Here is a 72,089-nt window from a genome sequence, read left to right on the forward strand (position 1 = left end):
ACCTTTTTTCGAAGTAGCGGCTAACACCGGGGATATGGATACGATCCGTTGCTACAGTGTGTAGATTTAAGCGCTTGGGGGGGTCGTTGCATAAAAAATGACGGCGATAGGTTTAATAATTTTTCTCCACTGGAGACGTCGGCTACCTTTCTGTGCATCGAAGATGCAGAAAATCAACTGGCTTTGCTTTGATATCTGATACGAGAGAGGCTCTTGGTGTCGGGTGTCCATTGGCCGCTGAATTTCCACATTATTGTCGAGGAAACTTTGTGAAGGACTTTTTCCCCCCAAGGACCTTGCCATCAGCCTGATAGTGCAAGGGATCAATAAATATCTGATCTTAACGAGTCGTCTTGGAAGAGTCCCCGGAATTGTGGGCTTTCATGTCATTCAATTAACCCTTTCACTATACCACACCACACGACAAAGGGTTAACCCTTTCACAACCACACAACAAAGGGTTAACCCTTTCACAACCACACTACACAGACGGTTAACCGCTTATCGTCTTAACCGCTTAGCGTGCGCAGACGAGAACACGGATACCAATTTCCACAAATGAATGGAAGCGGATACGGACCACTAGCCTAGCTTAAAATTCCCTGGCAAAGGTGTTTTTTGGCCAACGGCTAGGCTAGCTTCCATTAATTTGTGCTAAGCTAGGCTAGCTTCCATTCATTTGTGCTAAGCTAGGCTAGCTTCCATTCATTTGTGCTAAGCTAGACTAGCTTGCAGATGGATAGCTTTACTACTGAACACACAGAGAGGAAACCGGTGTCCATCTTCTTGTCCGACTCTGGAGAAGACGGCGAGCGCGTGCTCCTTTACGACGGTACGGACAGAGTGAGGATGGTTGCCGTGGCAACTAAAGCGGACACATTTACAAAAGCCCATCCAGCAGCTACAGACGGACCCATTCTCACACGCAAAATATGGAATAGTTTAATTTAGTAATAGAATTCTAGCTTCGCACATAATGCACTAACAACCGTTGAATTAGCGATTATCCAAGAATGGAATTAATTGTAGTTCACTCCTCAATAGCTGCAATTGCTGATAATCTAAAAACACACACATTCAACGCAAGCATGAGCTCTCTCCCTCTCTCTTGCTCTCTCTCTCTCTCAAACACACACACACACACAAAGTCTAGCTAGCTTGTTAATTACGCCTGAGATGATAAACAGAACAGGTACAGATTCTCAGGCATTGAGCGGTGTTTCTCAAAAAAGGGATCCCAAAAAAAAGAAAGAGGGAGAGGAGAGGAGAGGAGGAGAGAGAGACAGAGAGGAGAGAGACAGAGATACAGCGAGAGAGGGAGGAGAGAGACAGACCGAGAGAGGGAGGAGAGAGAGAGAGAGAGGGAGGAGAGACAGAGACAGAGACAGAGACAGAGAGAGAGAGAGAGAGAGAGAGAGAAAGAGGGGGAGAGACAGAGAGAGGAGAGAGAGACAGAGAGAGATACAGAGAGAGAGAGGGAGGAGAGAGACGGAGAGAGAGGAGAGAGACAGAGAGGAGAGAGACAGAGAGAGAGAGACAGAGACAGAGAGAGAGACGGAGAGAGAGGAGAGAGAGACAGAGAGGAGAGACAGAGAGAGAGAGAGACAGAGAGGCAGAGAGAGAGAGGCAGGGGTGAAGCACATGGTCTACAGACACACAAGACGTTAAGCCACAGCAGCTCATCAGAGCAAAGCCAGGTCCACTCCCCCCCCCCTCCTCCCCACAAGTCAGCGCAAAGCAAGTCCTAAACTCAAAGAAGCAATCCTTAAATCCTTAAGGGACAGTCTTCGGGGTACAAATCCAGTCCATGTTTAGTTTATTTTCGTTTAGAAAAGCCCAACAGGTCCGTGGAGGCGGAGTCAGCAGGGTGCGACGTATGAGGAGGCGGAGTCAGCAGGGTGTGATGACGCAGGAGGAGGCGGAGTCAGCAGAGTGTGATGACGCATGAGGAGGCGGAGTCAGCAGGGTGTGATGACGCATGAGGAGGCGGAGTCAGCAGGGTGTGATGACGCAGGAGGAGGCGGAGTCAGCAGGGTGTGATGACGCATGAGGAGGCGGAGTCAGCAGGGTGTGATGACGCATGAGGAGGCGGAGTCAGCAGGGTGTGATGACGCAGGAGGAGGCGGAGTCGTGTGATGCACGAGGAGAACAGCGGTCTGAAGACTCCGCCTCCTGTCACACGTCCTGCGTCGTCAGACGGTCTCCTCCCTCCGCTCTCTCCCTCCGCTCCCTTCCCTCCGTTCTCTCCCTCCGCTCTCTCCCTCCATCCACGACCCCCTCTTAAGGGAGAGGAGGGGCCACCCGGGTCCGGGGTGTCTTTGTCTACGAACTGTCTCTTTGTTCAAAATTGACGATTTGGGGGGGGGGGGGGGGGGGGGGGGGGAATGGCTATAATTTTGTCCCTTGCTGATGTGGTTTTAACTGGGGGTGGATTGATATTTTTGGAGATATCATTGTAACCTTAAGTCCATCTTTGATTTGGGTAATAAAGACATAAGTATGGCTGGCTGTTATCCGTCAGGATTTAGGGGAACCTTGGTGGCATCAAAGTGTGGAGATAGTTTACAAGGTGAGGAGGTTTAAGTGGAGGGGTGCGTGTGTGTGTGTGTGTGTGTGGGGCGGGGGGGGGGGTTCAGTGTTAATCCTGGTGTCCCTGAAAGAGGTCTTATTCTGGGCTTGAATAAGACTATTGCAGTTCCCTCTGGGTTTTGGCTCCACACGCTGGACAGTTTGTGGAGGTGCGTCCGTTACCTCTTGTTCTCCAGCAGGGAGCGGAAGTTATGGAGCTGGTGTATGCTGGTGGACAACCTGGGAGAGACAGAGAAAGAGAGAGACAGAGAGAGAGAGACAGAGAGAGAGGAGAGAGAAAGAGAGATAAAGAGGTGAGAGAGACAGAAAAAGAGATATAGAGGTGAGAGAGAGAAAGAGAAGAGAGAAAGAGAGATATAGAGTTTTGATTGATTGAAAAGTTTATTAACAGATTGCAGAATGGGTACAGTACAGTACAGCTCAATACATACAATTGTTAAGAGGATGCAGACCTGAGAAAGACTTTCGTCTTGTTTCCATCAGGGTCCCCCATTTTCAATTCATCATATGACACACACGACATACAGATAGACAGTACTGCTACATCTATACATTTATGACATACCAGATTTTCAAATACAGTACTGTTTGTGATACTAAAAAAATCCAGAAGAAGAGTATATACATTTGACATAGAAACTGTGCATTGGGGGAGGTTGAGTAGGTGGGGTGGGGCTGTACATTGGAGGTGGGGGGGGGGGGGGGGGGGGGGTAGGGGGGGGGGACACTGTACATTGGAATACTGACATACATTTGACATGGAAACTGTACATTGGAGGAGGTTGGGTAGGTGGGGTGGGGTTGGGTGGGGCTGTACATTGGAATACTGACAAAGCCATGCTTGGTCTTTATTGTACAACTGGGTTAGGACATTTGTAGGGGCCAGTTTTGAATTGCAGTCTCCCGTAGGTGTTCTTTGAGAGTGTTTTTGAAGGTGGGTAGTGATTTACATTCCTTTACAGCTTTGGGTAGGGTGTTCCACATTGTTGTGGCATAATTGCGAAACGTGTTTAGTCCCTTGTTTGAGCCAAATCTGGGTTTTACATGATTTGTGGAGCTCCCTCTGGTGTTGTGATCGTGGTATTCACTGACCTTTGGGAAGTATTTTGACATGTACATGGGTACCTTGGTCGTGTAGTGTATCTTGTAGACCAGGCCCATTGCAAGTTGCTGTACTCTGTCGTCTACTCTAAGCCATCCTAGGTTGGCAAAGTGTGCAGGGGTGAGGTGGGTTCTAGGAGTCAGGTCAAGCAGTAGTCTGACTAGTTTGTTTTGAGATGTTTGTAATTTGGTTTTTAGTGCCTTTGAGGTGCTGAGTAGTTTGCTGAGTAGTTTGTTTTGAGATGTTTGTAATTTGGTTTTTAGTGCCTTTGAGGTGCTTTGGTACCATGAGGTGCAAGCATAGTCGTAGTACCCTTGAATGAGTGCTCCTGCCAGAGTCTTCAGGGTATTCTTGTTTACCAGGGAGGAGATCCGGTACAAGAATCGAGTTCGTTGATTGACTTTTTTTATTACATTGGATGCCATTTTGTCACAGGAAAGATTAGCCTCTAGGATGGAACCCAGGTAGGTAATTTCATCTTTCCTTGTGACAATATTGTCACCCACTGTAACTGAGAAGCCGTCTGTTTTGCTGAGTTTGTTATTTGAACCGAAGAGAATGGACTCTGTTTTGCCCATGTGTAATGATAGTTTGTTGTCGGCGAGCCATATGCAGATTTTGCCTAGTTCCGAGCTGAGGGTTTTTTCAACCTGTAACTTGTTCTTGTCAGAGACCAGCAGGGCTGAGTCGTCCACAAACAGGAACAAGTTGCAGTCACAAGCTGACGACATGTCATTTGCATAAATTAGGAACAGTAGTGGTCCTAGTATGCTTCCTTGTGGAACACCACAGTTCACTGTGAGGGGGGGGGATAGGGTACCGTTTACCTCCACCATCTGTTCTCTCCCCTCCAGGTAGGATTGTATCCAGCTCACTGATAAACTATCAAAACCAATTGCTTTTAGCTTGTCAATCAGAATGGTGTGATTGACAGTGTCGAAGGCCTTTTGTAGGTCCAGCATGACCATGCCGCAGTATTTGCCCGCGTCCACCTCTTGCTTGATGTGGTCGTTCAAATAGAGAAGGCATGTGTCAGTGGAGTGGGATGTTCTGAAGCCAGATTGGAATTCGTAGATTAGATTTTTATCCGTAAGGTACTTTTCGACCTGTTCGTATACTATTTTTTCCATGACTTTCGAGATGGATGTAAGGATAGAAACAGGGCGGTAGTTGCCTGGGTCTAATTTGCTGCCCTTTTTGTGCAGGGGTGTTACTCTCGCTATTTTGAAGTCCTTGGGGACGTGTCCCTGTTTTATGGAGAGGTTTATTATGTGTGTGATGACTGGGGTGATGGCGGCTGCTGAGTCTCTGAGGAATTTGGAGGGGATGTTGTCATGGCCAGTGGCCTTGTTCGGTTGGAGGGCGCTCAGTTTATTGAGTACCTCATCTGTAGTTACCATTTCCAGTTTGAAATCGTCTTTGTGGACGCCTAGGTTCTTGTAGTATGCTACTATGTGTTCTACCCCATACTGCCCTGAGTGGGAGGGTAGTTTGTTTACCAGTGTTGTGGCTATGTTTGTGAAGAAAGTGTTTAAGTAATTGGCTACATCCAGTTTGTCTGTGATGAGCGTGTTGTCCGTCTTTATGTTTATGTTTGAGAACCTGGTTTTAAGTTTTTTACTGCAGCCTAGTTGATTATTGAGTAATTTCCAAAGTTCACGTGGTTTATTTTTGTTTTCCTCAGTTTTGTCATTGATGAAATTTTTTTTTGCAGTTTTTATCATGGAGTTTACGTCATTTCTTAGTCTGTTTCTTTCTAGTTTGAGTTCAGTCACGTGGGCTTGGAGTTCACTGCTCGTGCTTTTGGTAAGCTTTGACTGACTTTTATGAAATTCAGAGAATTTGTTGAGAGAGAAAGAGAGAGAAAGAGAGATATAGGTGAGAGACAGAGAGAGAAAGAGAGACAGAGAGAGATGAGTAGGGGAGGAGAGAGAAACAGATAAGTCCTCTCTGAGATTATCTATTGTCTTCAATGCGATGGCAGAGGACAGAATAGTACAAATAGGTTGCATTTCCGCAGACGACCTCATTTGAACTTGTATTCTTCATCAAAACATTCTTAAATGTGCACTTTTGATAAGAACATTCAATAAACTCATGTGCTCTTTACCGGACATGTTACACCCATTCACCTACCCCTCGTCTTTAGGGAACATTCACCTACTCCTCATCTTTAGGGAACATTCACCTACCCCTCATCTTTAGGGAACATTCACCTACCCCTCATCTTTAGGGAACATTCACCTACTCCTCATCTTTAGGAAACATTCACCTACCCCTCCTCATCTTTAGGGAACATTCACCTACCCCTAATATTTAGGGAACATTCACCTACCCCTCATCTTTAGGGAACATTCACCTACTCCTCATCTTTAGGGAACATTCACCTACCCCTCATCTTTAGGGAACATTCACCTACTCCTCATCTTTAGGGAACATTCACCTACCCCTCATCTTTTTTTTTTATCCACTTTTTCTCCCATTTTCTATATTTTCTCCCATCCCAATTTCGTATCATCCAATTCAACCCTCCCCTGTCACGAACGCTGTTTCTTGCCTCCCACAAGCCGGCTGCAATGTGGACTAAGTCATACATAGCACAAGTCCCCTCCGGTACTTGAGGTAACAGCAGTCGCATCTTTTCACCTGCGCAGCTCGATCTCTCAGTGGCGAGGAGTAACGCGTGGGAGGCTCACGCTGCCCCCGACACTTCCTGATTCTACTGCGCAGGCGCACCAACCGACCGGGAACATTCACCTACCCCTCATCTTTAGGGAACATTCACCTACCCCTCATCTTTAGGGAACATTCACCTACCCCTCGTCTTTAGGGAACATTCACCTACCCCTCATCTTTAGGGAACATTCACCTACCCCCCCTCATCTTTAGGGAACATTCACCTACCCCTCGTCTTTAGGGAACATTCACCTACCCCTCATCTTTAGGGAACATTCACCTACCCCTCATCTTTAGGGAACATTCACCTACCCCCCTCATCTTTAGGGAACATTCACCTACCCCCCCTCATCTTTAGGGAACATTCACCTACCACTCATCTTTAGGGAACATTCACCTACCCCTCGTCTTTAGGGAACATTCACCTACCCCTCATCTTTAGGGAACATTCACCTACCCCTCGACTTTTTTTTTGGCATTATATTGCTTTATTCAGGACAGAGAGGGAGGATGGGAGAAGATATGGGGGAGGAGACATTCGGCAAATGTCGCCGGGTCCGGGAGTCGAACCCAGGACGGCCGCGTTTGCACTACAGTGCGTTACGTGGTGCGCCACCACCCTGGTGCCCCACCCCTCATCTTTAGGGCACATTCACGCACCCCTCATCTTTAGGGCACATGTACCTTGTGTTTTATTACGGGTTAAAAAGAAAGTAAGCAGCCTAGTTACCTGGCAAAGGCGTTCAGCAGGGACACTATCTCCTGACGCGTCAGCTGGAAGCCCTTGGAGGGGCTGTGTTCCGGCAGGTTCTGGATCTCCTTCTCAGAGAAGAGGATCTTCAGAGCCGTGCCCAGTCCTTCCGTCTGCCACGTCCGTCCAGAGGGGGGAGAGGTGGGTTAACTCACATGCAAGACGGTACACATACGGTGTGATTTAGATGAGACATCTAGTGGCGGGATGGTAGCTATAGCACCTTTAATATCACAACAGAGAGATATAACAGTTCAGTTCAGAGTTTTTATTTGCCACATGGAATAATACAATCATAGTTTCTTCATTAAAAAAAAATCATAAATAGTCATTCCATGGACAAAAGGAGCAGGAAGAAGAATAAATCTTATAGTTACCTGCCCCTTATTCCTAAACTAACAAGTATTTTCTTAATGGTCGGCGTACAACCTAATTTACACAAATAATCATTTATACCATTATAAAAGAAACACTATCCACAGTTAAACAAGAAACATTTTTATAATAATAATAATGATAAAGAATAAAGAATAAAAGAGAAAAAAAAAAAAAATCTCACTATACAGATCACATTTTATTTTCATACTGACTAAATTTATTTTTTTTATAATTTTTTTTGAATTGATAAACACTATTGCATCCCTTAAAGGATAACTCCACTATTTTGGGAAATTAGCTTATTTAGCATCTTCCCTGGAGTTAGACAAGAAGATGCATACCTTTTTTGTCTCTGTGCGTGCATTTTAGCTTTGGGAATAGATGCTCCGTTAGCATAGCTTAGCTTCATCACTGGAAGTGAGGCAGGACAGTAGCCTTACAGTGCCTTACAGTGTATTGCAAGGTCTGACATTGACCAAACTTGATATGCATGACCTTGGTGGGCTCTAGGTCAACTCCTGAAAAGGGGGTCAATGTCAGACCTTGCAATCAAAAGTTAGGGGCGCACTGAAATTATGGCAAGGGTTATTAGCCCCCTAACTTTTGATTGCAAAGTCTGACATTGACCCCCTTTTCAGGAGTTGACCTAGAGCCCACCAAGGTCATGCATATCAAGTTTGGTCAATGTCAGACCTTGCAATACACTGTAAGGCACTGTAAGGCTACTGTCCTGCCTCACTTCCAGTGATGAAGCTAAGCTATGCTAACGGAGCATCTATTCCCAAAGCTAAAATGCACGCACAGAGACAAAAAAGGTATGCATCTTCTTGTCTAACTCCAGGGAAGATGTTAAATAAGCTAATTTCCCAAAATAGTGGAGTTATCCCTTAAGCTCGCTATGGCGTACCTGTAGTTTCCCCCACAGACGACACTTACTGCAGCCCACGCAGTCCATGATCCTCGAGATGTTCTTGAAATGGAGGCGGAATTCCTCCTGGGGAGGGGGGAGGGGTGAGGGGGAGATGTTTTAGGACATAAAGGGTAAACGTTGCATTTTTATACAACAGCTTTTATCGAAAGCGCTTTACAAATTTGTTCCTCACATTTTACCCGTTCACTCACACATTCACACACCGACGGCGGAGGTGACCATGCGAGGTGCCGACCTGCTCACCGGGAGCAGTTAGGGGTTAAGTGTCTTGCTCAAGGACACATCGACACGCTGCCCGGGAGGAGTGGGTTTGGAACCGGGAACCTCTGTCGCCCCCATAGTGGACATGAGTTTGGACAGATTCCTAGTGGAATATTTAACTACATGTTATATAACTATAATATGAATATGTAACATTCTATTAGTCTGGATAATTTGATAGCATTACTCATGTACTAGCAGTCAAAAGATTGATTACACCTGCAATAACCTACTAACCTTCGTACCGTCTTCTACCATCGTGCACTTTGTAACTAAATAATCTTCCTTGCCTATATTACTACCTACTATGCTAATATGTCTTTACTACTATGCACTCAAGACTGCAGCACCCGAGTTCCAACACCGTTTGATGACCATTGTTACTCATCTGCCAGAGTTGTACCCTTCCTGCTGACCCGCTACAAGGCGACCGTGCGAGGTGCCAACCTGCACATCGGAAGCAGTTAGGGGTCGAGTGTCTCGCTCAAGGACGTCAAAGACGCGTCTCAACAAAGCAAGAGGTGCTTTCAGCCAACTTCGCAACATCTGGATTCTCTGGAAGTCTAAACAATATAGCCTTAAAACCAAACTCAGGCTCTACAACAGCAATGTTAAGTCTGTCCTGCTATATGGCTCTGAGTGCTGGAGAGGAACAAAACAGGATATGAGAAAGGTTGACGTCTTCCACAATAGCTGCTTACTTACGTAGGATCTGCAACATCTTTTGGCCACAAATAGAATCTTGAATGAGGAACTTTATAAGAAGACAGGCAGCTTGAGATAAGGAGACGGAGGTTAAGATGGCTCGGCCATGTATTGAGGATGCCCAATGAAGGGTTACCCAAAGTTGCCTTGAGATGGACCCCAGTTGGGAAGAGAAAGAGGGGTAGACCAAAGAACACCTGGGCGAAGGACAGTGATGATGGAGCTGAAGGAGATGGGTCTTTCCTGGGACACAGCACGGGCCAAAGCACGAGACAGGATTCAGTGGCGGTGTATGATTGCGGCCTTATGCCCCAACCTTGAACGTTCTTGCTCAAGGACACTTCGCCACGCTGCCCGAGAGGAGCGGGACTCGAACCGGGAACCTTCCGATTACCAGGCAACCGCTCTACCTCCTGAGCCCCGTCCGTCCGTCCGTCCGTCGTGATAACCCTAACGTCACGTTATAAATGGTGCATTTATATAACAGCTTTTTCTCCAAAGCGCTTCACAATTTGTTCCTCACATTTTTACCCGTTCACTCACACGTTCACTCACACACTCACTCACTCACACACTCACACACCGACGGCGGTGCCGACACACTGAAGACACGACCTCCTGGTGAAGCTTCCACTTTACCTTTAAAGTTTTGGCTTCTATCTTGTGGCCGGCGAACATGGAGCTCTCGTCGAAGTGCATGGGGAACGCTCTGGAGAGAGAAAGAAAGGTTTACGTCGTGTTCTTTGTGACAAAGTAAAGGGGGGGGGGGGGGGGGGGAGGGAGGTGTTACAAAAATCACAACTGCATGAATTATTAGGCCATGATTTAGCGGCGAAGCGGAGTCGTGGGTGCTGATCCTGGGGGGTCCGGGGGTCCTGGGGTGGGAGTGGGGGAGGAAATGTCTTTTGTGGTTGTCTGTGGTAACGCAATTTAATTTGTATGTACCGTTTTATTGTTTTGGTTATTTCCGTTGTCGTTATTGTTATTGTTGTTGTTACCATGTCCTGTTTATTGTTGTTATTACTGTATTGTGTTGTCTTGTTTCATGTAAAAGAAGAAGAAAATACATTTTAACACTTTAACTGCCGGGAAACGCTTTACAGCGTCATTCCCGGCCATGCTCAAGTTGCCGAAGGACGCTTTACAGCGTCTTTAATATCAATATTTCAAAAATCTGTGATCGGATTCATATTTCCCCTCCGCTGGCCTGAGATCCACCAGGAGGACCCACTGAGCTCTCTGGCGGTTCAGGAGCGCCATCTGGTGGCCGATCGGCGCAATCGCCAAACAGGAAGTGCTATGGAGGTTGTGCTGGTCGGCCATATTACTTCCGGGCACTCGGTTTGGCTGCCGGCACTCTGGCTCGTCACAATATAATAGCGATCCATTGCCAATAACTCGATAAACAACATGATTTGGACGTATATAGTATTATACAAGCTGGAAATGGTTCATCAGGATAAACATCCCATAATCGAAAACGGTCTACACCACGCTGATCGTCCAACGGCGCGAGGAAGATCCGGTGAGATTCAGCGTTATTCTTGAACGTGTTCCATATAAACAGTTATGAACATATGACCCACACTAGATGAATGATATAACGCTGCCCACGGAATTATAAACGATCCCCCGCCCATCCGGTCATCATCAGATCATACGTAGATCATTCTAGAAGTACGTCCAATTGAAATGTTTTATATCGCCCCGATTGCCATCAAACTGTATTTCATCATCAATATAATGCATTTGGGGCTATAGATCACGTTCTGGAGAAAGCTGCAGAAAGAGATGAAAACATACTTATACATTAGACCATACTTTACTATGAATATGTGAATGAAAAAGTTTAACGTTGCTACACAATGAACAATACATATAGGACTTTGAATGGGCCCTAATAATGGCAATGTAGCAATAGAATAAAAAAAGTTATAGCCATGCAAAGAAGGGGTACTTATCCATAGACAAATAGAGCCGGCAACCTATGGTATAGCATGAATTTAACCTCCGGCACCCATAGTGTTAAAGAAATGTGAAGAAAAAAAATGACAAAGATTTGTCTGGAACCACGTGATCACTTTGGCACATCAACATACACTAGAACTGCAATGCCCATCGACTATCACCAGGTGGCAGTATCGTCTGTGTCTGAACTGGCTTGGTGTTTCACCGGACGAAAAACATGCTCGGCAAACACGATCACATTTTTGAGTTAAAACACCCCCCCCCCCCCTTGTGAAGGTACATATATACATGTTATATACCTTTGATTTGGGAGTATTTGGGGGGTTCAGGGAATCAACCAGAACGATTCGGCACATAACACGTTTTATCTCGCGATCTATGATAAAAGACTGTATTAAGGGCGGCCGAGTGGCGCAGTGGGCAAGGCGCTCGCCACTAAAGCAGGAGATGCTGGTATCGAAGCCCAGCTCTTGGCGTTGCTACCGGCTCGGCCGGTCGTTCATACTACCACAATTGGCAGTGGTAGAGGGTGGGAAAGCCGGTGGGTGGGGATTGGACATTGTGGACAGCGACTCCTACAGGTCGGTTGGTGCGCCTGTACAGCAGAATCAGGAAGTATCGGGGGCAGCGTGAGCCTTATTTTATATAAATAAATATCTAAATATATATATATATATATATATATATATATATATAAATAAATGTATATATATAAAATATAATATATATAAATAAATAAATATATATATATATAATATATATAAATAAATGTATATATAAAATAAATAAATAATAATATATATTTATAGGGCGGCTGGGTGGCGCAGCGGACATTGCGCTCGTCACCAACGCAAGAGACACCGGGTTCGAATCCGGGTTAGCGGGTGGAATTCGATGGGTGGTAATCTGGACGTTGTGGACAGCGACTCCCACAGGTCGGTTGGGGGACGCCTGCACAGCAGAGACAGGAAATGGCGGGGGGGCAGTGTGAGCCTCCCACACGCTACACCTCGCCAAATGAGAGTCCGCGCTGGAAGGTGAAAAGAAGATGTGACAGGCTGCCTCCTCGTGTATCGGAGGGGAGGACACGTGATGCAAGGCTTCTATCCTCCCTACAACCGGCCAGTGGGGGGCATATGCGAGCAACGTTCAAGACAGGGGAGGGGAGAATTGGCACGAGAGGAAATTGGGATGGGAGAAAAATTGAAAAAGAGGAGAAAAAGTGGATAAAAAAAAGAAATATATATATATTTATTTATCTTTACTATATATATCCCCCCCCCCCCCCCCCCCCTTTTCTTTCCCGCCTCTCACTTGGTGTCGTTGAAGACCTTCAGCAGCAGCTCCTTGGTGGCGGAGTCCTCGCGGGCGTCGCCGGTGTACAGCTTGATGAAGGCGCGCTCGAAGTAGGGCGCCACCTTGGAGAGCGCGCGCAGCTCGATGAGGTACAGGAAGTAGAGGTTCTTCAGGCGCCGCGTGCCCTCGCCCTTGGTCTCCGCCGGGCCGAAGCGCTGCTGGAACTCCTGCACGTTGGGGCCCCACACGGACTTGCCCCAGCCCTCTGTGAGGGGGGGGGAGACACATGCACCTCATGGTTTCTACTAGTGGTGGTGGGGGGAAATATCAACACAGTATAGTATCGCGATACTGTATCGATACAAGGACGCCAAGTATCGATATTTTATTATGCAACGATTTTTTTTTTTGGATAAGGAAGTTGCATTGTTCATTTCAATACCTGGCTGTAATAGTACAGTAGTCCACACACACACACACACACACACACACACACACACACACACACACACACACACACACACACACACACACACACACACACACACACACACACACACACACACACACACACACACACACACACACACACACACACACACACACACACACACACACACACACACACACACACACACACACACACACACACACACACACACACACACACACACACACACACACACACACACACACACACACACACACACACACACACACACACACACACACACACACACACACACACACACACACACACACACACACACACACACACACACACACACACACACACACACACACACACACACACACACACACACACACACACACACACACACACACACACACACACACACACACACACACACACACACACACACACACACACACACACACACACACACACACACACACACACACACACACACACACACACACACACACACACACACACACACACACACACACACACACACACACACACACACACACACACACACACACACACACACACACACACACACACACACACACACACACACACACACACACACACACACACACACACACACGTGTGCATTCAGTTAAGTTGGAATATGACTGTAATACAAACAGTTCAGTTTGTCAGGTACATGCAACACCAGATTACAGTGTTTACATCCGTCTGCTTGAGAAAATCCCATTTACTGCGATATAAATGATTGAAGTGAGATGAACAGACTGACAACTTTATTTTATTAGATAAAACATGTTGACAAAGTTTTACTTTGCAGTTGAAAAAAGGTAATAATAAATCGCAATATTAATATCGCAATACACTGCATATCGCAATATATTTTGAATCGCAATACTATCGTATCGCGACTTAAGTACCGTGATAATATCGTATCGTGAGGCCTCTGGTGATTCCCACCCCTTAGTTTCTACAAGGTCTCCATGTTTTTGGCCAACGGCTAGGCTAGCTGGTCCGTATCCACTTCCATTAATTTGTGCTAAGCTAGGCTAGCTGGTCCGTATCCACTTCCGTTCACACGTGCCAAGATAGAATTCTAACTATTCTATGTATTTGCGCGTGAGAATGGGTCCGTCTGTAGCTGCTGATGTGCTTTTGTAAATGTGTGCGCTTTAGTTGCCCCGGCAACCATCCTCACTCTGTCCGTACCGTCTTAAAGGAGCACGCGCTCCCCGTCTTCTCCAGAGTCAGACGAGAAGATGGACAACAGTTTTCTCTCTCCGTGCGTTCAGTAGAAAGCTATTCGGCTGCAAGCTAACCTAGCTTAGCGTAAATGAATGGAAGTGGATACGGCCCACTAGCCTATAGCTTAAAACTCTGGGAGGGGTGTTTTTGGCCCAACAGCTACGCTAGTTAGTCCGTATCCGCTTCCATTAATTTGTGCTAAGCTAGGCTAGCTTGCAGCTGGATAGCTTTACTAGTGAACGCACACAGAGAGGAAATTGGTGTCCATCTTCTTGTCTGACTCTGGAGAAGACGGTGAGTGCGTTTCCCCGATAATCCCGGCGTGTTCCTTTACGACGGTACGGACAAAGTGAGGATGGTTGCCGGGGCAACTAAAGCGGACACATTTACAAAAGCACATGAGCAGACTGCAATACCTTTTCCTGGACTTGAGGGCTTTGGTCGGCGTTCATCATGATGTATAATCACTACATACGCGTATGTCAGTCTTCATTAGGGCTGCAACGATTAGTCGACATAATCGACGATGTCGATTATAAAAAATCATCAACGTGGAATTGTTGCGTCGATTAGTCGTTAAAAAAAAATATATATATCATGATTATTATTATTATAATTTTTTGCACTACCTATCTTTGTGAAAGTGGCTTCTCAGCTCTGGTCCAGCTGAAGACTTCTTAGCTTAACATAACAGACCGACAGTAAGTTTGGGGGAACTAACTAAACTAACTAAAGAAATAAAAATAAAATGGGATAACTGGGGATGTTGTTTGCTCCTGACAAGAGTCTCAAAGTCTGGGGTGATGGTAGACAAAGCAACTCTGAGGTCATGCTCAATGTCCAATCTGTTCCCCTGCTCTGTCTTCAGCTGGACCAGAGCTGAGAAGCCACTTTCACAAAGATAGGTAGTGCAAAATAAAAAAAATTATAAAAGAAAATATATTTTTTTTAATATACTTTTTTTTCCGATTAGTCGACTAATCGAAAAGATTAACGACAGATTAGTAGACTACCAAAATAGTCATTAGTTGCAGCCCTAGTCTTCATAACAAGAAACTTGCAAACTACATTGACACGTGTATCGGAACTGAACTGCAATCCGTTTACACACCTTTTACAAACTGTTGACGCAATTCACAAACTTTCCCAAGACCTGTTTTTCCGTTGACTATTGATGTTTTTTCCCCCACAGCAGTCCAAACACAAAACGCCCTGGCGTTGGTGTTTAACTAACATGCTGTACCGCAAACAATTACCACCAACCATAGTTGTGTGGCATTAAAGTATCTTGTATCTTAAGTGTCCATCATGAGAGCAGTGTTTATATTGATGTTGGTGTTCATCATGAGAGCAGTTCTCCTACCGTCCAGCAGGTGTTCAGCACAAAGGTGGATGTTGATGCTGCTGTGAAGACCAGAGATCAGTCTGTAGAACACCCTCTTCTCAAGACACAAGCCTGGGGGAGAGACACAGAGAGGGAGAGGTCAATTAACCCTTTCACTGCCACACTACAGACGGTTAAGCCTTTCACTACCACAATACAGAAGGTTAACCTTTCACTACCACACTACCGTCTGTAGTGTGGTGGTGAAAGGGTTAACCTTCTGTAGTGTGGTTGTGAAAGGGTTAACCCTTTGGTAGTGTGGTAATGAAAGGGTTAAACTGGAGGCTCCGTCATCAGCGACTGAACAGCAATTTTTTTTGTATCCACTTTTTCTCCCATTTTAAATTTTTTTCTCCCATCCCAATTTCGTATCATCCAATTCAACCCTCCCCTGTCTCAAACGCTGTTTCATGCCTCCCACAAGCCGGCTGCAATGTGGACGTGTAAGCCATTGCACGAGTCCCCTCCGGTACTCGAGGTAACAGCAGTCGCATCTTTTCACCTGCACGGCGTGATCTTTCAGCGTCAGTGGTCTGCGCTTTGGAGGGGTGCCGCCCCCATCGCTTCCTGATTCTACTGCGCAGGCGCACCAACCGACCTGTAGGAGTCGCTGTCCACAACGCCCGATCCCCACCCATCAGTTTCCCACCCCCTAATACTGCCAATGTCTATTAGTACGGACAACCAGCTAAACTGAAAGCAATGTGGAGCGCTGGGCTCAAACAGGCGAACCCAGCATCTCCAGTATTCGTGGTGAGCGCCTTGCCCACTGCACCACGTAGCCGCCCACAGCAATTTTTTTTTACACTTTTAATTGCTTGAACTGAAAGGGAAGCAGCCCTGTTGTGACGTAAATAGTGTGTTGTGGCTGTTTGCAGGGTTCCCACAGACATTGCTAAATGAAATTCAAGGACTTTCAAGTACTTTTCCAAGCACTATCTTTCATTGTAAAAGGGCATTTAAAAGGATACAATTCACTTTTAAATGCAGATTGCGGATCCAATATGTATGGCTTAAAACCAATTTCCGACAATTAGTTATACTTTAGAATAGATTAAACAATTACATTTCTTGATTCAAAACGATTGTATCATGGAAGCAACAAAACGTTCAATGCAAATGGTTGATTTGAATTTCAAGGATTTTCTAAGAACCTCGTTAAAAAATGGGCTGTTTTCAATGAATTCCAGGCCTTGATTATAATCTTTTCAATCAAGCACTTTAAGCACTTGAAGGACCTTGTACTAACCCTGTGTTTGTGTCATTAAAGGAAGTTGTGAATCAACATTTAAACAAATGACTCGAAAAAGATAAGTATATCTTTATTTTTTTTTAATCCTCTTTTTCTCCGCCTGATTTTTCTATTTTTCTCCCCATCCCAATTTAGTCGTTGTGCCAATTCCCCCCCTCCCCTACCTGGTTGTTGTGCGCATGTTCCTCCTACTGGTCGGTACAAGGGAACCCTGAAGTCCATCACATGCTTCCTCCGACACATGTGGAGACAGCCAGTGGCTCTCTTCTCACCTGGCAGCGAGGATTCTCATTGGTGAAGCGTAACGCGTGGGAGGTCACGCTGCCTCCACCACTTCCTGCCTTTCGCTGCTAAGCAGGCGCCCAGACCAGACCTGTAGGCATCGCTGTCCACAATGCCAGATTACCACCCACGACTTCCCTCCCGCTAACTCAGCCAAACGAGTTAGTATGACGACCGGCCCAAGCCGCAGGGCAATGCTGACTCCGGGAGTCGAGAAAGATAAGTATATCTAACACCAAATATACTATTTATTTATTTATTTACCTTCCAGCCAGTTGTAGAAACCCTCTCCGGCTAGACAGCGAAAAGAAAAAGGAGCAGTTGTCAGTTTTCAACTTTTCCAACACAACAGCCTGGAATAAGTACATTTCAAATTATGTTCATAAATGTTATAAATACTCACCGTCGTCATCACCTGAGATCAGAGAGAGAGAGAGAGAGAGAGAGAGAGAGAGAGAGAGAGAGAGAGAGATCAAAGCTGTGTTATGTTGGTTCTATTAATAAAACAGTTTAAATCCCAACACACCAAGGCAGAGTCACATGGGCGAGAGACATTAACCCTTTCAGGTGGACTTTTCCCCGAGATGTTCCTTTGGAGTTCCATCTCCAAAATAATAATTATTTTCATTATTATTATCATTATCATTATCATCATTATTATTATTATTATTATTATTATTATTATGATCATTGTATTTACTGCTGTGAAGCACTTTGGGCTGCAATTCTTGTATGAAAAGTGCTATAGAAATAACGTTTATTATCATTACCATCATTATCATTAGTATCACTATTATTATTATCATTACCATTATTATTATTATTATTATTATTATTATTATTATTATTATTATTATTATTATTATTATTATTATTATTATTATTATTATGATCATTATCATCATTATTTTCATTGTTATCATTAATATTAAAACTCAGCTGAACGGATCCGTACACCTGAGAGGGCTAAACAGTGGAGCAGCAGGGCTGTGTCTCTGGGCGCGGCAGGAATAGGGGAGGAAGCAACACTGACTCACCCCTGCTAGGAGCCAGTGGGTTGAGGGGTCGGTACACTGATCTGGGCCTGTGGTGGAACAACAAGTCTTTAAGCCGAGCAACACAGAAGCAGAGGCACATCACTGAACCCCACCGTGGTATCTTACAGGCATCCCAGGACTGAATATATATATAAACAAAAAAATCTTTTCCCCCCTTCTTTTTCCGCTTTTCTCCCCTCCCAATGTTAGTCGTTATGCCAATTCCCACTCCCCCTTCCTGGTCGTTGCGCACTCTACCCCCTACCGTCGGTCTGGGAGGGCGGAGACTATCACATGCTTCCTCCGACACATGTGTTAAGCCAGCCCACCGCTTCTTTTCACCTGGCAGCGCGGACTCTCACTGGGAGAGTGTAACGTGTGGAAGGTCACACTACCTCTCCCAGATCCTTTCCCTCGCTGAGCAGGCGCCCCGACCGAACTGTAGGAGTCTCTGTTTACAATGACCAGGACCGACCCACCCTCGCCGGCTTCCCACCCGTGCATTTTAACGTGCATTCGCATTCTTTCACCGTTAAGTTTAGGCATAACTTTAAGCATTGTTTCGGAGTTGGTTAAGGTTAGGCATTGTTTCGGAGTTGCTTATGGTTAGAAGGGTTAAGTTTAGGCGCTGTTAAGGAGCTGGTTAAGGTTAGAGTTTGTCTTAGAGAATGGCAATGTTTCGGAGTTGCTTATGGTTAGAAGGGTTAAGTTTAGGCGCTGTTAAGGAGCTGGTTAAGGTTAGAGTTTGTCTTAGAGAATGGCAATAGACAGCCTATTTCCGCGCTGCAGCGCGAGGCAATAGACAGCCTATTTCCGCGCTGCAGCTCTCTCGCGCTGCGGCGGTCACATGGGCGTAGTGGCCAATCAGAGAAACGCTAAACACAAGTTGGTTGCCGAAAATATTCACGCTACCCGGCCGCACCCCAGCACTGAATATTTTAAACGGTTTCAATACTCATTTCCTGCGCTATCGATACCAGCTGCCTGCATTTTTCTCACTCCCAACAGTGACACACCTACTAACATACACACACACACACTGCAGATCTCGTCTGTTGTTCTGCTTGTTCAATATGGAAAGAGCCTCCATGACCTGTTTTGATTGAACAGGAAAGCAGCAGGGCTCTTGTTACAGCAGTGCTGAAATACTTTGCGTTTGAGGCAAATGCAAGCTTGTTACTAGCAAGCCCATATACAAGAACAATATAGTATGTGCTTATATATATCTGTCAGAATATACCTGCATATAATCATTCTATATACCTACTTATACACCTGTATGTACATACCTACATAATCATTTTACATATCTGTAGATACGATATCTATATCTGTACATATCCCTTACCTATTTTTACTAGTTACACTGCTGGCCAGTATGACTTACTACCACAGTGTCTTTATATCTGTATCACTGTACATATTAATATTACAACTCTGTACATACATCTGATTACTATTGCACTTTGCTGTCACATTTGTACTCTGTACTTGTACTGCTGTATAATGACAATACATTTTAATCTAATCTAATCAATTTAAAGAGGTAGGTCAGAGCTCTCATGTTAACGTCACTGAAGCATTAAACAAGATGTCCCAGAAAGCTAAGCTAACTCGCCTCAGAGTCATCAGGCCTGAGAAATCACACAGCTGGGTTGCAATAGATTTGACTATGGCCAGAAAATTAATTTAGTAAAGATGCTGTTGTGCTTGTAAATAGGGCTGCAACGATTAGTCGACATAATCGACGACGTCGATTATAAAAAATCGTCGACGAGAAATTGTTGCGTCGATTAGTCATTAAAAAAAGATTATTTAATTTTTTTTTTTGCACTACCTATCTTTGTGAGAGTGGCTTCTCAGGGTTCCAGACAACATCATAACATGATGATCCCATAGCAAATTTTGGACATTGAAAACATTGTTCCCCTGCAGGAGATGATCAGACTAGACAATACATTACACACGCACTCCTCTCACTCACACACAGCGATCAGAGTAAGACACACACATACACACTCCTCTCACTCACACACAGCGATCAGAGTAAGACACACACACATACACACTCCTCTCACTCACACACAGCGATCAGAGTAAGACACACACACATTCACACTCCTCTCACTCACACACAGCGATCAGAGTAAGACACACACACAAATTACACAGTACACACACTCCTCTCACTCACACAGCGATCAGAGTAAGACACACACACACGGACTCCTCTCACACACAGCAAACAAAAGTTATTTAAAGTACACTTCCACTTTAATTTGTATTATTTAATTTATTTATCTTGTTATGAGTGATTGCTGTATTGTTCTTCAAATACATTTTCATTTAAAGTGGCTTAAAGATCCAAATTCAAATGTTTCATTATTCATTATTTTAATTTGCTATGGGATCATCATGTTATGATGTTGTTGTTTGGTCCTGACAAGAGTCTCAAAGTCTGGGGTGATGGTAGACAAGCAACTGAGGTCATGCTCCATGTCCAATCTGTTCCTCTGCTCTGTCTTCAGCTGGACCAGAGCTGAGAAGCCACTTTCACAAAGATAGGTAATTAAAAAAAAAAAAAAAAAAAAAAAATTGTGTTGTTTACATTGGTTTTCGATTAGTCGACTAATCGAAAAAATAATCGGCAGATTAGTCCACTACCAAATTAGTCATTAGTTGCAGCCCTGCTTGTAAACACACAATACACCTCTAGAACAAATCAAAGAAGGTGATACATATACATTTATTTAAGATTTAATTATATAATTTCGTTTTTTCGCCTAAATCTAACAAAGATTGTTTAAAAAAATATGTATATTTCTCTTATAGTAATAGAAGTTCCGCCCGCAATGACACTCACAGCCTACCCTTACAACCCTACCAGCCTACCCTTACAACCCTACCAGCCTACCCTGACAACCCTACCAGCCTACCCTGACAACCCTACCAGCCTACCCTTACAACCCTACCCTTACAACCCTACCAGCCTACCCTAACAACCCTACCAGCCTACCCTAACAACCCTACCAGCCTACCCTAACAACCCTACCAGCCTACCCTAACAACCCTACCAGCCTACCCTAACAACCCTACCCTAACAACCCTACCAGCCGACCCTAACAACCCTACCAGCCTACCCTAACAACCCTACCAGCCTACCCTAACAACCCTACCCTAACAACCCTACCACCCTTTACCCTAACCCTACCAGCCTACCCTAACAACCCTACCAGCCTACCCTAACAACCCTACCCGAACAACCCTACCCGAACAACCCTAACAACCCTACCAGCCCACCCTAACAACCCTACCAGCCTACCCTGACAACCCTATCAGCCTACCCTAACAACCCACAATTTTTTTTTATATCTAGCCCTAACTAACCTTACTGTCATGCACTTGTCCTGTTTTTTTTTTTTTTTTTTGATATTTTTGCACAAATCTTTTCAACATTTACAATATCTTTCCATAGCATAATGCAACATCCAAGATTCACCTTTTTTTCTTTTTTTTAACAACATATAAAACATGTAAAAGACTCATACAAACACATTAACTGACATGGAAATTAAAAAAGCACTTACAAAAAAAAAAACAACATTACTATACATTGTGCATATATGTCCCTGATGCACATACGTATGCATATACCTACATAATATATTATAGAGCACAAGTACCATCAGATCAAGTCCCCTTTTTCATATTCATCCTTGATAATATTGTAATCCCATCTTAATCATTTGTCCTCAGATCGTTCAGTCAGGTGTAGAAAACTGTCCCATATCTCAGCGAAAATATCCTCTCTCCCTGCGACTCTATACGTCACCCTTTCATATGATGCTGTCCGAAACATTAGTTCCATCCATTCTTTAAAAGTAATATCAACAGGTGATTTCCAATGTCGTAATGCAATTCTACATCCTGATATCATGGCCATTCTATACCACATTCCCCGGTATTTAGGCAGTTTAATCCCTTTCGGTACTATACCCAAAACACATGCCATTGGGGCGTTATTTATCTTCACATTCAGGACCTTACTTAGGAATATCACAATTTGATCCCACATTTTCCGGACCTTCTCACATTCGTACAACATGTGCAGTAAAGTGCCTGTCTCCTTCTCACATCTCCAGCAGATGTCACTGTCCCTTAATTTCAGTCTGGCCAGCTTACTAGGCGTCCAATAGCTTCTGTTCAGTACTTTGTAAAAAATAAGTTGTGATTGCGCCTCCCTAGAGAATTTACTCCATTTGGATACCAGTTTCTCCCACATTTCCTCAGTAATATCCTCATGTACATCGTTCTCCCAGCTCAATCTCAAACCCGCCACTTTGGGTGCATTGTATTCTCTTATAACATCATAAAATCTTGACGCACCGCCTTTCCTGCGCCATCCTTTATAGAATATTTCTTGAATTGCAGTAATTGGGCCGCACTTTGGTCCTCCTATTGATGACGATATACAATGTCTAATCTGTAGGAATTTATAAAAGTTTTTATTATCTATATCAAAATCCTCCTTAATATCCTCAAAAGGCAAAACCCCATCCTCCCCGGCTATATCACCCAGTACATGTATCCCCCTTTTAACCCAATCGTCCCATATGACTGATTTCTTCCCAATCTTTAGTTTCTTATTATACCATATAGAGGCTCTCGTAGTTAAGTATGGGCTATCACCAGTCATTTTGTGCGATTGATTCCAAGTTTCCCTGATAAATGCCATCAAAGGGTTTTTAAGAGGTGTAGGTCTGTCTGATTGTGTCAGGAAGGATTCCAGAGATGAGGGATATATCATTTCCTCCTCCATCTTGACCCAAGCAGGTGCCTCCTCAGACGAGTGATTCAGTTTGGAGAGCTGGGAGAGCGAGAATGCATAGTGATACCAGTCTAGTTTAGGCAGGGATAAACCGCCATTTTCCTTTGCTGCATACATTTTGGTCCGTCCAAACAGCGGCCTTTTGCCCCCCCACAGATATACATTAATGACTTTGTCATACTGTTTGAGTAACTGGGTCGGGAGAGTCAGCGGCAACATATATAGGATATAGTTTAACTTGGGAGCTAATATCATTTTCACTAGGTTTATCTTTCCCAGGAGGGACATATTCATTTTGGCCCAATTCTGGGTCAGAGCACTAATGTGTTCGATTATAGGGGCAATATTGGCTTGCATCAACTCTTTCAGACCTGGGATCAGCTTTATTCCTAGGTATATCAATCCTGACGGCATCCATCTGTATTGCCACCCCCTTCTGATATCAGGGGGACAGCATTTAGAGAGAGGCATTGCTTCTGACTTGCTCCAGTTGATTGTGTATCCAGATATTTTGGAGAAGGACTCGATAACATTTCCAATGATCCCAACTGCTGTTCGGGGATTGCTGGATACCAATAAGATATCGTCCGCATATAAAAATAATTTATGTTCTACCTGCCCCGCTATTATCCCTTTGATGTCCTGATTATTCCTCAGTGCGATAGCAAGTGGTTCGAGGAAAAGCGCAAACATTTGGGGAGAAAGCGGGGAACCTTGCCTCGTCCCCCGCCCTAGGTTAAAGGGCGAGGACACGATCCCGTTGGTCAATACTGATGCCATCGGATTTGTGTATAACAGTTTTACCCACCCAGTAAACGATGGACCAAACCCGAAGCGCTCTAGCGTGTGAAATAAGAATGCAAATTCCACCTTATCAAAGGCCTTTTCGGCATCCAATGAGAAGGCCACTGTAGGTTCTATATCATTCCTTACCTTCCACATTATGTGTAGGAGTCTGCGGATATTATCAGCTGAGTTTCTCCCCTTCACAAAGCCCACTTGATCTGAATGCACCAAAGTTGGTAGTACATCTTCTATTCTATTCGCAAGTATCTTTGCCAATACTTTTTCTTCCAAGTTGCTCAGGGATATAGGTCTATAGCTTCCACAGCATTGAGGGTCTTTGCCCTTTTTCTGTAGTAATGTAATAGTGGCAGATCTCAGGCTAGTGGGCAATCCCCCCTTTATCAGTGAGTCCTCATATACTTTTAATAATCTCGGAGCGATTATATCACTGAATGTCATGCACTTGTCCTAATAAACTAACCTACACTGTAGCACGCAACACTTTGATGAACATTGTTATTCAGCTGATAGAGTTGTACCCTTCCTGATGACCTGTTGTACAGAACTTGTAAGTGGCTTTGGATAAAAGCGTCAGCTAAATGACTAAATGTAAAACCCACCAGCTGTATATACAAGAAGAAAGATGAGAAGCGGGTGGCCTAATGGTTAGAGAAGCAGGTTTGTGACCGGAAGGTCGCCGGTTCGATCCCCCGGACCGGCAGGAAAAAATCTGGGCTGGGGAAGTGAATTAATAACGCTCTCCTGACTTGGGGGAAGCCCTGGTCTGTGTGTGTGTTCCTCTCACTTGGGGGAAGCCCTGGTCTGTGTGTGTGTTCCTCTCACTTGGGGGAAGCCCTGGTCTGTGTGTGTGTTCCTCTCACTTGGGGGACGCCCTGGTCTGTGTGTGTGTGTTCCTCTCACTTGGGGGACGCCCTGGTCTGTGTGTGTGTGTTCCTCTCACTTGGGGGAAGCCCTGGTCTGTGTGTGTGTGTTCCTCTCACTTGGGGGAAGCCCTGGTCTGTGTGTGTTCTAGGACTGAAAAAAAAAAATCTAAAAAAGAAAATATTTCAAAAACGTTTTTTTTCTTTTATAAATATCCTCAAACTAAATCCTCAATTTGAATACAGTGATTAAATTAGTATTTTTTTTTATTTTTTATTAAATCAACTTTCTCTAATGAATATAACTATCAGTTTTAATACTATAATATTACTAGTGTAGCCTAATCTTTATCTGCAACTGTGAAGAAAAGCCACACTGGTTTAAACAGAATGAAGAGGAAAAAAAACAAAAAATGTATTTTTTTTCTTTTTTTATAATTTTTTTTAAATTCTAATGTTGATTTAGAATTTGAATGCCAACGTAACGAACGAAGGTCCGAAGGTCCGAACGTTTGGGCTGAGCCCTACTGTGTGTTGCCCTCACTTGAAGCAGTTCTCCTCGTAGATGCTGTTCCAGACCCTCCAGGCAGGCGGCCCCTTGTAGCCGGTGTAGCGCTCGGGGTTCAGGAGCAGGTCCACGTAGTGCGCGTCCGGAGACGTCTCGTCTGACGGGGGAGAGGGAGGGAGAGAGAGCACAGCTTCAACAAGAGGACAGTACCTCCAAGACAGTAGAGGAGGCACCGAGAGGGAGGGAGAGAGAGCACAGCTTCAACAAGAGGACAGTACCTCCAAGACAGTAGAGGCACCGAGAGGGAGAGAGAGAGAGAGCACAGCTTCAACAAGAGGACAGTACCTCCAAGACAGTAGAGGCACCGAGAGGGAGAGGGAGAGAGAGCACAGCTTCAACAAGAGGACAGTACCTCCAAGACAGTAGAGGCACCGAGAGGGAGAGGGAGAGAGAGCACAGCTTCAACAAGAGGACAGTACCTCCAAGACAGTAGAGGCACCGAGAGGGAGAGGGAGAGAGAGCACAGCTTCAACAAGAGGACAGTACCTCCAAGACAGTAGAGGCACCGAGAGGGAGAGAGAGAGAGAGCACAGCTTCAACAAGAGGACAGTACCTCCAAGACAGTAGAGGCACCGAGAGGGAGAGAGAGAGAGCACAGCTTCAACAAGAGGACAGTACCTCCAAGACAGTAGAGGCACCGAGAGGGAGAGGGAGAGAGCACAGCTTCAACAAGAGGACAGTACCTCCAAGACAGTAGAGGAGGCACCAAGAGGGAGAGAGAGCACAGCTTCAACAAGAGGACAGTACCTCCAAGACAGTAGAGGAGGCACCGAGAGGGAGAGAGAGAGAGAGCACAGCTTCAACAAGAGGACAGTACCTCCAAGACAGTAGAGGCACCGAGAGGGAGAGAGAGAGAGAGCACAGCTTCAACAAGAGGACAGTACCTCCAAGACAGTAGAGGCACCGAGAGGGAGAGAGAGAGAGCACAGCTTCAACAAGAGGACAGTACCTCCAAGACAGTAGAGGCACCGAGAGGGAGAGAGAGAGAGCACAGCTTCAACAAGAGGACAGTACCTCCAAGACAGTAGAGGCACCGAGAGGGAGAGAGAGAGAGCACAGCTTCAACAAGAGGACAGTACCTCCAAGACAGTAGAGGAGGCACCGAGAGGGAGAGAGAGAGAGAGCACAGCTTCAACAAGAGGACAGTACCTCCAAGACAGTAGAGGCACCGAGAGGGAGAGAGAGAGAGCACAGCTTCAACAAGAGGACAGTACCTCCAAGACAGTAGAGGCACCGAGAGGGAGAGAGAGAGAGAGCACAACTTCAACAAGAGGACAGTACCTCCAAGACAGTAGAGGCACCGAGAGGGAGAGAGAGAGAGCACAGCTTCAACAAGAGGACAGTACCTCCAAGACAGTAGAGGAGGCACCGAGAGGGAGAGAGAGAGCACAGCTTCAACAAGAGGACAGTACCTCCAAGACAGTAGAGGAGGCACCGAGAGGGAGAGAGAGAGAGCACAGCTTCAACAAGAGGACAGTACCTCCAAGACAGTAGAGGAGGCACCGAGAGGGAGAGAGAGAGAGAGCACAGCTTCAACAAGAGGACAGTACCTCCAAGACAGTAGAGGCACCGAGAGGGAGAGAGAGCACAGCTTCAACAAGAGGACAGTACCTCCAAGACAGTAGAGGAGGCACCGAGAGGGAGAGAGAGAGAGAGCACAGCTTCAACAAGAGGACAGTACCTCCAAGACGAACAAGACTGTAGAGGTTGAGTACTTTATTATCTAGAGATGGTTTGTGAACAAATTTTTATCTTTTTTTATTTTTGACATGACATACAAACATTTACAGTAGAAATCCACTATAAATCACAGGGCTATTACCGACATAATACTAACAATCATGACAGCCCGGTTTTTTTAATTAAAATAGATGTAGATTAAAGATTACAGATATACACAGATTAATTACAATACAATACAACACATAGGTCTTGCTCGTTCTCCCCCCCCCCCCACCGGACCCCCCTTGAATACATCCATTATTCCGTTTGATACCAAGGATTAAAAGTTCATATAATGCTTTATCCTCTCCACCACATCTAACCAGATTGCTATGCTGGCTTCATTAACACCTAGAATTCGTGCGGTAGATATCTCTAGGTAAATCACATCAAGATAGGTAAGAATCCATACCCTCCGACACATTTTATCAGGTTGAATCCAGCGTGATGCTATTAGCTTTTTGGCAGCCGTAAGACCGGACAAGATTATCCTTTTTATAAGTACAGAGTGTGATAACTGAGAGATATCATTCAGCAACAATACAGAAGGCATTACAGGTATTGTCAAAAACAAAAATCCTGATAATAGTGTGGTTATTTCTTCCCAAAATATCTTAACAGGCGGGCATTCCCAATACATATGCATAAATGTACCACTATCACCGTTTGTACATAAGGAACATCAAGAGTCTTGTTTAAGCCCCATACGGTTCAGTCGAATAGGAGTTAGGTAAGTCCTATAAATAAAATTAAGATTAATCTGTTGATGATCCGGGTTACGTGACGATAGCCGAACGTTTGCCCAGACCTCAGCCCAATCAAAATCTACTTCCAGGTCTGGTATATCCCTCCTCCAAAATCTAGAGATGGTTTGAGTGTTGTGTTCATTCATAATTAAAGACAGTAGAGGTCGAGTACTTTATTATCTAGAGATGGTTAGAGTGTTGTGTTCATTCATAGTTAAAGACAGTAGAGGTTTAGTACTTTATTATCTAAAGATGGTAAGTTAGAGTGTTGTGTTCATTCATAGTTAAAGACAGTAGAGGTTGAGTACTTTATTATCTAAAGATGGTGAGTTAGTGTTGTGTTCATTCATAGTTAAAGACAGTAGAGGTTGAGTACTTTATTATCTAAAGATGGTAAGTGTTGTGTTCATTCATAGTTAAAGACAGTAGAGGTTGAGTACTTTATTATCTAAAGATGGTTAGTGTTGTGTTCATTCATAGTTAAAGACAGTAGAGGTTGAGTACTTTATTATCTAGAGATGGTAAGTTAGAGTGTTGTGTTCATTCATAGTTAAAGACAGTAGAGGTTGAGTACTTTATTATTTAAAGATGGTGAGTTAGAGTGTTGTGTTCATTCATAGTTAAAGACAGTAGAGGTTGAGTACATTATTATCTAGAGATGGTAAGTTTGAGTGTTGTGTTCATTCATAGTTAAAGACAGTAGAGGTTGAGTACATTATTATCTAGACTGAGATGGTAAGTTTGAGTGTTGCGTTCATTCATAATAGCTCTACATTCTGACAGACATCACTGATATTGAGTGTTTGGTCAGTAACATGAGTCTCCCAGTCCCTCCACTCTGCAGTAAACACAAAATACATTTCCTCGTATCCCTTCCCACTTTATCCAATCAGGAGAGAGAACCCTAGATATTTGTACTTATTTCAAGAAAGCTTGCCAAGCCAAATGTTATACTGGCAGATTATTTCACTTGTTTCAAGCTAATTTCTTTGTCAGACAATTGTGTGGAGTTCTCGCTCCTGATTGGATAAAGTGGGAACAGGATACCAGAAGATATATCTGTTTACTGCAGGGTGGAGGGACTGGGAGATAGGGGCGTAATTTGCGGGGGGGTCCCCGGAAAATGTCCCCCGCATGATTTCAGAATGCAGTATTTGTCCCCCCCATGTTTTTACCCCCAAACCGCTGCAACTGCGCGGCCTGGCGGCCAGCACTGTGACTCGCTAGTCGCTACTACACAGTGCCGGCACTGCAGATTTACCCTACTCTTGGAATGCATTGCCAGATCCTCAAAGTCATACATAGGGGCGCTGTCTCGATAATGCAGTGTTATTAAAGCAGCGTGTAAAGCAGCGGAACTGGAAATCCGTTGGTAAAGAAATAGCGGCCTGGAATCATTTTTGGGACGCTCTCAATTCTCATTCTAACGCAGGAGTCCTGGACCCCCGACAGGTAAGGTAAGCGATTTTAGATGTATCACTTTAAGTGTGCGGCTGTTGTCCGAATACTAGTGAATATTGAAAAATAAAGGCATGACATTTAGAGACGTCCCCGTCGTAGCGTTCTGGTGCGGGGATATTGGTCTCTCTGCGGGGGCGCAACAGCAACAGGTGGGGTAGGCTGGGCAGAGATGTATGCATCAAAACGATTACATTGTTTGTCTCGCATACATTCAATTTATAATGCGAGCACCTGCATTACAATCAAATGACTGATCTGTTATGTGTTATGGACCCGAGTCTCGAGAGGCACTTTATAATAGAAAAAAGACAGTGCAAACATGTATATGTCGCTTACAGTTTATTATGCCTATGCAGCTCGTTTAGTTAAAAAAAATTCACTAGTATCATTATATTAAATTAGCGGACGTGCAGCTGGACAAGCCCTGGCTCCACGATGACCACTTCTTACAAGAGGCGCCACCGCCTGGTATTACCCCCCCCCCCCCCCCACACCCATGTTACTGACCAGACACTCTATATCAGTGATGGCTGTTTACTGCAGAGCGGAGGGACTGGGAGACCCATGTTACTGACCAGACACTGTATATCAGTGATGGCTGTTTACTGCAGAGTGGAGGGACTGGGAGACCAATGTTACTGACCAGACACTCTATATCAGTGATGACTGTTTACTGCAGAGTGGAGGGACTGGGAGACCCATGTTACTGACCAGACACTCTATATCAGTGATGGCTGTTTACTGCAGAGTGGAGGGACTGGGAGACCCATGTTACTGACCAGACACTGTATATCAGTGATGGCTGTTTACTGCAGAGTGGAGGGACTGGGAGACCCATGTTACTGACCAGACACTCTATATCAGTGATGGCTGTTTACTGCAGAGTGGAGGGACTGGGAGACCCATGTTACTGACCAGACACTCTATATCAGTGATGGCTGTTTACTGCAGAGTGGAGGGACTGGGAGACCCATGTTACTGACCAGACACTATATCAGTGATGGCTGTCAGAATGTCTCAAAAACATCAGTGTCGTTTTGTAAAACAGTGTTTGAGATGCATCGTTCCCCCAAATTTCGTACAGATCTGTGGTGTCTGGGATAATGCACCGGACGGACGGACGGACGGACGGACAGACAGACAGACAGACAGACGGACAGAAACTCACCGTCCAGCTCACAGAAGTGGTCCTGGGCGTCGTCATGTCGAGCCCAGTCTGCAAAGGCTTGTTTACTCAGGTTACTGGAAAGCAGAGAGGGAGAGACCACCCCAATTAACTCAAGAGAGGGAGAGACCAGACCAATTAACTCAGAGGGGGAGAGAGACCACCCCAATTAACTCAAGAGAGGGAGAGACCAGACCAATGAACTCAGAGGGGGAGAGAGACCACCCCAATTAACTCTACGTAGGTGTCGGACTCTATAGGAGAACATTATGCTGAGTGGGTCTGACTCTCTAAAGATTTCTTTTTTGCATTTATTGCTTTTCATGGTCAGACATGACCGACAGATGAGGAGAGGATGAACGGGAGAAGAGGCGGGGGAAGACATGCGACAAATGTCACCGGGAAGCGAACCCGGGACGGCCGCGTAGGTGTGCGATGCACTAACGTGGTGCGCCACGAGGGCGCCCCGTGTCTGACTCTCTATAGAACATTATGCTGCGTGTGTCTGACTCTATAGAACATTATGCTGCGTGTGTCTGACTCTATAGAACATTATGCTGCGTGTGTCTGACTCTATAGAACATTATGCTGCGTGTGTCTGACTCTATAGAACATTATGCTGCATGTGTCTGACTCTCTAGGAGAACATTATGCTGCGTGTGTCTGACTCTATAGGACATTATGCTGCGTGTGTCTGACTCTATAGAACATTATGCTGCATGTGTCTGACTCTATAGAACATTATGCTGCGTGTGTCTGACTCTCTATAGAACATTATGCTGCGTGTGTCTGACTCTATAGAACATTATGCTGAATGTGTTTGACTCTATAGAACATTATGCTGCGTGTGTCTGACTCTATAGGACATTATGCTGCGTGTGTCTGACTCTATAGGACATTATGCTGCGTGTGTCTGACTCTCTAGGAGAACATTATGCTGCGTGTGTCTGACTCTATAGAACATTATGCTGCGTGTGTCTGACTCTATAGAACATTATGCTGCGTGTGTCTGACTCTATAGGACATTATGCTGCGTGTGTCTGACTCTATAGAACATTATGATGAGTGTGTCTGACTCTATAGAACATTATGATGAGTGTGTCTGACTCTATAGAACATTATGCTGCGTGTGTCTGACTCTATAGAACATTATGCTGCGTGTGTCTGACTCTATAGAACATTATGCTGTGTGTGTCTGACTCTATAGGACATTATGCTGCGTGTGTCTGACTCTCTAGAACATTATGCTGCGTGTGTCTGACTCTATAGGACATTATGCTGCGTGTGTCTGACTCTATAGGACATTATGCTGCGTGTGTCTGACTCTATAGGACATTATGCTGCGTGTGTCTGACTCTATAGAACATTATGCTGCGTGTGTCTGACTCTATAGGACATTATGCTGCGTGTGTCTGACTCTATAGAACATTATGCTGCGTGTGTCTGACTCTCTAGGAGAACATTATGCTGCGTGTGTCTGACTCTCTAGGACATTATGCTGCGTGTGTCTGACTCTATAGAACATTATACTGCGTGTGTCTGACTCTATAGAACATTATGCTGCGTGTGTCTGACTCTATAGAACATTATGCTGCGTGTGTCTGACTCTATAGAACATTATGCTGCGTGTGTCTGACTCTATAGAACATTATGCTGCGTGTGTCTGACTCTAGAACATTATGCTGCGTGTGTCTGACTCTATAGGACATTATGCTGCGTGTGTCTGACTCTATAGAACATTATGCTGCGTGTGTCTGACTCTATAGGACATTATGCTGCGTGTGTCTGACTCTATAGGACATTATGCTGCGTGTGTCTGACTCTATAGAACATTATGATGAGTGTGTATGACTCTCTAGAACATTATGCTGCGTGTGTCTGACTCTATAGGACATTATGCTGCGTGTGTCTGACTCTATAGAACATTATGCTGCATGTGTCTGACTCTATAGAACATTATGCTGCGTGTGTCTGACTCTATAGAACATTATGCTGCGTGTGTCTGACTCTATAGAACATTATGCTGCGTGTGTCTGACTCTATAGAACATTATGCTGCGTGTGTCTGACTCTATAGGACATTATGCTGCGTGTGTCTGACTCTATAGAACATCATGCTGCGTGTGTCTGACTCTATAGAACATTATGCTGCGTGTGTCTGACTCTATAGAACATTATGCTGCGTGTGTCGGACTCTATAGAACATTATGCTGCGTGTGTCTGACTCTATAGAACATTATGCTGCGTGTGTCTGACTCTATAGGACATTATGCTGCGTGTGTCTGACTCTATAGAACATTATGCTGCGTGTGTCTGACTCTATAGAACATTATACTGCGTGTGTCTGACTCTATCGAACATTATGCTGCGTGTGTCTGACTCTATAGAACATTATGCTGCGTGTGTCTGACTCTATAGAACATTATGCTGCGTGTGTCTGACTCTATAGAACATTATGCTGCGTGTGTCTGACTCTATAGAACATTATGCTGCATGTGTCTGACTCTATAGAACATTATGCTGCGTGTGTCTGACTCTATAGAACATTATGCTGCATGTGTCTGACTCTATAGAACATTATGCTGCGTGTGTCTGACTCTATAGAACATTATGCTGCTTGTGTCTGACTCTATAGAACATTATGCTGCGTGTGTCTGACTCTATAGAACATTATGCTGCGTGTGTCTGACTCTATAGAACATTATGCTGCGTGTGTCTGACTCTATAGAACATTATGCTGCGTGTGTCTGACTCTCTAGGAGAACATTATGCTGCGTGTGTCTGACTCTCTAGGAGAACATTATGCTGCGTGTGTCTGACTCTATAGAACATTATGCTGCGTGTGTCTGACTCTATAGAACATTATGCTGCGTGTGTCTGACTCTATAGAACATTATGCTGCGTGTGTCTGACTCTCTAGGAGAACATTATGCTGCGTGTGTCTGACTCTCTAGGAGAACAGGAAGTGACGCTCTCTCACCTCAGAGAGCCGTTGATGGCGCCCAGTTCTTGGGCTTGTTCACACTTGTCAACCATCTCGATCATGGAGTTGGCAGCCAGGGAGTACTGCGGCACAGAGAGAGAGAGAGAGAGAGAGAGAGAGAGAGAGAGAGAGAGAGAGAGAGAGAGAGAGAGAGAGAGAGAGAGATAGAGAGAGAGGATGAAGACCATTATCATCATCATCACTGAACTTGTAAGTCGCTTTGGATAAAAGCGTCGGCTGAATGACTAGATGTAAATGTAAATCACCACGCCTACAATGTTTCAACGTGACCCCCGACAGTGACCCCCCCCCCGACAGTGACCCCCGACAGTGACCCCCGACAGTGACCCCCCCGACAGTGACCCCCGACAGTGACCCCCCCTGACAGTGACCCCCCCCGACAGTGACCCCCCCCCCGACAGTGACCCCCCCTGACAGTGACCCCCCGACAGTGACCCCCCCGACAGTGACCCCCGACAGTGACCCCCCCTGACAGTGACCCCGCCCGACAGTGACCCCCCCCGACAGTGACCCCCTGACAGTGACCCCCCGACAGTGACCCCCCGACAGTGACCCCCCCCGACAGTGACCCCCGACAGTGACCCCCCCTGACAGTGACCCCCCGACAGTGACCCCCCGACAGTGACCCCCCCCGACAGTGACCCCCTGACAGTGACCCCCCCAGTGCTAATGCTGAATTTAGGGGCGACAGCGGCTCGGGTTATTTAAAAAAATAACTACAAGAACACAACAAATTCTTAAAACAAACTACAAGAACAATTCTTATAAAAACGAACTACAACACGACTCGTAAAAAAAAATGTACTATATAAAAGAACGCCACCAGTTCGTATAAAGACCAAAACTACAAGAACACAACCAATTATTATAAAAAAAACAAAACTACAAGAACACCACCGCTTCCCTTTCAGACGTCTATATTATTAGCGCTTGTGGGTAATAAACACCACCTTTATTCATAGTCATGTCAAACGCCTTCAGTTTCATGGGCCACATCTTTATTAAATACAAATCAATCATTCAAATGCCCACACACACACACACACACACTTCCAATTTAAAAAAAACAAGATTCAGGCCAAATTCTGACAAAACAATTACGAAACCGGTTAAACTAAATGTCCTTTAATAAAAACGACGTCACACTCGGCTCCGTTTACCAGGCGACGGCCAGTGAAGGAGAAATGACCTCGAGGTAAAAGAGCGGGTCCAGATGTCCAAACACTTCTGGCTCATTACAGAACAAACACTGAGGTTAGTGCAGCGAGCGGTGCGCTCGCTAACAAACATGAAGCGGCAAGCGGCCTTCCCTCCCTCGCCCCCACGGGCAGAGTCCGGGTGAAGGGTGATTTGAGCGGTTTTTGTTCGCTGTGTGTGTGCGTGCGGCTGTGCGTGTGTGTGAAGGAGGTAGGGGGGGGGGGGGGGGGGGGGGGGGGGCACTGTTGAAGTGCTGAATCAGCTGCCAAGACGGAAAATGCTGGAACAAGTGCAGCTGCTCTCCCAACTCCATTAACCATTTCACTGCCACACTACAGAAGGTTAACCCTTTACTATCACACTACCGACGGGGTAAAAGTGTGATAGTAAAGGGTTAACCTTCTGTAGTGTGGCAGTGCTAAAGGATTAACCTGCTGTCGTGTGGCAGTGAAAGGGTTATTATTAACCTTCTGTGTATTGTCGCAGTGAAAAGGTTAACCACTTGGTAGTGCCGAGCGACAACGACCGTGTAAACAAGCCGCCAGGTTGCCCCTCTGTTCCACCCAGAGGTCTAAGTTGCCCCTCTGTTCCACTCAGAGGTCTAAGTTGCCCCTCTGGTCCACTCAGAGGTCTAAGTTGCCCCTCTGGTCCACTCAGAGGTCTAAGTTGCCCCTCTGTTCCACTCAGAGGTCTAAGTTGCCCCTCTGGTCCACTCAGAGGTCTAAGTTGCCCCTCTGGTCCACTCAGAGGTCTAAGTTGCCCCTCTGGTCCACTCAGAGGTCTAAGTTGCCCCTCTGGTCCACTCAGAGGTCTAAGTTGCCCCTCTGGTCCACTCAGAGGTCTAAGTTGCCCCTCTGGTCCACTCAGAGGTCTAAGTTGCCCCTCTGTTCCACTCAGAGGTCTAAGTTGCCATCCATCCACATGTGTAATAAATATAACAAGAGTTGACATGCAAGAAATCTCCAAATTGTGTCATAATGAATTCCATCTCCCATCATAGTATGTGTGAAGCAAAGACTGCATGAGAGCCGGTCCCACCGGTTAGTTTGACTGTTTCTATGGCGACCGGGAGGCGGGCTCACCTTGTTGTAGTTGCCAGACTTAATGCCCACTGGGATCTTGCTCTATAGGACAAACAGAGAGAGAGACAACGGAGACAGACGGGTGAGCAACTCTTCACATAAAACACAATGGAATCAATATTTACATGTGTAAGAAGATAGATGGATATACTTTATGGATCCCCTTGGGGAAATTCAGTTATCAAACAATAAAATCAGTACTTAACTTACATTTTAAAAAGGTAGCAGCAGTAAAATAGATAGTAGTAGTAGTAGTAAGTAGTAGTAGTAGTATGTAGTAGTAGTAGTAGTAGTAGTAGTAGTAGTAGTAGTAGTAGTAGTAGTAGTAGTAAGTAGTAGTAGTATTAGTTAGTAGTAGTAGTAGTAGTATTAGTTAGTAGTAGTTAGTAGTTAGTAGTTAGTAGTAGTAGTACTCGGCTGCCCCCTCCCCTCGCTGGAGGGACTATACGGCTCCCGCTGCCTTGGAAAAGCAGTGAAAATACTGAAGGACCCACACCACCCGGGCAACAAACACTTCGTACGGCTGCGCTCGGGCAGGCGTTTCAGCGTCATGCCCACCCGGACAAACAGACTGAAGTTTAGTTTTTATCCCAGGGCCATATGTGCACTAAACTCACCCCCCCCCCCCCCCCCCATAATCAGATGTATGTGTTATAGTGTTATTATGTAAAGAAAACCAATTTTGTCATTTCGCCTTCCTGTGAGCCTGGGATATATTAGCCTTCAACATTCATAATTATTAATGAAAAACACCAAGCCCCCTCCGGTCATTATTTCTTTACAGATATCTTTGTTAAAGGGCTAATGAATAATGAATGGCTGTTATGAATATATGAATAATGAAATACAGTTGAGTTATTGATTAATTTAGTTAGTATTGTATTTGGAGCCTTTTTGTGTTGGGATTTAGCAGATATTGAGAATGTACTTAAGCTAAACAGTTTTTTCTATATTTCTGGGACAATATATCGTCCCAACAAAAATAGTTATCGTGACAAAACTATATTCCCATAACATTAGCCGTTATTGGCCCCATCAGTTATCGTTAAGTAGCCTCTTAAGACTACTGCAGTTATGAAGAGAGAAGAAACTATACCGATTTTGTTCACAATTTCACAATTTTGTATTAATTAAGATTATTTTTATAATGTAATTATCCAAAATGTTACATTAGGATAATTTTACCTCGACTCGCCATGAGCCTCTAAAGTAGGCCTGTAATCATCTATGTATACTATTTGGAGACCAACAGCAAATAAACTAAATGCACAAATGTTGATAAATAAGTAATTTCTTGACCAAAAGGTCATACGACGTAGATATGTTGGGTTTTAATGAGCTTCTCTCAGGGTTCCCGCAGACAATGCTAAATGAAATTCAAGGACTTTCAAGTACTTTTCTAAGCACTATTTTTCATTTTAAAAGGGCATTTAAAAGGATACAATTAAATGCAGTTTTTTATAGAAAATAATTTGGATCCAATAGTTATGGCTTAAAACCAATTTCCGACAATTAGCTACACTTTAAATAAAAAAATTATATTTCTTGATTCAGAACAATTTTATCATGGATGAACAAAAATGTCAATGCAAATGGTTGATTTTAATTTCAAGGACTTAAGCACCTTGTTAAAAATAATTGCCATTTTCAAGGAATTCCAGGCGTAGAATTTTTTTTGCAAAACAATCGAGCACTTTAAGCACTTCAAGGACCGTGTGCGAACCCTGTTCTCTCCTCCGTTGGCCTCGATAGAATTGGCATCAAAGTCTGGCGCCGAGCAGAGCGTTAGGACGCCGGCATGATGGCGTAATGTGTGGCATTATGACCTAAATGACCCTTCCTTCATTCACAGTTTCCTTGGTTGCAGTGTTTTCCACAGACAGGAAATATACCAAGCTGCTCCCCTAGCAGCGTTCTTTTTTTCCGTAGCCGCATTTCTGGCAAGACGCTCTCTGATTGGCCGACGCCTGTTTCTACACTGTTTACGCTTAGGCACTCTTTCGAAGTAGGTTAAGGTTAGAGTTTGTCTTAGAGCGTGACGGCAAGTTCTTTCGACGGTTAAGCTTAGGCACTCTTTCGAAGTTGGTTACGGTTAGAGTTTGTCTTAGAGCATGGCGATAGAACGCCAGGTAGTTTGCAGGCTGTTCGACGCGGAAATGGGCAAAGACACAGCTCGTCACGCGATTGGGCAAACATGTCAGTGGCCAATCGGAGAGCGTCAGTCAGTGGCCAATCAGAGAGCGTCTGCCAGAAATGCGGCTACGGAAAAAAATAACACCCCCTAGCAACGGTCTGTTAAGTGTTGAACTCTGACCTCTGGACAAGGCTCCACGTGGCAGTCTTTAATGGAACAGTGGCCCTCATCAGGCCAGAAGGGGCACGGGCGCTTCAGGTTGATCTGCAGAGACAAGAGGTTAAAGGTCAAGCAGCTTATTACAGGGAAATTAGGAAATACACACAGTGCATTACGTCACGGTATGGAAATTGGGATGTATTAGTAGAATATTGCGGTAGCACTTGTGATAGAACTTAAATATATAAACGTATAAATAGTATATAAACATATATACTAATATGAATAAATCTCTGCTCCAAGACGTCTAATTAATTTATTTCTTTATTATAATGCATTTTTTTTACAGCACATGAGTGTGTGTCCAGGAGGAGGAGGGGGGGTCGATTTCTCTCCAACATCCACCTTGATTATGAGCAGGGAGACGACCCTTCAGGAGGTCATGAGAACCCCCCCCCCCCCCCACCTTTAATAATTACAGCCTTATGATTCTGCAAGTGAATTTAGTCAGCACTGTGACCGATTTCAGTTTCCTTTTTGGAGTAACGGGCAAACCTGCTGCTGTTTTTATTCCTCCAGGGTAGATATAGTATATTGTTGTTATTCCTCCAGGGTATATAGTATATTGTAGGGCTGACCCCTATTAGTCGATTAGTCGACTAATCGGTCGAAAGGAGCCGTAATCGACTAGCCAACCTCTTAGTCGAATACAAACAAAATAAATTGTATTTTTTATTATCATTCTTTCCAAAAGAAAAGAGGCCTAGAAGCGTGGCTAACGCTAATGGCGCGCATACCAGAGGCTAACTGCCTACGAAAACAGGCCCAGAGGCACTGAAAGAGGATTTCACCCATCTAATGAAATCAAGATGTATCCATCAGTGGACCAATTGCATGCTTTTGCAGAGGACAAGAAGCCTTCAGTCGACTCCTTCAGACATTAAGCACCCCCCACAGCCCAAATGGAATGATAAAAAGAATAAAAAAAAAAGAATAAAAAAAATACACTTTTTTTTTTTGTCGACCAATAGCTAACCAATTCAATCAATCACACTGCGCGGTGATTGATTGAATGAAAATTGTATTAACAGATTGCAGAATGGGTACAATACAGTACGGCTCAATACACACAAATTATTATTATTTTTTTTTATAAATATCCTCAAACTAAATCCTCAATTTGAATAAAGTGATTAATCTGATTAAATGAGACTTTTTATTTTTATTAAATCAACTTTCTTTAATGAATATAACTAATCAGTTTTTAATACTATAATATTAGTGTAGCCTAATCTTTATCTGCAACTGTGAAGAAAAACCCCATTGGTTTAAACAGAATGAAGACATAAAAATAATATATAAAAAAAATAAAAATGTATTAAAAATTTAAAATTAAAATGTTGATTTAGAATTTGAATGCCAACGTAACGAACGAAGGTCCGAATGTTCGAACGTTTGGGCTCAGCCCTAGTGGAGTGGATTCCATTTTCTCGGGGGTGGGGAGGTTGCCTCATGCAGACTCGCTGCAGCAAGGTCGCGCGGTCCGATACTGGGTGGCGTGGTGGAATGTTCCCAGTTATCACTGTAGCAAGGTCATTTCCTGTTGTTTGGGTTCCCTTGTTGCGCTTTGTCACAGTTTGGTGGTAAATGGTGTACTGGATGTGGGAACCGAACAGCTTTGCTCCAAATCTGTTCAGAAAAACTCCATTTTGCTTGAAAGGTTCCTTGTGCTCCCAGAATAAATTGAAGTGGTCAATAAAATCCACGTGCATTGGGCAGGCCACTGTGAGCCACCTATTTAATCCTAAGAGCTAAATCGATTTGTCCTGTTTGTGACTGGAGAGAGGACCACTAATGTATGCTTTATATATATATATATATATGGAATTGAGCGACCGTCGGTTGTGTGATAGTAAAGGGTTAACCTTCTGTCGTGTGGCAGTGAAAGGGTTAAAGTGGCGTTTCAGCGTTTCCGTTGGTCCCATAAGAGATATAATTTGCCCCTTGTACCTAAATTGTACCTCATCCCATTTCTGCTTTGCACTATATAGTACTGTACATTAGTACACTGCATAGTATTGTATATTATATGGTAACTCAGAACATTGTACATATGTCTATACCGAACACTGTGACCTCATTTTCTTCTTCTAAATTACATGCTATACTATGTTATTTGATACTATCTTGTCTAGCACAGTCTCTGGAGCGTAACAGTAAGAAGCATTTTGTATGAAAGTATTCTGTACTTCTGTATGACAACTATTAAAGAAACTTGAAACTTGAACTACGATCTTGTTGACACCTCGGTTTGTAGAAAGGATTTCTGGGATTCTTCTCGTTACGTCACCAACCATACCATCGGGGAAGCAGTATGTTTTGGTCGTTCTCTTGCCTCCAAAGTTTGATATTCTTTACGGTTTGGTCCCCAAGAACAAGGGTGGTGGCAGAATTAGCTTGTTGCAGGGTTTCCCACAGACATTGCAAAATTAAATTCAAGGACTTTTAAGTACTTTTCCAAGCACTGTTTTTCATTTTAAAGGATGGCACTCGAAGGATACAATTCACTTTTAAATGCTTTTTTTTTTTTTAAGCATCTTCTTGGCCTGCTTGCCAGCTAGAGCATCAGACGCGACTTTTTTTTGTCAAAGATCAAGCACTGTAAGCGCTTCAAGGACCTTGTGCGAACCCTGTTGTTGTAGTGGTGGCCTGTGATTTGTCTGAGGCCTTGGGTGTATGGTGTTGTTATTCGCCTTTTTCGGCTCACAGTTAGCTTGTTTAGCTTGTAGTTGCGTCCTGGCATTGCGCGTCCTGGCATTGTGCGTCCTGGCATTGTGTGTCCTGGCATTGTGTGTCCTGGCATTGTGTGTCCTGGCATTGTCCCACGGCGACGCGTTCTGTCCGAGCGGTGCGGCGTTGGCGACCAGGGAGCCGGTAGAGCTGTACATAGAGCTAGGTGGCTAGGCTAGCTTTTGTATACTGTAGCTAGGCCAATGCAGAGACAGTGTCATAATTTTCTTTTATCTATTTTTTAGTGCTGCTTAGAGTTTTAATATGCTGCCTCTGTACAGCACTTTGTGCCCGTGTGGCTGTTAAAGCGCTTTATAAATAAAGTTGGATTGGCTTGGAGATAATGTAATTTCCAGGGAAGCACTATTAGGAACGTGAGGCTAATGTAGTAAGTGCTAGAAAGTTTTTTTATGATTAATTGCGAATATTTTCATGTTGAGCTATAGATTGTGGATGAATAAGCACAGAAAGGTACACCATGCAAATGTTAATGCTTTATTTGTTTTAAACGAGACAATTTAGAAATGGGTAATGGGGAAATACATTGCGTTGGACAGAGGGTGGAAAACGAAAAACGGCAATGACGTAACCAACACTACACCTCCCTATAGAGTCACAGGAGTTCCACCTTCACACTCAGACAGCCATGATGCTGACAGTCTGCCACCTTGCACGCTGGAAGTGTATTTTTTCGCTTCGGTTGGAATTTGAGGCGTGCACCACGCACATTTTCACAGAAATACACACAATATCTGCATTATTACCACACACATATTAGATTAGGGCTGGGCGATATAACGATAAATATCGCGATATATTTTAATAATCGATATCGATTTTTTTTTTACCTGCAACAGGGCAGTTTTAAAACCAGAGACAGTGGACAGGCTTGTCTTTCTTGCCTGCAACTTAAAGTAATGGCTTTGCTTGTCCAAATGACAATACTGACCAAATTCAGATTTCTTTTTCTCTTGTCCATTTATTTAGTTTGCTTTCTAATTTAAAATACATTTTGAAACCGTCTGTACACAGTAGGCTATGTGTGCTAGCAGAACTAGACTCCAGTCACGAGTCACAGTGCACATGTGCGGTGGTTTGTCCACCAAAAAAGCGCCAAAAGATCGAAAATAAACTAGCAGAGCCAGAACTGTTCAACTCCTCTGGAGCCACAGCCAGCAGAGAAGCCGGTTTACTTTAGCTTTTAAACCAGCTGCAGCCTGAGAACTGGAGTGTGAGGGGATGTAACACTAAAGATGGCGGCAATGACAAAGAATTGCTGCAAAATAAACATACATCTGTTGTTAAAAAAAGAAAAAAAATTAATTTTTTTTATACTTATAACAATTCGATAATTATCGATATCGAGAAATCAAATAAAATTATCATATCGTTATCGCGATATGATTTTTTTCCATATCGCCCAGCCCTATATTAGATGTTGTTCAACCAGCTAATGGGTCTATCTTTCCCAATACAAATAAACCATACTATACTTTTACTTCCAGTACAGTCACACTGATTTCATCGTTCTAAAATGTATTCTAATTAATGAGATAATAACAATAATATACATGCACAATGGACAATAGAATACTGGAACTGAAAATCTTTCAAAAAAAAAAAATCTTCAAACGGGGACTGACTTCGCATTATAGACTAAGCATATTTACAGCCGTTTCCAGTGTAAATGTGCCTCTTCCTCCGTGCGCTTCCGCCCGTTCTGAAGTCGGACTCCGTTTGGACGGCCACGTGAACCGTTCTCGCACGAAACCCGCTCGTGCCTGCGCCCGCCCCCTGGTGGTGAGGTTGCGGCGTCACACTCGGACGGCTCTGTCTGCCGTGATACTCGTCACTCGGGCGAGCCATGCTAATTAGGGCTGCAACGATTAGTCGACATAATCGACGATGTCGATTATAAAAAAATCGTTGACGAGGAATTGTTGCGTCGATTAGTCATTTTTAATTAGTATTATAGTTTTACATTTTTTTTTTGCACTACCTATCTTTGTGAAAGTGGCTTCTCAGCTCTGGTCCAGCTGAAGACTTCTTAGCTTAACATAACAGACCGACAGTAAGTTTGGGGGAACTAATGGGATAACTGGGGATGTTGCTTGGTCCTGACAAGAGTCTCAAAGCAACTCTGAGGTCATGCTCAATGTCCAATCTGTTCCTCTGCTCTGTCTTGAGCTGGACCAGAGCTGAGAAGCCACGTTCACAAAGATAGGCAGTGCAAAAAAATAAAATAAAAATAAATTATATTTTTTATTTATATATTTTTTTTTTATATAATTTTTTTTCTATTAGTCAACTAATCGGAAAAATAAGACAGATTAGTCGACTACCAAAATAGTCATTAGTTGCAGCCCTAATGCTAATGATTTCAGCCACGGCCCGTGTAGGACAAAGAGAGAACATCCCCCACACAGTCTTAAGCTTGCATCCGTTTATTGAAAGACAAATGTTTTAATCCCAAAAACACACTCCTGGTGTCACCTGAAGGAGATCCCTCAGGGTCGCGCAACATTGTCTTTCAATAAAGCAGTTCTATTTGCAAGACGGCTTAAGACAACGAGCGGGATCTTCTTTCCTTGTCCAAGGCGGTTTCTCCCCGACACACATGCTCTCCAAGACTTTGATTCAAGTGTGCAGAACAGAACTACAGCAGCCTACGTATTATGGTCGACTAGTCCGAGTAGTCACCCACCACCTACATAACAATTGCCAAAATCCTACTTTTAATACTATAATATTAGTGTAGCCTAATCGTTATCTGCAACTGTGAATAAAAACCCCATTGGCTTAAACAGAATGAATAGACACAGAAAAAATATATAATTTTTTTTTTTTTTTTTTTTATAAAACATTTAAAATTCGAATGTTGATTTAGAATTCGAATGCCAAAGTAACGAACGAAGGTTCGAACGTTTGGGCTCAGCCCTAGTCCCAGCCGTAGCTCTGTTAGTGGCATCATCACACCAGATAAACACTGGTCCCAGCTTTAGCCGTCACAGAACTCTTGTTATTTTTCCAGCTGTGGTAACTCCGTAGCACAATCACTCACTCTTGGTGCGACACCATCTCAATATAACTGTGTGAGAGTAACCTTTTATCAGCGCACGGGGCACGAGGCTCTGTGAACCAATAGACTGGACCACGTCTGACTAAGTATGCAAATGTGGATGATAGGAGAGAGGTGTTATCATTACTGGTTGGAGTGGAATCTAGTTGTACCACAGCGCAACATTACAGCTACCCGACTCAAACATCGACAGCACATATTAGATAGTAGTATAGACAGCAAATGACTTAATAGTAGAAGACAATAAGGTTAGTTATTATTTAAGATAATGATTGAAGAGGTGGAGTACTGATCTAGGATCACTGCTCAGGTCACATTACTATAATGTATAAGAGAATTTGGTCTCAAATCAGCACTTCTTAATTTAAAGAAACCATATTAAGCTTTTTTTTTTATATTTTCCTCTTACGTTCCATTGAAAATTACACTGTCTGAATTGGGCCCCCCAAAAAACGGGTTGTGTCTTTTAAATTTGACTGTAAACAAAGTGATTCTCGGGTTGGCTACTTCACTTCCTGTTTTGCGTTGACCTTGCTCGGTGCTCACCCATGTCAACGTAAATCTACACCCAACCACGCAGCGTGTGTTTGATTCCCTACTGAAGAGCAATGTTCCTATTTACTGGGGATGCACAGAGATGGATACTGGTTCAAATAGAATATGGGTATCGATACTTCCCCGATACAAAAACCCAATACTAAGAAACACAAGAAATATTTATTATATCTCAATAGTTTCTGTCCAATGACCCCAAAAAGACAGTCCAAGTCTATACTGTTCATTAAAGGTAATGGATCAGTACTCTCTACTCTGTATCGGCCCATTATGTTAAAGTGGTATGTGGTCCAGTTATGCTGCTCTGATTAAAGGTTATGTTAAAGTGGTGTGTGGTCCAGTCATGCTGCTCTGATTAAAGGTGATGTTAAAGTGGTATGTGGTCCAGTTATGCTGCTCTGATTAAAGGTTATGTTAAAGTGGTATGTGGTCCAGTTCTGCTGCTCTGATTAAAGGTTATGTTAAAGTGGTGTGTGGTCCAGCTCTGCTGCTCTGATTAAAGGTGAATGTTAAAGTGGTGTGTGGTCCAGTTATGCTGCTCTGATTAAAGGTTATGTTAAAGTGGTGTGTGGTCCAGTTATGCTGCTCTGATTAAAGGTTATGTTAAAGTGGTATGTGGTCCAGTTCTGCTGCTCTGATTAAAGGTTATGTTAAAGTGGTATGTGGTCCAGTTCTGCTGCTCTGATTAAAGGTTATGTTAAAGTGGTATGTGGTCCAGTTCTGCTGCTCTGATTAAAGGTTATGTTAAAGTGGTATGTGGTCCAGTTATGCTGCTCTGATTAAAGGTTATGTTAAAGTGGTATGTGGTCCAGTTCTGCTGCTCTGATTAAAGGTTATGTTAAAGTGGTGTGTGGTCCAGTTATGCTGCTGATAAAAGGTGATGTTAAAGTGGTGTGTGGTCCAGTTCTGCTGCTCTGATTAAAGGTGATGTTAAAGTGGTGTGTGGTCCAGTTATGCTGCTCTGATTAAAGGTCATGTTAAAGTGGTGTGTGGTCCAGTTCTGCTGCTCTGATTAAAGGTCATGTTAAAGTGGTGTGTGGTCCAGTTATGCTGCTCTGATTAAAGGTCATGTTAAAGTGGTGTGTGGTCCAGTCATGCTTCTCTGATTATGTCCTCTTGAAGTCGACAGGCTTCAAATGTGAAAGTACTTCTAGAAAGTACACAGGAATTTGTGACGGTATTGTTACTAAAGCTGTCGTTTCTCAACCGTCCAACGACAGTGTTATAAACCACTGAATGCATCTGCGTTGACACGGCGGGGGATTTGGTTCCGCAGGTGATTCTCCCCCCCCACCCACCCCACCCCCCCCCCTACTGACCCTGTAGTATCTGAAGAAGTCCTTCGCCGTCAGCTTCTGGATGCTCGGGTAGATCTTGAAGTTGTTGAACACGTCGATGCTCTCGATGTCACAGAAGCAGTCGTCCAGGACTCCGGTCAACTGTGGGAATCAAGCGAGTGGGCGAGTGAATCAAGTCATTACATTTAAATTACAATACTGGCTTCTCGCGATCATGAAAAAACAAGATAATCGAGATGAAACAGTTACTGGGCCACGTCGTGCATAGAAAAGCAACAATGGTTTGTCAAAACTCAGATCCACGGTTTAAAAACATTGGATTGCATCATTCAGGCACACAGCCTAAACAAACAGCACAACACAAACTTTAATCTCCCGAACGGGATTAATGAAGAAAACTTGACTTGACAACTGAACCTGTCAGAGAATCTGACAAAGAAACACGTAGAGGCCTAAATAAGTCAGTTAAATAACAAACACAGGCCTAAATAAGTCAGTTCAATAACAAACAGGCCTAAATAAGTCAGTTCAATAACAAACACGTAGGCCTAAATAAGTCAGTTCAATAACAAACACGTAGGCCTAAATAAGTCAGTTCAATAAGAAACACATAGGCCTAAATAAGTCAGTTCAATAACAAACACAGGCCTAAATAAGTCAGTTCAATAACAAACACGTAGGCCTAAATAAGTCAGTTCAATAACAAACACGTAGTGTTAAGTCAGTTTTCTAATGCTCCGACCTGCCGGTAGTACACATTGTGTAAACCCAAAAGTGACACCGGCCAGACCAGTGTTGTCAGGGAATCACTTCCTCTAATCTCAAGATACTCTCACAGGCTGCGTGCTATCCACGACCAAAATGTCTTCTTTATTTTTTATTGTTTTTACCCGCAGCCTCTTCTTGTTGCGGAAGAGACCACATCCTGAGGAAACCTGAAAGAAACACGTTTCCACGACAACGCCCCCCGCTCTGTATCTGACCCAATCACAATCACCTGGCTGCCTGTCGCACCTTTCCCCTTTCTCGGCACACGCCAAACCTGTCCGACACAGCAGGCCGCATTCGCCCATACATACATAATAAGCGGCAGCTGCTCTATGAAGAAGGAGCGCGCGGTGGGCCTCTCTGGTGGCGGTGGCGTGGCGTGTTACCAGAGCCCTCGTCATGCAGTATTCAGGTACTTCACCCAATCCCTAATTTACCACTTTGTATGTTGTGTGTCTGTCCACTATGCTTGTTACTTTTGTTTTTGTTTTTTTTCCCCTATGTAAAGCGAGCTTGGGTATTTTGAAAGGCGCTATATAAAACCAAGTTATTATAATTATTATTATTAATCCATTCCCGTTGAAGCCGTTGTCCCTGCTTGGTAAAAAATAAATAAAAATAAAGTGCGGCTACAAAATAACATCTAACAGGAAGGAATTCCATGTTATTTGTTGCACGAGACACACACATATGGAATGAGTTCTATAAATAGGCAGAGGCATTCTCTTATCAAAAGGTTATGTAAGGTTATAAAAATAAACATTCATATAATACAATAACCTAAATATATAGCGTTGGCTCCTCTACAGCGCTGATAAGAGTTGTACCCTTCCTGCTGTCTTGTTGTACAAAACTTGTAAGTCGCTTTGGATAAAAGCGTCAGCTAAATGACTAAATGTAAACGTAAACATGGCAAGCCAACACACAAAGACTTCATAAACACAAGGTATATAAGAAGCCATTCAAAGATGCACACCTTTTCCCACTGTCTGTGAGGTTTAGCTTTCTGCCTGTAAGGCCAATAAGTGATAAAGGTTGTACAGAACATAATTCATTGAAATACACAAAAACTAAAATCACACCTGACCTCTGAATGAAGCGTTCCGTTTAACACAAAGTGAGGCAGTAATGCAATCCATAACAAGCCAACTCCTCTGAGCATGATGATGCTGAAGTCCAAGTTGTAAGGTTCTCCAGGATCGACTGGCTTGCTCTAAAACATACGTCACCTACTACAGTAGTTTAGCAACAAAAAAAAGTTCATTTTCCCTCTGCTAAAAAACAGGTGTCACTGAAAATGTGCCACTGGCTGGTGGCTCTGTCTCTATATGTCACAACACCAGCTGTTAACTCTCCAGGTGAGTTCCAACAAAAGATGAGCTGTCATTTCAAACCCAAGCGATGCCCCGCCCCCTGGCCCGGCCCCCTGACCCCGCCTCCAAACAAACACCGACGTCACACCAGCTGTCAAAATCTAAATCCCGCCTCCTACGTTTGGGACGGACTGTAGTCTTTAGTTCGGCCGCGGGAAGTTGGAAGCGTCGGTTCGTCGCCCCGCTAAAGACTACAGTTCCCAGGGGGGGGGACTCGAGACGCCGCCAATCACGGCACACCACGCTCTTTCTACTGGCACTTGGGGAACACAGAAATGTCATTTAAAAAAACCGATACGCTGCGTGTTGTTGTCGTCGAAAAGCTGTGTTAATAATACGGTTACAATCGAAGCAAAGGCATAACTAGAAGTATTATCTGGCAACAAAATGTCATCACGAGGCAGTTGTAGTTTCTGTAATGCACTGGCCAATTACTTTTAAGTGTACAAAATTAGCGACATGCACACTATGCATATAAATAATTACGTATTAATTTGTATTGGCGAACTTCTCTGTCGTCGTGGCCTCGCTTTAATTAAGATTGGACAGTGGACAGCAACCTGGCGTAGTTATTTTATCATAGTGTGCTGGCATTACAGGCAGAAAGCTGACTACGGTTGCAGACATTTATTGCATAATACTAGGACAATGAAAAACATACCAACGCTGCGCGTGTCACAGCAGCGAGTGTGTGACGTCAAATTAAGATGACTGTTGGAAAATGCGAGAAGATAAGACAACTGCACTTCCGCGTTACACGGAGCTCGTGAATGGACGATAAGACAACTGCACTTCCGCGTTACGTGGAGCTCGTGAACGGAAGATAGACACCTGCACTTCCGCGTTACACGGAGCTGGTGAATGCCGGAAGGTACCGGGAAGTGTTGCGGTGGTCAATATTGCTTGACGTGATTTGGGACAGCAAGCGTGTCACATTAATATAAAACCCATTTGAGCGAATAAGTTAGCCAGCTATTCCAATACAAGTATATGTACAATTGTACAGTTTCCCCCCCCGAGGCAAATACGTGGTACTTACGTGACAAAAGCAGCTCTGGTCTTGATTGTCCGGCGAGGAGGAGACGTCTTTGCTGGAATACTCTTGTTGTTGGTGTGTTTTGGGTTTTGCGTTATTGTGTTGAAACCAACACAAAACAAAGTCCCCGAAGAACCACGTCAAAAGTAGGAGACCACACGTTAGCAACGTGATTTTCAACATCACTGGCTGGTGATCTAAAAGGTAGAATAAATACAATAAAAAAAAACGAGTCAAGCCAGCTTGGCCACTCTTTTGGGATATCTGGTGGTGTACAACTAATGTCTAATCTGCGTCACAGCAGGGCAGCCGATAAGATATCCAGAGGGACTGTAAGACCTTAAATTAGCTCGTTATACGAATGCCACAACGATGTCACACTTGTAAAATCGACACATAGCTTGACTAAAATACATAACGTTGACGTTAGCTGGCTGAGTTCTGTTCGCCCTGTTGTTGTCGTTGGTGACAAGAACGGGTACGGAAAAGCAAAGGAAGTTCTTCATCCTCTTTTGGTTTTTCCGGCATACCGAACGGCTCCAGTGCGTGTTGCTGCCCCCTACGGGTTCAAACAGAAATGACCCCTAGTGCAAACATTTTTTTATTGAATGGATGAACATTTTATTTAACAGATTGCAGAATGGGTACAATAATACAGTACGGCTCAATACACACAATTGTTAAGGGGATGCAGACCAGAGAAAGACGTTTGTCTTTGATTGATTGATTGAAAAGTTTATTAACAGATTGCAGAATGGGTACAAATTGTTAAGGGGATGCAGACCAGAGAAAGACTTTCGTCTTGTTTACATCAGGGTCCCCCATTTTCAATTCATCATAACATATATGACATACATGTCATACAGATAGACAGTACTGCTACATCTATACATTTATGACATATAAGATTTGCAAATACAGTACTGTTTGTGATACAAAAGTGTCCAGAAAAAGAGTGTATATACATTTGGCGTAGAAACTGTACATTGGAGGAGGTTGGGTGGGTGGGGTGGGGTTGGGTGAGGGCTGTACATTGGAGGTGGGGGGGGGGGGGTTGGGTAGGGGACACACACACATTTTACACTGTACATTGGAATACTGACAAAGCCTTACTTGGTCATTTACTGTACAACTAGGTTAGGACATTTGTAGGGGCCAGTTTCGAATTGCAGTCTCACGTAGGTGTTTTTTGAGTGTTTTTGAAAGTGGGTAGTGATTCACATTCCTTTACAGCTTTGGGTAGGGCGTTCCACATTGATGTGGCATAATTGCGAAACGTGTTTAGTCCCTTGTTTGAGCCGAATCTGGGTTTTACATGATTTGTGGAGCTCCCTCTGGTGTTGTGATCGTGGTATTCACTGACCTTTGGGAAGTATTTTGACATGTACATGTCTTGTTTACATCAGGGTCACCCATACATACATGACACAACATACATGACATCATGACATTTATGGCATAGGGACATGATACATGACATACATTATGTATACTGTTACATTTGTGAGCGACGTCGCTTTTTGATCCTTCGATGTCGGCTCTTCCTATCATTGTGAAGCAGAATAGGGAACGTGAGCTGGGTTTAGACCGTCGTGAGACAGGTTAGTTTTACCCTATAAGCTATAAGATATACATTTGTGACATATACGATGTATACGAATTTGTCCACACTTTCAACATAGACCACTGCACTTCCATGTTACTTGGAGCTCTTGAGGGGGGGGGGGGGGGGGGGGTAGGGTATGTTTTGATAGGTCGTTTTTCGTTTCAAACGGAAATACGAAAAAAGGGGAAAAAACGGACATCATGACATCATACTGTGACATCACAACGGAACATGAGTTCCATTTGAATAATATAAATAATATGTTTGGTAAGGCTGTCCCCGAAGCCTGTTTTTGGGATTCAAACTTTGTCAGGGTTCTTCGGACGGATGTTCGAACCTTAGTTTTTTAAGCGAAATGTTTTTAAAACACAAAGGACACCTCTTTCCTATCGTAGTAAGGTAGACAATGAGCTACAACCTTATTTTCACCTAAACGAGCCGTCCTCGGAGCTGTACATTTAATAATATTGATCTCTATGTGCAGTCGGCTGTGAGGCAAGTGCGCAGCCAGGGACCGTCTAAAAAGTGCAACACCGAAAAGAGACACTACAAAAAGATTCAATAACTTTACTGTCATACAATATGGTCTGATATTAACATTCAGTATTCAATATTAACATTCAGTATTCAAGTAGAACAGCTAGACACTCACCCCACAGCAAAACGGTAGGCAAGGCACCTTGGTTGAGAAATGCAGGTTTCAGTCTATGTGTTTTGTAGGATAGACAGTCTATCTATCCTGTCTCAAGATGCAGAATGAGATCTTCTTCTTCTTTAGAATTTCCGGCAGTGTAGACGCATCGTGTCATATTCTTCTTCTTCTTCTTCTTATGTGAATTTCCGGCAGAGTAGACGCATCGTGGCGTATTACTGCCCTCCGCAATTCTTTTTATGGGCTCTTCTTCTTCTCCTTATTCTCCTTCTTCACCTTCTTTTTCTTCTTCTACTGGACCCCGTCATCAACTACATTGTCCATTGGAGTGCAGCTACTGCTGCTACTTCCTGTCTGAGCCCCCCTCCGCGGGACCCTCCTTGCCCCCTGCTATCTTATCCTGGGCTGCTTTGTCCCTCGCAGCCTTGTCCCTCGCAGCCCCCTCAGCCAATTCACTATACACCTCCTTCCAGTCCAGACCTTCCAATCCCAGATGTTGAACCGCTATCCTAACAATCATCTTCACCATCTCTGTTCTACCCTTAGCCTCTGCCATACCAGTAACTACCCCTGCCACGAAGGCCACAATACCTAATTTCTCCTCCCTTCCCCTCTCTCTTTCCACCTGCTCTACCCTCACTGCCAAATGCCCTCCTTCAACCCCCTGCACCCTTTCTTGGCTACCCTGTCCTGCCCTGCTAACCGCCCCAGCATACGTCAACTTACCCTCCCTTCTCTCTCTCCGATCCGCGACCTCCTTCATCATCACCTCGCACCCCCTAAACGCTACACTATGTTCCCCACCACAACTACAGCACTTCGGCTTCACTCCCTCTCCACAATTCCCATATTCATGTTCCCCGCCACACCTAGCGCACCTCAGCCCCTTCCTACACGTGGTAGCTATATGGCCAAACTCCTGGCACCTATAGCACCTAGGAGGATTATGAACAAATTCCCTAACCCTATACATCCTACGCCCTACAAACACCTCCCTAGGAACAACCCCACCCTCAAACGTAATCACTACCGTCCCTGTCACTGCCCTCTCTGCTCCCCTCTTCATCCTTTCTGCACTCTTAACTATGCCATTACGCCCGTTCTCCATTAGCTCTTCCACCAGCTGCTCTACTGTAACCTCGACCGGTACCCCAGCTATCACCCCCTTACACCCCCCCCCCCTCTTCTCCCCTACTCTCGCCACCTTACTTATACCCACCCCCCCAATGCTCCGCATCTTCCTAGCCACCTCCACCTGCCCCTCACTACCACACCCTACGGCCAGATTCCCTACCCACAAAACTCTCGCGTACTTTACCTCCCCTAATTGCTCTGCAATGAGTTTGGGCCACTCGAGCCTACCTACTTTCCTCTCACCCCTCTCCCCCTCAAGCCTGATCACTATATGGATCACTTCCGCTTTTGCCACATCTTTTCCAGCACCCTCGTCTCCCGGCCCACTTGAGCTATCGTCCCCCACTTTCTTCCTCTTCCCCCCTTCTCCCCCACTCTCCTCCCCCCTACTATCACTGTCGTTCCTCTCCGTCTGCTTCTTCATCTTCTTCCCCACCGTTTCCCACACCTCCTTCTCCATCTCTTCTTTCTCCCTCTCCTCCCCACTATACCCAGTCTTCCCATCACTGTCGTTCCTCTCCGTCTGTTTCTTCCTCTTCTTCCCCGCCGTTTCCACCTCCCTCTCAATCTCTTCTTTCTCACTCTCCCCACTATACTCCATTCTGTCACCACCCGACTCTTTGCCCTGGCTATTCTCACCCCTATCGCTGTCGCTCCTTGCTTGCAGCTTCTTTTTAGCTCGCAACGACATTCTCGCCAAGACCGAGTTATACTCGTCAGTGCTCAACAATTCCCACCCGTCGTCACGCGTCTTCAGCTCGTCAAGGCTCATCAATTCCCACCACTTGTTGTCACTCCCCTTCATGTCACCATCGTTTCTTCCACTTGAGCTATCGTCCTGCACTTTCTTCCCTTCTCCCCCACTCTCCTCCCCCCTACTCTCACCCGACCCCTTACCCTTCCACTGATCGTGAATATCTGTCGTTCTGGACATTCGTATCTCCATTTGCCGTTCTTCCTCTCCCTTCTTCTTCTTCTTTCCACCACCCATCCTGATGCAGTGTAAGTCTCTCAGTGACTGTGCTGTCATCGTGTCATATTACTGCCCTGTTGAATATATATAGAACACAAATGTTCTAGAATGTTCTATTATGACATCATACTGTGACAAATGTTCTAGAATGTGCTATTATGACATCATCTGTGACATCACAAATGTTCTAGAATGGTCTATTATGACATCATACTGTGACATCAACAGTGGCTCATGAGGTAGAGCAGTCGTCTGGCAATCCGGAGGTTCCCGGTTCGATTCCCACTCCCAGGCAGCGTGTCGATGTGTCCTTGAGCAAGACGCTTAACCCCTAATTGCTCCCGATGAGCAGGTTGACACCTTGCATGGTTGCCTCCGCCGTCGGTGTGTGAATGTGTGAGTGAATGGGTAAAATGTGAGTAACAAATTGTAAAGCGCTTTGGATAAAAGCGATATATAAAAAAGCAGCCATTTACATCACAAATGTTCTAGATAATGTTTGATTATGACATCATACTGTGACATCACAAATGTTCTAGAATGTTCTATTATGACATCACAAATGGTCTAGATTGTTCTATTATGACATCATACTGTGACACAAATGTTCTAGAATGATCTATTATGACATCATACTGTGACATCACAACGGAACATGTTTGAGTTCCAAACCTTCGTTTTTAAATTTTATTATTAATATATCCTCAAACTAAATCCTCAATTTGAATAAAGTAATTCAAACTTCGTCAGGGTTTTTCGAACGGACGTTCAAACCTTCGTTTTTAATAAAAATAATTACAAAAAAAATTCTTGTTTCTTTTTATAATTATAATTATTATTTTTTATCCTCAAACTAAATCCTCAATTTGAATAAAGTGATTAATCTGATTAAATTAGTATTTTTTTCTTCTATTATTTTGTTAGTGATGTAATCAAAAATAACACTTGGAACAAAAAAACGATAATATACGATTGGTAAACAGTATGTCTGATATTATTGGCCTACCGATATTGGCATAAAAATTTGATATCGGAAAATATCGGTATCGGTTTTCAAATTATTATTATTATAATTTTTTTTTACATTTATTTAACCTTTATTTACCCAGGAAAGCAAGTAAGAACAAATTATTATTTTAATTTATTGTCAAAGTATGCATAATGTTGTGTTAATTACACGACAAGAGATATGTAATGTTAATTACCTGAAATTATTAAGTTTTTGGGGGGGGGGGGAAACCCTGCATATACGGTATCGGTTGATATCGGTATCGGAAATTACGAGTTGGACAATATAGGTATTGGTAAAAAAGCCATGCAATATCGAGCATCCCTAAACACTCTGATTAACCAAAACACTTAAAAGAAAACTGGATGAATTATTATAATAATATGTGGTTGGCACTTTTTTATCGTTGCTATTGTAGATAACTGTGGCAATTCTAGATTTAATACATGTAAACAAATTTATTCATTGATAACCCAAAAAAAAACATTATCTACTTGAGGAGAGAATGTGTATATCTGTGTTTTAACTTTGTGTACACACTTACCGCCCATAATTGGAGTAGGTATGCGTTACTCATAAATTGTTTCTGCTTGGGGAGAAGTCTTGGTTTTGGGGAGAGTAATACTTAGGGTTTCCAACCTGCTCTACTTCTAGAAACAAAACAGTGAACAAAATGTGTATTTTAGCAGCTTTAGGGGCTACAGGCGTGTAGTTCACCAGTTTGATGAGAATCTATTATTTGGGAAACAGAAAATACTCTGTTACACTTGTGAGTGTAATTTCATAGTTCTCCTAATTTCTCCCAGACACCAAGGTCGGTCGTGAAGTCATGCTCGCTACAAGACTGTTAAAACACTGCAGGCATTCATTTACATTTACATTTAGTCATTTAGCTGATGCTTTTATCCAAAGCGACTTACAAGTTCTGTACGACAAGCCATCAGGAAGAGCACAACTCTATCAGCTGAGTAACAATGTTCATCAAAGTGTTGAGTGCTACAGTGTAGGTTAGTTTATTAGGACAAGTGCATGACAGTATGGTTAGTTAGGGTTAGATTTTTTTTTTTTTTTTTTTTTTTTTATTCAGATAATGGTTGAAGAAGTGAGTCTTTAGTCGACGGCGAAAGATTGGACGTGTTTCGGCTGTCCTAACTGGGGTGGGTAGTTCATTCCACCATTGTGGGGCAAGGACTGAGAATAGGCGACTTCTCTTTGATGACCCTCCCGGAGCTTGGATAGGAGTAGGTCTGAGGCGGCCAGAAGATGCAGAGCGTAGGGGTCTTGAGGGTGTGTAGTTAGAGACCATTGACCGGAGGTAGGCGGGAGCAGTTCCCTTTGCCGCACGGTATGCTAGGTCAAGGGCCTTGAAGCGGATTCGTGCAGCAATGGGGAGCCAGTGCAGGTCCCTAAGAAGTGGGGTGACATGGGCCGACTTCGGTAGGTTTGAGATCAGGCGGGCCGCTGCGTTCTGAATGAGTTGAAGAGGCTTAGTGGCAGTGGCCGGGAGGCCAGCGAGCAGTGCGTTGCAGTAGTCGAGGCGGGAGATGACTGTTGATTGGACGAGGAGTTGGGTGGCTTCTTTTGTCAGGAAGGGGCGTATCCTTCTGACGTTGCTCAGGAGGAATCGGCAGGTTCTGGTTGTCGCTGCGATGTGAGCAGAGAAGTTCAACTGGTCGTCGAGGACAACACCAAGGTTCTTGGCGGTCGGGGACGCGGTCACAGCTGCATTCTCGACTGTGATGGAAAGGTCGGTCAGGGGGGAGGATTTGGCCGGCAGGTGGAGCAATTCTGTTTTGCTTAGGTTCAGTTTGAGGTGGTTGGTCGTCATCCAGGCGGAGATGTCGGACAGACAGGCCGAGATCCGCTCAGAGACGTGGATATCTGAGGGAGGGAAGGAGAGGAAGAGTTGAGTATCGTCGGCATAACAGTGGTAGGAGAAGCCATGAGACGTGATAATGTTACCCAGTGATTTAGTGTAGAGGGAGAAGAGAAGGGGTCCTAAAACCGAGCCCTGGGGGACACCCGTCCGCAGGGGGCGGGTGGCCGACAGGGTCCCTCTCCATGACACTTGGTAGGAGCGGTCATTGAGGTATGATGACAACCATGTCAGCGCAGAGCCAGCCACTCCCATTCCTGCGAGGGCCGCGAGGAGGATCTGGTGGTTGACTGTGTCGAAGGCTGCAGATAGATCTAGGAGAATCAGGACAGAGGAGAGGCCTTTCGCTTTTGCTAAGTGCATTCATCATAATCAGGATTCATACGCAGGCTTGATAAAGTAGCTACACCACCAAGGCCGCCTGCCACACATGAAGCACACACTGTATTCAGAAGATTCAGTCTGTTTTACATTCAGTGTTATTTGACGAATACATACATGTATAATATATATCACATTATGTTATATACAGACAAATGTATACATTTATAACATAGTAACAAGATGTAGTGGATGTAATAGCACCACTGAGTAGTAATGCTGCAAGGTCAAGGGCAGAGTCCCTGCAGGTTTCAACAAGTTGAGTTGAAGACCTTTTAAGACCTTTTTAAGACCACTTTGAATATAATTGAATACCTAGTTCACAGCCATACTGGCAAAGATTTATGAAGGAAAATGCCTATGAAAGAAGTGATTCCATATGAATCGTTAGAGTAACTGATAGAATATTACCATACTGCTTACAACATAGAAGTAACTTTCTAATCTTTAGAAGACTTTTAAGACACATTTTGTACCTAATCTGTAGTTTCCATTCTCAATAAATCATGCATATATTAGGCATATTATATTCAAGATTAGATTACTTTCAACATCATTGTCATAGCATTACTATTGTCGTAATAACAAAAGGGTAGAAGTACACAGTACAACAAAATGCAGTTAGCATCTAACCAGAGTGCAACATATAAAGTAAAATGCAGTTAGCGTCTAACCAGAGTGCAACAGAGAAGTAAAGTGCAGTTAGTGTAGAACCAGAGTGCAACATAGAAGTAAAATGCAGTTAGCTTCTAACCAGAGGGAAACAGAGAAGTAAAATGCAGTTAGTGTCTAACCAGAGTGCAACATAGAAGTAAAATGCAGTTAGCTTCTAACCAGAGGGAAACAGAGAAGTAAAATGCAGTTAGTGTCTAACCAGAGTGCAACATAGAAGTAAAATGCAGTTAGCTTCTAACCAGAGGGAAACAGAGAAGTAAAATGCAGTTAGCTCCTAACCAGAGTGCAACAGATAAGTAAATTGCAGTTAGCTTCTAACCAGAGGGAAACAGAGAAGTAAAATGCAGTTAGCTCCTAACCAGAGTGCAACATAGAAGTAAAATGCAGTTAGCTTCTAACCAGAGGGAAACAGAGAAGTAAAGTGCAGTTAGTGTCTAACCAGAGTGCAACATAGAAGTAAAATGCAGTTAGCTTCTAACCAGAGGGAAACAGAGAAGTAAAATGCAGTTAGCTCCTAACCAGAGTGCAACATAGAAGTAAAATGCAGTTAGCTTCTAACCAGAGGGCAACATAGAAGTAAAATGCAGTTAGCTTCTAACCAGAGGGCAACATAGAAGTAAAATGCAGTTAGCTTCTAACCAGAGGGCAACAGAGAAGTCAAATGCAGTTAGTGTCTAACCAGAGGGAACCAGAGAAGTAAAATGCAGTTAGCTTCTAACCAGAGTGCAACAGATAAGTAAAATGCAGTTAGCTTCTAACCAGAGTGCAACATAGAAGTAAAATGCAGTAAGTGTCTAACCAGAGGGAACCAGAGAAGTAAAATGCAGTTAGCTTCTAACCAGAGTGCAACAGATAAGTAAAATGCAGTTAGCTTCTAACCAGAGTGCAACAGATAAGTAAAATGCAGTTAGTGTCTAACCAGAGTGCAACATAGAAGTAAAATGCAGTTAGCTTCTAACCAGAGTGCAACATAGAAGTAAAATGCAGTTAGTGTCTAACCAGAGTGCAACAGAGAAGTAAAATGCAGTTAGCTTCTAACCAGAGGGCAACAGAGAAGTCAAGTGCATAGTAATGTACACAGTGGCTCAGGAGGAGGTAGAGTGGTCGTCTGGTGATCAGAAGGTTCCCGGTTCGATTCCCAGGCTCCTGCCGGTAGTGTGTTGGAGTATCCTTGAGCGAGACACTTAACCCCCTAACTGCTCCCGGTGAGCAGGGGGGCAGCACCTCGCATGGCCACCTCCGCTGTGAAAGGGTGAATGTGAGTGAGGCACAAGTTGTACAGCGCTTTGGATAAAAGCTGCTATATAAATGCAGTCCGTTTTTACCATTATGTAAAACACGTGTGTAGAATGTAGACGACGTGAAAAGACAAACCACCTTTTACCTTTACACCTCTTCCTAATCATGGGACCCCGTGGGACGAGACGCTTCCGGGACGGAGGGGGAGAACAGGAAGGAGTAGGACGGAGGCCCGTCGTCGTCTTGTTGAGACAGAAAGTCCATGGAATCCATGTATGTGGGGGCGCTTGGGGACAGGTTGTACGTTGGGGAGGGCGGGGACAGGTTGTACGTTGGCGCGGGCGGGGACAGGTTGTACGTTGGCGCGGGCGGGGACAGGTTGTACGTTGGCGCGGTCGGGGACAGGTTGTACGTCGGCGCGGTCGGGGACAGGTTGTACGTCGGTGCGGTCGGGGACAGGTTGTACGTCGGCGCGGTCGGGGACAGGTTGTACGTCGGCGCGGTCGGGGACAGGTTGTACGTCGGGGAGGGTGGGGACAGGTTGTACTCTGGGGCAGTAGGGGATCGGGGAGCAGAAGGGCATCGCTGAAACACTGGAGCAGGAGGGCGTGGCTCAAACGCTGGAGCAGGAGGGCGTGGCTGAAACGCTGCAGCAGAAGGGCATAGCTGAAACACTGGAGCAGGAGGGCGTGGCTCAAACGCTGGAGCAGGAGGGCGTGGCTCAAACGCTGGAGCAGAAGGGGGTGGCTGAAACGCTGCAGCAGAAGGGCGTGGCTGAAACGCTGCAGCAGAAGGGCATCGCTGAAACACTGGAGCAGGAGGGCGTGGCTCAAACGCTGGAGCAGGAGGGCGTGGCTCAAACGCTGGAGCAGGAGGGCGTGGCTGAAACGCTGGAGCAGGAGGGCATCGCTGAAACGCTGGAGCAGGAGGGCGTGGCTCAAACGCTGGAGCAGGAGGGCGTGGCTCAAACGCTGGAGCAGGAGGGCGTGGCTGAAACGCTGCAGCAGAAGGGCATAGCTGAAACACTGGAGCAGGAGGGCGTGGCTCAAACGCTGGAGCAGGAGGGCGTGGCTCAAACGCTGGAGCAGAAGGGGGTGGCTGAAACGCTGCAGCAGAAGGGCGTGGCTGAAACGCTGCAGCAGAAGGGCATCGCTGAAACACTGGAGCAGGAGGGCGTGGCTCAAACGCTGGAGCAGGAGGGCGTGGCTCAAACGCTGGAGCAGGAGGGCGTGGCTGAAACGCTGGAGCAGGAGGGCATCGCTGAAACGCTGGAGCAGGAGGGCGTGGCTGAAACGCTGGAGCAGAAGGGCGTGGCTGAAACGCTGGAGCAGGAGGGCGTGGCTGAAACGCTGCAGCAGAAGGGCGTGGCTGAAACGCTGGAGCAGAAGGGGGTGGCTGAAACGCTGCAGCAGAAGGGGGTGGCTGAAACGCTGCAGCAGAAGGGGGTGGCTGAAACGCTGGAGCAGAAGGGGGTGGCTGAAACGCTGCAGCAGAAGGGGGTGGCTGAAACAAGGGGGCGATAGGGGGAGGAGGATGATTCACTGGATCTGAAAATGGAGATCCGTACGGAGAGCGCGGCCGCCGGCCAGGCCGTGGGCTCCTGCCAGACCGCGGGCTCCTGGAGGGAGAGGCGTCGCTGCTACTCGGCCCCACAGCGACAGCGGGTGGGTGGGGCCCCATGGCTCCTCCCAGCTGGGGGAGGGACCTGCTGAAGCCAATGGGAATGATGACGAATGGAACCTTGACCTGGACTTCAGAGTAGCTGTGGTCCAAATCCACCTTGGGAGCAGAATTGAGATGTCACTTTAATGTTTATAGCATAGAACTGACCCTAAGATAAGATAAGATATTTTTTGATCCCCTTGGGGAAATTCGGGCATCATAGCAGCATGGGGGAGGGGGGAGGTACAGGTATGGGCAGGGTAATAGTAGAAACTGAGACATACATATATAGGCAATACAATTATAATAAAATATATATCTATATAATAAATGATATATATATATATATATATATATATATATATATATATATATATATATATATATATATATATATATATATATATATAATACAAATAGAAATGGTGGCTTTTAATACACTCTGCTGTTTGGACTCATTGCATCCAGACTGTGATTGTTGGACTGTTGATGAGAACCATTTTATTGCACTGCACTATTGCACTATTTTACTATTCTATTCTATGCTGATATATGTCTATTTTATTGCACTGCTCTTATTCTGTCTATTTTTATACTCATTCTATGTCTGCACTTTATGCATTGGTTTTATTTAGTCAGAAACCTGCTAATAGTCTTTTATAGATTCTAATGACAATCTATTACAATATTTAAAACCTTTATAGATTTGAATGAAATCTATTACAAATTAGGTTTTAATATACATTCTCTGCTCATTTTATGCCTATATGTCAATAATTATGCCAATTTTATGCAAATGTTATGCCTATGTGTATTTTGTGTCTACATCACTACTGTGAAGCACTTTGGGTTGCAATTCTTGTATGAAAGGTGCTATATAAATAAAGTTTATTATTAGTATTATTATGCACTATAGATTTCGAGGTTGTTCTGTATGTGGGAGACACAAATTTGCCAATGGAATCGCCTCATCTATCAGTTGAAGTCTACTGAAGTCGACTATTAGTAGGGATGCACCGATGAACACTTTTACATTTGTTAACATTTCTGTTCTGGCCGATAACCAATATTACCGATGTCCATATGATCTGTGTGAATAAAACAAATGTCTATGATAATAATTCTTTGTACATACTATTTGCGTACATACGGTTTTTGTATACTGTTTTTGTACATTCTGTTTTTATACATAAATTTTTTTTGTACATACTGAAACCATGTTAGCCCGTGATAGTTAGTGTGTCACATGCAAGTAACGTTACCCAAAAAAAAAAAAAAAAAAACAGCAGCGAGACAGAGAAATAATCATCAGTCGCCTCAGTTGTGCTCATTGGACCAATACAATCAGTAAAAAAATTTACTATCACCAGCCAATATATGTTTGCTAATATATATCCGCCCAACTAGGTAAAACAGCTTTTTTCCTTTGATCTTGCTGCATTTAAAAGTATGATATCTGACCACTGTGTCGACTTGTAACTGTCTTCTTTTATTGTTTATTCTTATTTGTTGTGCCTAGACTAGACGTATGAATCTACTGATAATTGTCTTTTTGTTTTGTGAACTCTGTTATGAAACGGCTGCCACCTTCTTGCCTGTTTTAGTTTACGGTGATGTTCTGTACAAGTGTAACGGAGGTCCGTGACTCTGAGTATATCCACAGTCACGATGGACATCAAGTGTTGTGAGGGGACTGTGGCACGTAGCGGTACTGCAAGTAAACTCCTCCACCCATAAAAGGCATGCAGACACGTTACCAAAAGGTGAATTCACCTCTTGGTGTCGTGGTCTGCGATGTGAATTCACCTCTTGGTGTAGTGGTCTGCGATGTGAATTCACCTCCTTGGTGTAGTGGTCTGCGATGTGAATTCACCTCTTGGTGTCGTGGTCTGCGATGTGAATTCACCTCTTGGTGTAGTGGTCTGCGATGTGAATTCACCTCTTGGTGTAATGGTCTGCGATGTGAATTCACCTCCTTGGTGTAATGGTCTGCGATGTGAATTCACCTCTTGGTGTCGTGGTCTGCGATGTGAATTCACCTCTTGGTGTCGTGGTCTGCGATGTGAATTCACCTCTTGGTGTCGTGGTCTGCGATGTGAATTCACCTCTTGGTGTAATGGTCTGCGATGTGAATTCACCTCTTGGTGTCGTGGTCTGCGATGTGAATTCACCTCTTGGTGTCGTGGTCTGCGATGTGAATTCACCTCTTGGTGTAATGGTCTGCGATGTGAATTCACCTCTTGGTGTAGCGGTCTGCGATGTGAATTCACCTCCTTGGTGTAGTGGTCTGCGATGTGAATTCACCTCCTTGGTGTCGTGGTCTGCGATGTGAATTCACCTCCTTGGTGTCATGGTCTGCGATGTGAATTCACCTCTTGGTGTCGTGGTCTGCGATGTGAATTCACCTCCTTGGTGTAGTGGTCTGCGATGTGAATTCACCTCTTGGTGTAATGGTCTGCGATGTGAATTCACCTCTTGGTGTCGTGGTCTGCGATGTGAATTCACCTCCTTGGTGTAATGGTCTGCGATGTGAATTCACCTCCTTGGTGTCGTGGTCTGCGATGTGAATTCACCTCCTTGGTGTAATGGTCTGCGATGTGAATTCACCTCTTGGTGTCGTGGTCTGCGATGTGAATTCACCTCCTTGGTGTAATGGTCTGCGATGTGAATTCACCTCTTGGTGTAATGGTCTGCGATGTGAATTCACCTCCTTGGTGTAATGGTCTGCGATGTGAATTCACCTCCTTGGTGTAATGGTCTGCGATGTGAATTCACCTCTTGGTGTAATGGTCTGCGATGTGAATTCACCTCCTTGGTGTAATGGTCTGCGATGTGAATTCACCTCCTTGGTGTCGTGGTCTGCGATGTGAATTCACCTCCTTGGTGTCGTGGTCTGCGATGTAAATTCACCTCCTTGGTGTAGCGGTCTGCGATGTCACCCGCGGTGCGGGAGACCGGGGTTCGAGACTCACTCGGGGCAATCCCTGATAACAGGGGTCGAACTTTAACACAATGCCGCAGAGATGGCAATACGAGCCCGGCTACACAAGGATGCATCTGCACACTCTCTTCTTCACTTGTTAGACGCTGTCTACCATGGGGCGTTGAGATTCATTGCTGCAGGTTGTAAGCCCCTTACACATCATTGTACCCTCTAATCACTTCCGAATTGGACGTCTCTACACTTGCGTAGGACTCTCTCCACTGGTGCTGCATCCTCTATGAATCTCTCCTCGGTGTGTTCCCCTCTTACCTATCATCCCTCGTGGTGCATAAACAGAGTCGTTTTGGCCTGCGGTCACAGGATCTTTTAACTCTCTCTGTACCATTTGCCCGCACAGAAGTCAGACATTTCCTATTCTGCCCCATCTACGTGGAACTTATATTACAAAAGGAACCGAGGCTCCCGAACCGAATTCCCATTGGAGATTTTAAGCTTCTTATACGCAATATTGAGAGGGCATCCATTGGGGGCCTGTTCTTGTTCTTGCTCTTAATTTAGTTTATCTAGATTTTAGCCTCTCTTAGATTTTTTTGTTGAGTTACTTGTCTTGTGTTTGTCTGGAACTTGTTTTATGTATTTGTTGTGTTTGTTTGGTGGATCAGGTCGCTCTTGCGAATGAGACTGTCTCAATGAGATTTTACCTGTATAAATAAAGGTTTGAAATGAAATTTCATTTACACTTTTATAATTAGTATACTTTTATAGTCATGATATCCATAAACTTCAATCGGTTCGGATCCTTTGAATGAAATGAAAATGTAAACAAACACTGGCGTTAGCGTTAGAAAGTAGCACTGCGTTGCGTGAAATCACTGAGCCCAGAGAGGAGTGGTTAGGCAAAAATTAGTTCAGAGTATATTTGCTTAGAAAACGTAAATGTCGAATTCAATAATTTTTTGTTTCTCCACGTGGTAAATACACAGGTCACAACATGTTTACAGGAACGTTTTGGAGTTGTATTTGGAGTGTATTTCGTGACTGTAGGGGACTGTAGGGAACTTCAGGGTAAAAGTCTGACCCACTTCCAGTGATGAAGCTAAGCTACGCTAACTGTGCGGGCGTTCCCTAAGCCTAATGCATGCAGAGAGACAAAAAAGGTATGTATCTTCTTGTCTAACTCCAGGGAAGATGTAAATTTCCCAAAATGTTGGAGTTTTCCTTTAAGTGAAAATATGGGTACTGTCTCTTACTCAAGTAAATGCCAGAGTATCTGGCTAAAAACACACTTGAGTAAAAGTTTAAAAGTTTCTACTTTTAAATGTACTTAAGTACTAAAAAGTAAACGTAAAAACTTTTTTTCTGACTGTATTCTTCTGATATCAAAGATCCCCGCTTTCTAGTCTTGCACAAGGACCAATCAGCATGGGTATGGGCGGAGTGTAAGGAATGTAAGGAGTAAAAAAAAAAAAAAGTCTCTGAAATCTAATTGAGTAAAAGTACAAGTATACGAACCTAATAATACTCGAGTAAAGTACAAATCCCAAAAAACAGCACTTCAGTATTGTAACAAAGTACAATTACTCAAGTACTTTACACCCCAAGGCGGCTAGGTGGTGCAGTGGGCAAGGCGCTCACCACCAATGCAGGAGACGCTGGGTTCGAGCTCAGCTCTCCGCATTGCTATCAGCTTGGCTGGTCGTTCATACTAATACAATTGGCAGTATTAGGGGGTGGGAAGCTGATGGGTGGGGATCGGACATTGTGGACAGCGACTCCTACAGGTCGGTTGGTGCGCCTGCGCAGCAGAATCAGGAAGCGACGGGGGCGGCGTGCCCTCCCACGCAGACCCCCGACGCTGAGAGATTGCGCTGTGCAGGTGAAAAGATGCGACGGCTGCTTCCTCGAGTACCGGAGGGGACACGTGATGTAAGGCTTCGTCCACATTGCAGCCGGCTTGTGGGAGGCATGGCCTAACAGCGTTCGAGACAGGGGAGGGTAGAATTGGACGATACGAAATTGGGATGGGAGAAAAATAGAAAATGGGAGAAAAAGTAGATAAAAAAAAAAGTACTTTACACCCCTGGCCTTACCTTTATCTCGTATTCCACGGAGACGAGTTCACAGTTCTGGATGGTCAGGAGCATGTCGTCGGGGATCTTCATGATGAAGTTAGTCGTCGCTTCCGTGTTGAATTTGACGACGTCCCCGACCATTGCACAGATGACCTTGTCCTCGGCCTTGGTGTGACCTTTGGTGGTGCGGTACACCACGTTCTGCCTCAGGCTCAGGCGAGGCGTCACGTCGTCCGAGGAGGTGTTGTCGACCTGCACGACCAGGGTGGCGCTCTCGCCTGTCAAGACATTTACATTTTACATTTAGTCATTTAGCTGACGCTTTTATCCAAAGCGACTTACAAGTTCTGTACGATATCAGGAAGGGTACAACTCTATCAGCTGAGTGACAATGTTCATCAAAGTGTTGCGTGTTACAGTGTAGGTTAGTATATTAGGACAAGTGCATGACAGTAAGGTTAGTTATAGGGTTAGATTTCTAATTTTTTTTTCATTTCAGATAATGATTGAAGAAGTGCGTCTTTAGGGCAGTCAGGTGGCATAGCGGAGATTGCGCTCGTCACCAATGCAAGAGGCTGCGGCCTCGACTCCCGGAGTCAGCATTGCTTGAGGCTTGGCTGATCGTCATACTAACTAGTTTGGCTGGGTTAGGGGGAGGGCAAGTCGTGGGTGGTAATCTGGCGTTGTGGACAGGTCAGGTCTGGGCGCTTGCTCAGCGAAAGGCAGGAATTGATGAGGGCAGCGTGCCCTCCCACGCGTTACACCTCACCAATGAGAGTCCTCGCTGCCAGGTGAAAAAAGAGTCACTGGCTGTCGCCGCATGTGTCGGAGGAAGCGTGTGGATGACTTCAGGGTTCCCTTGTACCGACCAGTAGGAGAACATGCGCACAACAACCAGGTAGGGGAGGGGGGGGAATTGGCACAGCGACTAAATTGGGACGGGGGAGAAAACAGAGAAAAATCGGAGAAAGAGAGGATTAAAATAAAGATAAAAAAAATAAATAAGTGCGTCTTTAGTCGACGGCGAAAGATTGGATGGGTTTCGGCTGTCCTAACTGGGGTGGGCAGTTCATTCCACCATTGTGGGCCTTGAAGCGCATTCGTGCAGCAATGGGGAGCCAGTGCAGGTCCCTAAGAAAAGGGAGGTTCTCAAGAGGCGGAAGACGACACACACGTCCTATGATCTCACATAAAATGGTAAATGGTCAAATGGTGCATTTATATAACAGCTTTTATCCAAAGCGCTTTAAATCAAATCAAATGTATTTGTAGAGCCCGAAATCACAACGAATTGCCCCCATGGGCTTCACAGATCAAGAAGAAACATCACACTAGATCCACAACAAAAAAACACATTTTGAAACACCCCCAGACTTTCCCCAATGAAGATAAGGAACGACTCCCTAAAACCTATAGCCATAGAAGAAGAAAAAACATGGGGAGAAACCTCAGATGGCCAGTTCAACGGGGATCCCCCATCAAGGTGTCAGTGATATATGGTGTTGCTGTGGAGAATAGATGGATGGAGAATAGAACAAGCAAATAATTGTTATAGACCACTGCACTTCCGCGTTACAATGAGCTCGGGAGGAAATGAATGAATGTGGATGAGAGCCGTGATGTAAGTGGTTGCAGCTACGGCTGTGGGGGCGCTAGAGACATGATCGAATAGACTTTTATGCGCCTGAGTTTCCTTAACACGGCGCGAGCCCTTCCTAATCGATCAGAACTAAATCGGCAGAGAAAAAGCAAATTTTTAAGCACCTATTCCATGCACATGCGCAGATTGCCCACGGATTGTGACGCCACGCAGATTGTGAGCGGCAGTTTACGATATTTTAAAAATGGCTAGCTATATGAGTACCTTGCCAGCTGCTGAAAAGTGCCGGTATTTGAACAAAATTGCCTGCTTTTTATTTTTTTAATATCGTAACCTGCCGCAATAGGCTCTGAACGGGCTTCTTTTCACATTGTCTGTACACATATAAAATTTTCGTGCCAGCATATTGGCCCGTGCATACAGTTTGCAGCGCTGGCACTCCACATGTCACACATGTCATCAGAGATATTGTGACCCAAATATCGCACACTCTTCACCACATCTAGAGTGCAGTCAGACAGCAAGAAGGAGGGAAACTTTTGCTTCTGGTCCTCCTTAGTTTTCACAATCATAACTACACTCTTGTTAGGGTTGAATTTGATATCATGTTGTATACCATACACAGAGCAGACTTTAAAGGAAAACTCCAACATTTTGGGAAATTAGCTTATTTGCCATCTACCCTGGAGTTAGACAAGAAGATGCATACCTTTTTCTTCTCTGTGCGTGCAGTAGGAGTAGGAAGACGTTGGGAACTAGGCTAATGGAGGAACCTACTTCCAGTGACTGACGCTAAGCTAGGCTAACAGTGCGTGTCTTCCTACTCCTACTGCATGCACAGAGAAGAAAAAAGGTATGTATCTTCTTGTCTAACTCCAGGGTAGATGGCAAATAAGATAATTTCCCAAAATGTTGGAGTTTTCCTTTAAGCAATTGCTGTAAACCAGCACTATAGGGGTCAAGAGAAAATATTCTGAAAGAAACGTACGGTTATCATTTCATTTGCCAGATGGAATTATTGTGAAATTATACCATATAGCACCAGGTATGTCAATCACAGAAATCATTTGAAAGTCAATTTAGTAATTGAGGCGTAATGAAAGGTTTACAGATTCACAACATTCACACTACACCATATTGTAAATACCAATTGAGCACACTTTGATATTTTTTAAAGACATATTAAATAATACATTAAATAAATGTGTATTATGAAATAAACCGTTGTGCACTGGAGTAGGTTTCAGTGTTAAAGTTAAAGCAGAATTTCCTAAAGAACTACTAAAGAATCAATCAATCAATCATTTCAGCTAAATACCTGAATGGAGGCTAATTGTAATGCCGTTAGTTACGTTACCTTGAGAATAAGCGGTCCTGTCCATATGGATCTCCATGTGGATCTGTCGTGTGGCGAGAACCTTACTCTCTTTAACTGTTGAACCAACCCAATGAGACTGGAATAAAATAAAATAAATAGTCATTAATTGTAGAGAGTTGCACCGACTGTGACTGTAGTATTGTCAGCTGCAGCCATCCTGCTACATTTTTACATTTACATTTAGTCATTTAGCTGACGCTTTTATCCAAAGCGACTTACAAGTTCTGTACGACAAGACAGCAGGGAGGGTACAACTCTATCAGCTGAGTAACAATGTTCATCAAAGTGTTGAGTGCCATAGTGTTGGTTAGTATATTAGGACAAGTGCATGACAGTAAGGTTAGATAGATAAAAAAAAAATTCATTTCAGATAATGATTGAAGAAGTGCGTCTTTAGTCGACGGCGAAAGATTGGACGGGTTTCGTCTGTCCTAACTGGGGTGGGAAGTTCGTTCCACCATTGTGGGGCAAGGACCGAGAATAGGCGACTTCTCTTTGATGACCCTCCCGGAGCTCGGATAGGAGGAGTGGGTCTGAGGCGGCCAGAGGATGCAGAGCGTAGGGGTCTTGAGGGTGTGTAGTTAGAGACCATTGACCGGAGGTAGGCGGGAGCCGTTCCCTTCGCCGCACGATATGCCAGGTCGAGGGCCTTGAAGCGGATTCGAGCGGCCATGGGGAGCCAGTGCAGGTCCCTGAGAAGTTGGGTGACATGGGCCGACTTCGGTCGGTTTGAGATCAGGCGGGCCGCTGCGTTCTGAATGCTACTAAGCACTTGGGTCTGCAAACGGAGGCGCCTCAGTTCCGACACTTAACCCTTTCACTGCCGCACTACCAAAACGGTTAACCCTTTCACTGCGGCGACACACGGAAGGTTAACCCTTTCACTGCCACACGACAGCCGGCGACCGTCGGTTGTGTGATAGTAAAGGGTTAACCTTCTGTCGTGTGGCAGTGAAAGGGTTAAGTGTGGCAGTGAAAGGGTTAAGTGCAATATATAACCTCTCTGGTGGAGGGATCTGTACACCTGCGAGTGTAGCGCGTGGCCACGGTGTCACAGACACAGTCAGGCCCTAGTTTTTCTCAGCTTCTGCAGGGCAGTATAGTATAATATAGTATATAGAAACTATACAGGTTCTCACTCACCATCAGATGGTCAATGTTGGGAATGGACCTTGAGGCAAAGTTGAGCTCCTTCTCCGCCGTCTTGTCCATCCGCCAGCTCCTGGCGAGCTTCGCTTCCAGACTGTAGACTATCTTCCCATGAGCACCTCTGAAGGACGACGGCATGCTTCTGGAACGGAGAAACAGCAGAACCAGGACCGGACAGAAATATCAAAACACTGTTAATATCAGGCAGTTTTACCTGAACTGGTGTAACAGCCTACTATAGTATCTGCCTCAGCTCATATCCACAGATATCCACTCATATCAACATACAGTATATGCCACTCATATCAACAGATATCATTCATATCAACAGCTATATCCACTCATATCCACAGATATCCACTCTATCAACATATAGCCATCCATATAAATAGATATCCACTCATATCCACAGATATCCACTCGTATCAACATATAGCCATCCATATCAACAGATATCCACATATATCCACTCATTAACAAATATCCACTCAAATCCATTATTATGTCCACAGATAACCACTCACATCAACGGATATCCACGCACATCAACAAATATCCACTCATATCAACAGATATCCACTCATATCTGAAGTAAAAGTATACAGGCTTTTTAACATACTGAAAAAAGTTGTTTCAACTAGGGATGCCCCGATCGATCGGCCACCGATCGTTATCGGCCGATAATCAGTATAAATATGCGATCGGTGATCGCTCGGTGATAATGCTTTATTTTCGCCGATCGTCAAAACCGATCTCATCCGCTGAGTTCTGTCTCAGACACCGGGTGGTGCGGCGTCTGCTTCCCCCTCCAGCCCCTCCCGTACGCATGTAAACACGGGTCTAGTCTAGTCTAGTGGGACGGGAGGACGGCGTCTCCCTGAGCTAACGTTACAAAATGACCCAGTCAACTATTCACTTTTAGTTTAATACATGATGAGGCATTGTCTAACCGAATGGTATCTAGCCGGCCAGCTACCGATAGCTCCTGATATCAACAAATGCTCCAGCAATAGTCTATTAGAGACATGTATGATACTCTGTTAGCTCACGTTAGCGCAAATTAGTTCACTGTTCAAAACAAAATGTCCCATTGAACTAAATAATTCACTGAGGCGCTGTATCAACGTTATATATCCGGCTAGCAGTAGCTACAGATAGCTCCTGATATCAATGTCTTATAACACTGATTCGACGCGTATTTGAGCTGAGGGCTTGCTGAATGTTATTTAACGTTATACCAATACTAGGGTCCAGCTGCAGCGCAGGAGAATCCTGGCCGTAGCTCGAGGCTACTCTAGTATAGGTCCAGCTGCAGCTCCGGAGAATCCTGGCCGTAGCTGGAGGCTACTAGAGTACACACAGACAGTGGAGCTTGTTGCGTGGTGGCGATGTCTCGCAGATAATACAAGTACAAGTCTAATTATATAATATATATATTTTATTAAAAAAATATATATATATATATATAAAATAAATTTTAATTTTTTTTAATCAAAAACGATCGGTATCGGATCGGTATCGGCCGATATGGCTCACGACGATCGGTGATCGGTATCGGTGGCAAGAAACGTGATCGGGGCATCCCTAGTTTCAACTAAAAATAAATGACTTACATGAATTACAGTAATGTCAGTATAGTAGTTACTGCCCACCTCTGTTTATTGTGTGTTAAACAGGCTAAACAGCACGTGTCCCACTTACCCTGCTGGGATGCTGAGGTTGAATTCATACAGATGGATGCCTTGGGGGAGGACAGTGCCTGCAAGAGAAAAATTGTCGTGAATTTTTGACTGGACTGACGTTGATGACATAAATAGACCCATATATGATCCATCCAGGCTAGGGCTATATAGGCCTACATGCATATACGCTTTTTGTATCACAAACAGTACTGTATATTGCAAATCTGGTATGTCATAAATGTATAGATGTAGCATCTATCTGTAGTCGTGTGTGTCATATTATGTCCTGATGAATTGAAAATGGGGGACCCTGATGTAAACAAGACGAAAGTCTTTCTCTGGTCTGCATCCTCTTAACAATTGTATGTATTGAGCTGTACTGTACTGTACTACTGTACCCATTCTGCAATCTGTTAATAAAGTTTCCAATCAATCAATCAATCAATCAATCAATCAATCAATCAATCCAACATGTTACAGTTACGTCACGAATATCCGACATGTTGGATTTGGCACGGAACCGCCGCGGGAGGCCTTTGTATTATTATTGTATTTATTTATTTGTATTGCATACATCGGTAGAAATAGGACTGCTGATCTGCGTTGTATTTGCTCAAGTACCAATCTATGGGCTAGCAGCGGCTAGCTAGCCATTAGCCAAGGAGGGCGGGGTTGATTCAAGTTTTGACATATAGTTGGAATAACGGTATTATAACGATCATATTCATTAATAACATGTCATTCTAATAACTATTGATTGATTGATTGATTGATTGATTGAAAAGTTTATTAACAGATTGCAGAATGGGTACAGTACAGTACAGCTCAATACATACAATTGTTAAGAGGATGCAGACCTGAGAAAGATTTTCGTCTTGTTTCCATCAGGGTCCCCCATTTTCAATTCATCATATGACACACATGACATACAGATAGACAGTACTGCTACATCTATACATTTATGACATACCAGATTTTCAAATACAGTACTGTTTGTGATACTAAAAAAATCCAGAAAAAGAGTGTATATACATTTGACATAGAAACTGTGCATTGGGGGAGGTTGGGTAGGTGGGGTGGGGCTGTACATTGGAGGTGTGTGGGGGGGGGGG

At 44.3% G+C, this 72,089-nt stretch overlaps 1 protein-coding gene across 1 annotated transcript; it reads right to left on the reverse strand.

Annotated features, from left to right (window-relative positions):
- Nucleotides 1–926: 926 nt before the first annotated feature.
- Nucleotides 927–49,412, reverse strand: ero1b (endoplasmic reticulum oxidoreductase 1 beta). The gene is made up of 15 exons (XM_084317889.1): nucleotides 48,949–49,412; nucleotides 45,790–45,909; nucleotides 38,068–38,151; nucleotides 35,754–35,795; nucleotides 33,451–33,536; nucleotides 30,475–30,548; nucleotides 25,354–25,474; nucleotides 18,315–18,361; nucleotides 17,542–17,571; nucleotides 15,723–15,815; nucleotides 12,676–12,922; nucleotides 10,033–10,102; nucleotides 8,404–8,490; nucleotides 7,098–7,231; nucleotides 927–2,808 (listed from the first exon to the last, which is right to left on the reverse strand). The coding sequence occupies exons 1-15, from the start codon at nucleotides 49,126–49,128 to the stop codon at nucleotides 2,748–2,750; spliced, it is 1,476 nt and encodes a 491-aa protein (XP_084174015.1). The 5' UTR covers nucleotides 49,129–49,412; the 3' UTR covers nucleotides 927–2,747.
- Nucleotides 49,413–72,089: the final 22,677 nt, after the last annotated feature.

Source organism: Notolepis coatsorum (assembly GCF_963971535.1).
Source record: "Notolepis coatsorum genome assembly, chromosome: 7".
NCBI classification, from domain to species: Eukaryota; Metazoa; Chordata; class Actinopteri; order Aulopiformes; family Paralepididae; genus Notolepis; species Notolepis coatsorum.

Bases quoted from the DNA above. Each gene is read 5' to 3' on its own strand.
- ero1b (XM_084317889.1), bottom strand. From the start codon at position 49,128: ATGTTGAAAATCACGTTGCTAACGTGTGGTCTCCTACTTTTGACGTGG. The intron at 18,362-25,353 runs GTGAGGGCAACA...GTTCCACCACAG, and splicing joins TACGAGGAGAACTGCTTCAA to GCCCAGATCAGTGTACCGAC. The intron at 15,816-17,541 runs GTAAATAAATAA...TCTCTCCCCCAG, and splicing joins TTTCTACAACTGGCTGGAAG to GCTTGTGTCTTGAGAAGAGG.